Below are 72,089 nucleotides of genomic sequence, written 5' to 3'. Positions count from 1 at the left end.
GCTAACACTACATAGCTAAACTAAAGCTATGTCAGAAAATTTTAGCAGGAAATGCCTATATTATACAAGTCATATGGCTCAAAGTCAATTAGACAAGCACCCAACTTAAGAAGTTAGAAAACAAAAAGCAGAATAAACTCAAAGAAAGTTGAAGGATTAACACACATGTAATCTCATAAAGTATTTCCAGAGAGCTCTTCAGTTTAGATTCCCATCTGTAGTATCTGAATATTCCTATTTGCACATATGATCATCAATTGATGTTTTACCTTTCTAATTTTTGTCAATCTTATCCACATAAAGTGAGCATTGTTTTAACATACACTTTTCCATTCACCAGATAAATTGAATGTCTTTTCATATACTAATAAACCATTCAAACTTCTCTTTGTGAATTATTTTATTGCATCATTTTCCATTTTTATCATATTTTGAAAGATATTCTAAAGGAAGAACCACATGACCAATGACTGGATTTGGGGCATTAGAGAGAGGGAAGAGTCAAAAATGAGAATATCAATTCAGACCTCCATGAGTTATTGCCTCCTTTCACCAAACACTGCCAGCCCTATCATTCTTCATGGGCTATGGTGTCTGGCCCTTTCATAATTTGACATTTTTTTCCTCTGAAAAAGTTCCAGTTTATTAATATGCTCCTAAAGGATTAAGTCTCAGAGATGGAAAATGCCTTCTTGTCACTTTCCCATTAACATAACAATGAATTCAGATTTGGTATAGTCACACTATTAATTATGGACTAATGAAAAAACCTAGAACCCATCAAAGCAATAGTGCAATAGTAGGGGTTTCTGTATTCGGAGTCTGTAGAATTCCTCTTTTTATAAAGCAATTTCAAAATACACCTATAGGGCCATGCATAACACAGCCCTCCATTACTACTTAAAATCTTTAGTCTCCACACAGCTGCCTATTCATTCCACGTGCATTTCCTGAGACATATGGTCTGGATTAAGAATGGAACACAAATTAGTGAGACCAGAGACGGGTTGCCTCTTCCTAGGGAGTGGTAGATTCCAACAGATGAAATTGTTTCCCAAACATAGACTGCCCTTATTTTCATTCATCTATTTCACAGATGTTCACCATCAGTCATGAAGTACTGCTGCTTATGAAGACCATTCCTCTTCTTTGAGATACAAACCAAATCATATGCTCCATCCATGGTTGTTCAAAAGTATCCTTCAAAAACACAGTTTAAAGTATTATTTATGAACACAGGCTCTGAAGTCTGTCAGACATTTGGCTTTGGATCTAATTTCTGCAACTTGCTATCTGTAAAATCTTGGGCTAATGATTTAATTTTTCTTAACATCAGTTTCCTTATCTGAAAAATAACACTCATTTCTTTGGAATTTTGTGATAATTAAGTGAGATAGATTTCTATCAAAACTTTTGAATATGGTTTGTCCTTGATGAACATTAACAATTGTATACTATTGTTATTTATTAACATAATAGTGCATGTTCACAAAGCATAAGTAAATTAATCAAGAAGCATAATAAAATGGAAAGAGCACTAATTCTGGAGTTAGAAGGTCTGGGTTCAAGTTGTGGCTTTACCGCTATTATTGAGGAATCTTGAGTATGCAAACATGTGAAGGGTGTGTTTCAAGAAGAAGTGTTTAGTTATCCATTATCTAACCCCTCACTAACCCTCACCTGATTCTTCCCAGTCTGTAGTAATCACTATAATACATCCTAATCAACTTTTTAATGCCCATATATACGCAAGAACATGTGGAATTTACCTTTCTGCATAACATTTCTGCTGGATAATAGGGTAGGTAGTTCTGTTTCTATATTTCTGAGGAACCTCTATACTGAATTCCATAGAGGTTGTATTAATTTACATTCCTATCTATGATTGTATTGAGAGTTCCATTTTCACCACATCCTCTTCAACATTTGTTATTTTTTTTGTCTTTTTCATAATAGCTGTTCTAACTGGGATGAAATGATATTGTGGCTTTGACTTGCACTTTCCTGTCAGCTAATGATGTTGAGCATTTTTTTTCATAAATGTGTTGGTCATTTGAATTTCTTCTTTTGACAAGTGTCTATTTATATCCCCAACACAGGTAGAAATAATAAATTCTAGTGTTGTTCAGAGCAGCAGAACTATAGTTCAAAATAACCTATTATATATTTTATGAATAACTAGAAAGGAGAAGCTCAGAGGCTCCACATACAAAATAAATAATAAGGAGATGGAAATGTTAATTACCCTGATTTGATCAGTGCACCTCATATGCATGTTTTGAAATATCTTATTATTATCCCAATAAACATGTAAAATTATTACCTGTTAATCCAAACATTTAAAATGTTTAAGGATATGGAAATGTTAAGTATTCTTCTTTGATCATTACACACTGTATACATGAATTTTCATATGGGACATAAATTATTACAATTAAATTAATAAATTTATTTATTTTGACTTAACACAAATTATTTTACAGTTCTGTGATTCAGAATTGTGACATGTCATGGTGAAAATTAAATTGTCAGTAGGATTTTCTTCTTTCCTGAAGTCTCTATAGGACAAGTGTCCTTGTTTTTATCTAGATCCTAAAATCTGTAATTTCAATAGGAGACAGGAGGATTACAAGTGAGAAGCCAGACCAGCAAGAGACTCTATCTCAAGAATAGATAGATAGATAGATAAATAAATAAATAAATAAATAAGTCTGGGGATATAGAGTACACCTAGGTTCAATCTTCAGTACAAAAAATAATTATTATTATTTTCAGAAATTTAAGGAAAAAAGGGAAAAGGGATGAGAGGTACAGAAAATGTTTAAAGCAGATTTTGTAGAAGAGCACTGTAAGAAGATGAGTCGATGGAAGGTTTTGAATGCCAAGTTTGTGATCTTAGACAGGGATGAGTGTCTTTGTGCTTTAGGATATTACTCCAGAAGTAAAATGGAGGCTGAGGTTGGATGTAGTCTGAGGCTATCCCCCAGAGTTTATGTTCTAGAAGCTTAGCCCTAATTGTCGCAATTTTGGGAGGTGTTAGAACCTTTAAAGAGGTTTCACTTAGAGCAATGTAATTAGGTCATTGGAGGTGCTTCCCTCAGAAAGGATTAATGTAGTTGATTTGTAACATTTAGTTACTGCAGGACTGGGTTTTTAAAAAAGAGAAAGAAGACTGGCCCATCTTTGTTAGCCTGTGATAATTTCAGCATGCATTTCTGCCATTGTAATTTCATCCACCATGAGGCCCTTACCAGAACTGAGCAGATCCTCATATCACACTTTTGAGTCTGTAAAACTGTGAGCTAAATAAACATATTTTCTTTATTAAGTATACAGTCTCAGGTACTTTGTTGTAGCAATGTAAAACAGACTAATATAACACTCAATATTTTTTCCTTATATCTACAGATTATTGGGTCTTTTTATCTGTTTAGTTGATCACCAGGTTAGCCATCATATGTCTTCACCTTCATTTCCACTATCATCTATTTCTTTTTTGACTACAGAAGACATTCCAATACTTGGTCAGATACACTCATGTTGGCACAACCTTCTCAGGCTGCATGAATCAAAAAGGTGCAAAGGTTATAATCAAATCCTCCAAATTGTATGAAAAAAAAAGATTATCTATACCATTAGTGCCTGTCCCTGGACTGTTTTGTCCTGGCCTGGTTCTTCCTGCCTACTTCTACATAATCCTATTGCTCTATTTGATTAGGTTCCAGGAGAGTTCACCAATAAGATCCTAAATATTTTTCATACTGACATGTTTGGTTCTGGTATCACAGTGTCAAGTTAATTCCTCCTATCTGCTGTCACCTCCTTATTCCCTATGAAGAGAGAAATAGAGAAGGACCACTAGAAGGTATTCCTCTAAATGAACATGGGAAGTCCAACCCATGGAACCCACCCAGAAAACTCTGACTTTCTCATTCCAATGTGGAATAAAACAGATTATCTTTAGTTCTTTTACATTTTGCATATTTTCATTCTATTGAAGCTATCAAGACCCCAAAGGAGAGGTCCAAGGAGATAAAAGTGATCCCAATGGCAAGCAATCCTACCATTTGTTGCCAAGAAAACACCCTCCTCTTATAACAGCCTAATGAAGCACCAATCTCATAGTTGGGGTGAGCAGATAAGGTCTCCCCTAAAGTTGACAGCTATCCTACAGCTATCCTCATTAATGAGGTGTGGTAATCAACTGAGCTAATCTGTACACTAAGGGCTCTGGTCACAACAACCTTACTTCCTCAAGTCCTATAGAAAAGAAAGAGACAAATAGCCAATTGCTCTCAGAAGGTCAGAAAGACACCATGACTGTGGACCCTAAGGATCTCCTTAGATTAATCAGAGTCTCTAACCACATGACTAATGCCCTTTCAGAGATCTCATTTACCCTCACTATGCAATTTCTAAATATTGGGTTTTGTTCTCAAAAGAATTTTAGAACATGGCTAGCTATCATTTTTGAAGTTGAAAATCATTTCATGGAGGCACCATGGGTCTGGGGAATGAGTAACTAACTAGGAGATAGCAGTCTCAGCTCTGACATTGATAATTTGTGAGACCTTTGACCAGACTTTCTTAGGGTCTCAGTCTGTCTGCCAAATGAAGTGAAAAGAATTTGAACTCTGATACCATTTGGGTCATTACTATTTCACCCCTTCTCCTCCACTGAGGTTAGTTTTGGTGTTCTAACAGCTAGCTCCCCCTTTGCATGGACAGTGTGTACATTTCCACCTCTGATACCTATCTCCATCTTTTTAAATGTATAGTCCATGGTGAATGAGATGATTAAAAGTAAATGATACACAAGAGAGTTGAATTTGGCCTGTTGGCCTCATTAATGAGGTGTGGTAATCAACTGAGCTAATCTGTACACTAATAAGCAGCTTAATGACCTTATCTGAGCTTCCCACAGGAAGATACCAGGAAGAAAGAGGTTCCAAAATAGTTATTTTTTCCTCTGATAAAGAAAGTCTGGAAGGAAAGAAATTAGCACTCCTTAAGGACGTAACATATATCAGTACCTGTTCTTATTATACATTTTTCAACCATTATCTTATTCTAATATGAAGATGTTCCAGCTATGGCATGTGTCACACCACTGACCCCCAAGTTGACTCACCTTTATCCCTCAGCATTCCCAGTATATAGCCATTCCTTGGTTGAAGAAGATGACTTACCCATATAAAGGTTGAATATTCTTTGGCAGATGAGGAAACTGAAGTTAGCAAGAGTCAGAGATAGTATTGGAAGTTTTCTAATATCATGTACAGTATTGTTTTTACTGCTCCTTATAAGGGTGCTCTTATGATTGAATACAAAGTGTCTCCCCGGCAAAAAGTTCACATGTTAAAAGCATGGTCCCCAGTATGCAGGTTTAGAGGCTTCAAGAAAAATATTGAATGATGAGAACTGTAACCTCATCAAGGGATTAATTCGTTCAATGGACTAATACTTTGAATGGACTACTGGGAGGTGGTAAGTATTGGTAGGTGGAGCGTGGCTGGAGGAAGTAGGTCACTGATGGTGAGGAATTAGACTGTAACTGTCCCTGGCCTTCATTCTTTTCTCTCTTCTCCTCTTACTTCCTCTCCTTTTCCCTCTCCCTCCTCCTTCTTGGCTGCATGAGCCACAAGCTGAACAGCTTTCTTCCACCATGTCTTCTGCCATGATGTTCTGCCTCACCTCAGGCCAAGGATGATAGAGTCAGCCAACCATGGAGTGAACCTGTTAAGTCATGAGCCCCAAAACAACTTTTCCTCTTCTTAGTTATTCTCGTCAGGTATTTTGGTCACAGTGGTGCAAAGCTGAGTAACACAGGCACTTAGGTGTTTGTCTAGGACTAGGAATAACACAATAGGGGAATCTCTCAGCAATATGGAATGTGAACCCAGCAAACTTGAAAAGCTGTGATTCCCAAAACATGTTTCATTCTGGGAGAGACCCCCATATTATGGAGCTACAAAATGTACCTAAACCAGCAAAATATCTTGAGAACTGCTGAATGAATTATATTTCCATTTAACAGAAACCCCGTTGTTAGATCAGTTAGAAATCATTACTGCCAAATAGCTCTTGTGCTATTTCTCTGTTACCCCACTTTCTGTGTCATTAAATTGTTCTGTCTTCTCTAGTCCTCACCTACTGCTTCTTGGAGGAGAAAGAAAGCCTTAAACCTGCTAACAGGGGCTGGTGCTGTAGCTCAGTGGTGGAGTACTCGCCTAACATGTGCCCAGCACTGGGTTTAATCCTCAGCACTATATAAAAATAAATAAATAAAATAAAGGTATTGTGTCCATCTACAACTACAATATATTTATATATATATATATAAACTGCTAACAACTATGAGTCTTTTGTAGCCCAGCCTGCCTCAGATTCCAGGAGATAATGTCAAGGACCTCATCCCTTGGCAAGTGGTGTTCCAGCTTCAGGAGCTTATCCACAACAAAGAGCAAAGGAAGGAGTGGGAAGAGCACAGTAAGGTGGCAAGAGCTGAATTGCTTTTTCTCACAGTGAAATAAACACATGACAACAGGGCCCTCAGCAATTTTCTCCTCTGGTTCTGGCCAAATCATCTGACACAAACCAGAAATCCTCCACTGACACAGTCATGGATTCACACCTACACACACCTAATTCCTTCCACATGCATGGGCTTCCTACCTGGTACAAAACCTTATACCAGATGATTGACCAACCTTATTGTATTAACTCCTCCAAACAACCCTAGAGCATGGAGGTAATAATAGTTAATATTCATTGAATACTTATTATATTCCAGGATCTGTTCTCTAGGCTTTGCATATATTAACTTATTTAATCCTCACAACAAGAAATCTTTGAGGAAAATTCTACTGTATTTCATCATTTTTCAGATGAACTTTTAAAAAAAATACTTATTTTTTAGTTGTAGTTGGACACAATACCTTTGTTTCATTTATTTATTTTAATGTGGTGCTGAGGACTGAACCCAGGTCCTCGCACGTGTTAGGTGAATGCTCTACCACTGAGTCACAACCCCAGCCCCCAGATGAACTTTTTAAAACTTTTTTTTTGGTACTGAGGATTGAACCCAGGGGTGCATCCTCAGACCCTTTATACATTTTTATTTAGAGACAGGGTCTCACTGAGTTGCTAAGTGCCTCACTAAGTTGCTGAGGATGGCTTTGAACTTGTGATCCTCCTGCCTCAGCCTCCTGAGCTGCTGGGATTACAGGCATGTGCCACTGTGCCTGGCTTGAAACATTTCTGAAATCTTGATGTTCCCTGTTTTCATCTTTAATTTTATTTTACAACTTTAGTTTGTTTGGGCTGTTATGACAAAATATCACAAACTGAATCACTTACATAAAACAGAAATTTATTTCTTATAGTTTTGGAGGCTGGCAAGTTCTAGAAGAAGGAGCCAGAAGAGTTTGTGCCTGCTGAGAGTGCATTTCCTTTCTCAAAAGCGGCATATTTTTGCTGCAACTCACATGGTAGAAGTGACAAACAACCTCCCATGGGTCTATCTTAGAGGGGCACTAATTCCATTCATGTGTACTTTGCTCTCACGACCTAATCATCTCCCCCAAAGATCCACCTCCTAATACCATCACCTTGGGAGTTAAATTTTCAACATATGAATTTGGGGGAGGACACAAACATTCAGACAGTGGAAACCACTTATCACAAATTATACATTTGTTCGTGATTACATCTTTCACTAAGCCATGAGCTCTGTGAGAGAAGAAAAACATTAAAATCCATTGGCTTCCTTCAGTATTTTATGCCAAGCACTCAGCATATAGCCTGATGCATAATAAGTGCTCAGAAAATATTGAATAAATGAATCATACAACTAATAAACAGACACTTCAAACTGGAAAGGTAATTAGGAATATTTTAACCATCCCTCTTCTAGGCAGAAACATTTGCAAAATTGATCCACACTGTAGTTTGACTATGACATGTCCTTCAAAGGCCCATGAATTAAAGGCTTAGTCCCCAGTCTGTGGTGCTACTGGGAGGTGGTGGAACTTTTAAGAGGTGGGGGCCTAGTGGGGGGTTTTGCAGTCATTGAAGGCATGCCCTTATAAGGGATATTGGGACCCCAACCCTTTCTTCATCTCTCTTTTACTCCTGGCCCTGAGGTGAACAGGTATCTTTTGTCATGTTGTCCACCATGGCAAACAGTCTCAGCACAGGTACAAAGTAATGCAATCAATTGATTATGGACTGAATCCTTCAAAACTGTGAATCAAGACAATCACTTTTTTCTTGATAGTTGATTATCTCAGCTATTTTTTTTACAGTAACGAAAAATTGAATAATAAAACCCACAGTGATAAAGCCTTCTGTAGGAAATGAAAAATATCAGTTACACCTGTTGGTGGGAAACTCCATCCACTTTAATAATCAACCTAAGTATCACTCCTATTCACTCCTACTATAGCAAAAGTACCCCACTCCTGCATATCAAACTTGGTTTCCCAGACCCTCTTCCCAGTTGAGGGTCATCCTTTGGTTGTTTTTTTTTTTTTTTTGTCTGTTTGTTTTTGTTTTTGTTTTTTGGATACTGGTAATTTAATCCAGGGATACTTTACCACTGAATCACATCCCCAGCCCTTTTTATTTTTTATTTTGAGACAGGGTCTTGCTAAATTTCTTAGGGCCTCACTAAGTTGCTAAGGCTGGTCTTCAACTTGCAATTCTCCTGTGCCAGCCTCCCCAGTTGCTGCTGGGATTACAGGCATGCACCACCACAGCCAGCATCCTCTGTTCTTAACATGTATATATCAATGCTTCCTGATCCTTGCTCTGTTGCTTCACCTTCACCACAATATTGAGAACATTAAAGTGAAAAATGAAAGTTCCCCACTCCATGGATGAAAATTCTTTCAGGGAAGAAATCCTTTCTGTCTCTGAGCACTTTCAGACAGCCATGTGTTTGCATGGCACTCCACTCACAGAGGTGGCAGATTAATTTAGCTGAGTCAGAAGCAAGTTTAAAGAATTTCATCTAGATCTTGAGAGAAAACCACCTTCAGAGGCTATGAATCATTGGGTAAGATGAGTGCCGGGAATCTGTAATATATACACTGCCTATGTGATTCTGATGGTTAGTTGGGCTTGGGAATAATCGCATTATTCCCAACCCTAGATATACTTATCATTTATGAAAGTTAGGTTTTAAATATAAATATTCAAAGGCTTGGTTAACTGTTAAATTCTACATAAATTCAAAGTATGGTAGATCATGGGAAAAGGATTCAAAAGAGCTTTGTGAATCCTAAAGAGCTGTGGAAATCTGAAAGACATACTTTTGCGGAGGAAACAGTAGCACTGTACACTTAGAGACCATGAGAAGAAAATGTTTCTGTTTTGCCCTAACTTTCCTCCACTGGCATTCCTTCAGTTCCTTGAACATGTCAAAATCTTTCCTACTTTGGAAGCTTGCCACATACATTTTTCTCTTGCCTTGAGACCTTTCCATTTCCCCTTTCCTTCCTTTCACTCCATTCTACCCATCCTTCATGATTGGCTTAATTGTTACCTCCTCAAAGTCATACCCAATTTCCTTAGATTCTACCTTGTTATTCTCTATAACAGCAACTTGTTTCTTTTCTCCATAATATTTATCACAGTATTTTATTTAATTATTTGTTTACTGTTCACTGTCTGCTTCCCCCATGAAAATGTAAACTTTATGTGCTCAGGACTTAGTAAAATACTATAAAGAATAAAGATATGTAAAAATGATTCTGGGTGGTAAGGGGAGACTGGGAAATACAAAGTGGGTTACAGAGGGACGAAGGCTTGGAGGCAGATAACAGTATAATGGAAGTTACAGTGATTATGAGAAGGAATGGGATGTCTCAGAGGTGTCTGGCAGGGACTTTTTTCTGTAGTCCTTTTTTATCATCAGATGGGAAAAAGAGAAATTGCCACCTTTATCCATCTAAATTTCCTAAACTTTACCAGAAGCAAGGGACTCAAGCTGTGCAGCAATACCTTTTAGACCAGAGCTCTGTAGGGAGCCTCTTATGTCCTTTTGGTCTCAGCAATTTTGATGATGGGCTGTGTGGCCTTAGGCAAATCTCTCTGATCTGTGCCTTCCACATCTGTAACAGGTAGCTTTAAACTGTCACCCATCTACAATGTGTTTCTTGTTTGCTTGTTTGGGTTTTGTTGTGCTGATGATTAAAGCCAGCCAGGGCCTTGTGCAAGCTCTACTACTGAGCTACATCCACAGACCCTGCAAGGGATCTTTTATTCAGAACATTCCACCAGTCTATTTGTCCCTATCAGGTCCAGTCCCTTGCCCTTTTCCTTGAGATCTTTAGCCAGAGACCTCTCTCCCAATTTACCTCTGTGAGGAGAGAAATACTCATTCTTTCTTATTCATCCTCTTCTATGCACACAAAATCAGACCTCCCAGCTCTGGCTAGAAGGATATGGGAAGAGTGGAGTAGGGGCCATACCATGAAATCATATCAAAGGGTTTTTTTTTTTTAAATAAAAATGAGAAAAGAAGTTGAATTCAGCAGACTATGGAAATGACTTAGGTTCAGGGAGGAGGGAAAATAGGAACCAAAACAAGAAGATCAGAGCAGTTTTTCTGAGTATGAATTCCTGCCATAGTGACTCCAGGATCTGGGGGTAATTGTGGGAAGCAAACTTTCTAAGTCAATTTCTTCCCAGGGTGTTTGGAGGGTACTCTAAATTCCACAAAGTTTCAGAGATCAGCTCCAGGTACTCGGTTAATGCTGACTTGAGGTAACAGTGGCCCAGCATTACCAGCTTTGCAGAGACTTGTCTACCATTATTTTACTAGAATCTGCTACTAGAATTCCTGAAAGCTAGAAACAATAAATGCAAACCCCAATAACTTAAAGAGAAAAAACTAAGGCTTAAGGAAAGGAGATAGATTTCCCCCAAAGTCTTACATAATGTCATCGGCACAACTGGGACTGGGTCCTAGACTTTCCTTCAATATACAATGCTGCCTATGAACCTGGAGTCAGTCATCCCTATCTTCTCCTATTTAGTCACCAATATTGTCACTACTAAGGATTGAATCCATGAAACTTTACAAGTGAGAGCATCCAGGAAGCAATAGAATTATCACTGAGATCTAAAATGTACAGACTAGAAAGGCACCTAGAGTCCATCCACAAATGGTTCTCATGGAATTCCTAATGCAGCATAATTGAATTCATCATATTCCCAAGAGTCAGGTGCTGGGGTAGTAGTGGCAGGTATAGAGTATAGGCTCAATAATTTTCAAAGAGTGGTATATCAGAATCATGTGATAGAGTGGAGTACCACAGTGGAATTGTACCCCATGTGGAATCAAGAAAATTCTAGAATATGCACATGAATTAAAAATTGAGTGGTCAAGGGTCCCAGCTGTAGATGTCACTCAATAGTAGACCACTTGCCTAGCATGCACATGGCTCTTGGTTTGATACCTGACAATGGAAAAAAAATTAAATAAAAGTGGGGGGATCCCTTAAATCACCAAGACCTAGATAAGCACTTAGAAGCTTAAAACATTATGTGGTGGTGCACTCCTATAATCCCAGCAGCTCAGAAGGCTGAGGCAGGAGGATTGAAAGTTCAAAGCCAGCCTTAGCAACTTAGTGAGACTGTTTCTCAAAATTAAAAATAAAGATGGACTGGGGATGTGGCTTAGTGCTTAAGGCCCCTGGGTTAAATCCCTGATACCAAGAAAAAAAAAGCTTAAAAAGCAAGCAAGATTAGCATTTGCTCATTTCTGTGTAATTTTTGTTGTGGCCCTTTTCTACTTGAGTTAGTAGAGTCCATTATATTGGGGAAAGGGTGAGAAAGCAAATAAAGCATCTTTTTTCTCTCTCTCTTTGCTAGGCAGCATGCAGCTAAACTCTCATTAAGTTAAATTTGTGCATGATACAACAGTACTGTAATAAGAGAAACTACTGCCCCATCTCACCTGTACATGCATTGGCCCTGAGGACAGCCTTCCCTGGGATTGGCCCAAACAGAAGAGTCCTAATATTGTGCTAATCCCTTTCACCTCCTTTTCCTCTCACTTTTCTTGTTACCTGTCACAATGAACCATATATGCAGTCTATTATGCCTTATGCATAGTCCTGGACCTAAGATCTCATTAAACTTGCATCTCATAACAGTCTTGTAGGGTAGCCAGATCATGACTCATTACCCCCAATTTTACAAAGGAAGAGATTGAGGCCAAAGTCACGCACTGCCAGTGGCAGAGCTATCCTGGTTCCCATTTCACTGCTCTTTCTACCACACCATTCTCTCTCTGGACATGTAGAAGAAGAATAATAGCTGCAATTTATTGAGCACTTATTCTCTGCCAAGCTCTGTGCTAAGCATTTTACATTTATTAGCTAAATTGAGAAAATGGTTGGTGGCGTATGTAGAATAAATTGGAGCAAAGATTGGGGGTGGTCACCAGATAGAAGGCTGTTGAAATTGGTTAGATGGAATAAAAACACATGCTGGGAAACCGATGGTGGGAATGGAAAGAAAAAATAAAAGTGACAGAGACTTACACTGAATTAGCTGGAAAACAGCAGGATCTTAAGGACATGAGATACATGAGTTTTCATGGGGGAAAAGAGAAGCAAATGTGTTCTCTAATGAAGGATGCTGTACAGATTGTTTTCTATCACCTGTGAAGGCTATGCAGCATCTGGGAAGCCAGATAGTTTCTGAGAGAACCCTAGCTTAGCATATACATGTTTCAGTTGCTATACTCCTACTTATTCCTCCTTAAAGTCAGAAATTCTCTTAAATGTAGGTCTTCATTGGTAACTCCAAATGCAGTTTACTCCCCTCTACATATTGGATATAAAGCCTGCTCCACAGTGCCTCAAAATATTATCAGTTTTCACTCCTAGAATGATTGTGTCTGGGATAAAGGGGAGTTTGGCTGGGTCTTCCTCCAAATTCTGCCTCTGTGTAATCTAAGTGAGGAAGCTCCCCACTGCATCCAGCTTCATCCTATCTTCCAAACACAAATTTCTTCCTACACCTGAAATTCATTGTGTTTAAAATCTGCCTTTAATTCAGCCTCCTTGGCTTCCTAGTTTTGAAGACAATCTCTTCATCTTCCCAGCCTCAAGACTCTAAGACTTGGAATCTTCCCAGATTCATCCCTTCCTCTGTCCACACCCCCCACATCAAATCAATCACAGAGCCCTGTCAATTCTCCTACTGCAGCAAGACTGACATCAGTGTGTGCCTTTTCATCTGCACCACCTGCCTTAAAGCCCTCATTACCACTAATCTGGATTATTATAATAACTGTGCTTCCAGCAACCTCTTTTCACTCCTCTGATACATTCTGCACCAAACACCTGCCTACTTACTGAACCCTTATGATGGCCTCTACATATGCAGTCAGTAGAACCATGGAGGTAACAATGTCCTTGCCTTTAAGACACTCACCATCTGATTAAGGAATCTAGGTTTAAAATTTTTTTCACTAAGTAATAGGTTGGAAGCATGAGCTAAAATTCTGTGGACACACAGAAAAAGAAATAAACATAATATTTTATTGTGGTTGTTGGGAGAAAGAGTTTTATAGGAAGGCTTCAGAGAGGAGGTGACACTTGAGCAGAATTTTTTTTTCAGTGCTGGGAATTGAACAAAGGGCTTCACTCATGCTAGGTAACTGTTCTACCACTGAGCTGCATCCCCAGCCCTTTGAGCAGGATCTTAACAGTTAACTACTTGGCCTTGTGAATGAAAGGGAAAAAGGTGTTGTAGGTGTAGGCACAGGTGTGTGGTGTGAGGTGTGTGTGTGTGTGTGTGTGTGTGTGTGTGTGTTGACATAAGGTGGTAGGTGGTATCATCAGTACTGTTGAGCTGCCTGAATGGCCTAAACAAGAGGAACTTGCCAGTAAGGCAAGGTAGAGGACTCAGTGAGACCAGATAGAAACCCAAGCCCTTTTTAGAGGAGATGGGGCTATGCAGCCACCTCAGGCAGGATTCAGACTCAGGGTGCTGTCCAGGTAGGGGCTTGTTTCCTAGCAACACAGGATGAGAGCCCAAGAAATGAATCCAGAGGTCTGCCAGGGCAGGACTATCATCTAGCAGCCAATTCCTTCTGGCCCATTTGAGCAGTGAGTCTAACTCATGGTGGCTTGCCCTTTCCCACAGGAGCAAAAGCAGGATTGCCCCCCAGTCCTCTTTCTGCCAAGCTCCACCTAGCTTTCCAGCAGTGTTTCCAAAACCTCTTTATCACAACCCCATGCTTCCCAGAAACCTGCCTGAACTTTTGCAATGGCAAATCTGGCCTCTACAGACCTCATCAGCATTCTGCAGGGGACAGATCCACAGCACCAGGTTCTCAGTTTTCACCTTCTCATCCCAAAGTGCTCACCTCTGCTGAAGCCCCTTGGCTTATGGCCTTACTTGCTTGTGTGTGTGTGTGTGTGTGTGTGTGTGTGTGTGTGTGTATGTGTGTGTGTGAGAGAGAGAGAGAGAGGGCACGCGCGTGTGTGCAGGTGTATACACACGCCTGCATGGCAGGGAGAGGGGGAGAGAGGCAGAGAGAGAGAGAGAGAGAGAGAGAGAGAGAGAGAGAGAGAGAGAGAGAGAGAGAGAGAGAGAGAGAGAGAGAAACTGACTCTCCTATAGAGAGATTTCTATTGGTTCCCGCAGAATGGAGATTCTCCAAGATTTTGCCACTTGTGGATTCCCCACAGCACTCAGGGCCTTGAAGATTGGATGGATCCAGTGATGCTTGCTGGGCGACTGAGAATGCACTGAGTTTTAAATCTCTATCTAGTGCTTTTCCTTCTTCCTTATGTCCTTCGCATGTAATTCCTGCCACTGTAAGTTTGGCCAGAAATTCTCCCCAAACTTGCCAGTCCGTGCACTGATCTCTGTGTCTTCCTCCCTTTATTCCCCACTCCTTTCAAAATTACTCTGCTAGAGCTCTCTGCTTTTGCTGTGCACTTACCTAGACTCTCCTCAGGACCCCCAGTTTGTCTTCCCTGGGGAACCTAGCCTCTGCCCCTCTCTCAACAGTGGCCCCAGCCCCGCCCCGCCCCCCTCCGCCTCCTCCCAGCCTTTCTCTGCAGCCCTATTCTCTAGAGCCTTCTCTGCAGCCCCCGCCCCTGTCACTGCGCTGTTGGATCTACACCAGACTCGCTCCCCTCCCCTTCGCAGCTCTCCTGTAGCCCCTCCCCAGGGCGGTCTTAGGGCCAGAGGCTTTCCCTAGCCCATCCCGGTCCAGTCCAGCCCGTCCCCTGGTGACTCATGCCCTTATTTAGCAGGCAAGGAGGAGCCTAGCTGGGTGGCCAGCGGGCAGACTACAAGAAGGTTCGAAACCCTTCAGCGGAGCCAGCGGGCAGACCACACCGTCTCTGGTCACTGGGCTGCTCCGCGACCTCCGCGCCGGAGGGGCCGCGCTCCATCCCTGTGTGCCCTCTTCTCTCTTTCTCTCTTACTCTCCTAAAACCTAGACCAGATTCACTCCCCAGCCCGCCGGGCGCCCCCACCCGTCGAGGGCACCCAGACTCTGGGCAGTAGATTGCCAAGGAGAGCTTCGCGGCGGCGGCAGCCCCGCCGCCGCCCCCGCTACAGACACCGCAGGCTGCTCACCGGCTCCAACTGCAACCCCGCTGCCCACGCCTCCCCCCATCCTTCGGGCGAAGGCGGTGCAGGACAAGCCCTGTTGCTCGCCACCCGCGCCCCAGATCCAGCCAGCCACAGCGCTCACAACGAGATCCTGAGCAAGGTAAGTAGTTGGGGCGGCAGGAAAGGAACAGGTGGCCGTTGTGCTCTACAGTGTGGCCAGGTTCCCGACGGGAGGATGCACACAGGAGGGAGGGGGCAGGGATGAGGGAGCGAGCACCCCATCGCTGTTTCCACGGCGGGTAGCTTTGAAACCCAGTGAACATCCCGCTTTCCAACCCCAAACTTGGAGGTATGGACGCCACCTCAGAAGTGTGAAAACCACTTCCCTCTTCCCCGCCCCTCCGGGAGCGCACTCCTTTGAGTCAAATCTTTAGCCGGTGGGCCGCTAGGCAGGGCCGGGTTCTCCGCAGTTCGAGAGGTGCAGCACCAGCGATGGCGCCTGAGTCCCTTCCCCAGATTGCAGATAACGAGTCCCCACCCCCACGTCACCCCCCAGCATTCAGAGGGTGGTGATTTCCCTCTACTCTATCCAGCTCCAAGAAGCTTTTCTCCCCTAAGCTACAGTTTATTCATCTATCAAATGGGGATACCAAAGTCTACTACTCAATCCCTGCTGTGAGGATTACAGAAGGTAATGTATGTGGAAAAGCACAGCACAGCTCTTGGTACACAGTAGGCACTCACTTTTACTTTTCTTTCCTCTTGACCCTTCAACCTTTAAATGGCAGAAATCTGGTGCATTTCCTGTGGGGTGGGATTCTCCACCATCTAGATATAAATCATGCTAAATTAGCTGTCTCAGGTTCAGGGCTGTGAGAAAAGTGGGAGTGGGCAGGAAAGATCCAGAAGAAAATGGAAACCCAACCATGGAGAGGAGAAACTCAGGTAATTGAAGAAATAAAGAAAGGAAGGGCCCAGAAAGTGGGTGGAGACATCAGCAGGGAGACAGAACCTAAGGAGGTGGAGGAGCCCCAGGAAAAAACCTGGACCCCAAAGAATAGGAGTGGGTAGGATCTGAGAAACTTAGAGAGGATAGTAAGGGGGAAATGTTGGTGCCACAGAGAAATAGGGGACAGTAACTACAAAAGACCAAGAAATCCAGGAGATGGTAAGATTGCAGAAAAGGGTGGAGCCCCAAGGATGCTGGGAGGAGATCATAGGAGAGATGGGACTGCAGAAAAATGGGTGGGGCCACAGTGATGCAAGGAAAGGTCTCTAAGAAACGGGACTGCAAAAGGGGGGAGGTCAGAATGGGGAAGTGGAGAGAAGGGTTTCTAAGAGAAAAAATACATAAAAACAGTGGAGGCATATTGTATGGGGAGTTTTTTAGGGAAGGGAACACAAAACAGAAAAGCCAAGATGTTAAGGACAGATAGTTCCCCCAAAATATAAAGATTCCAGGAAAAAAGGTAAAACCTCAAGGAGAGGTGAACAAGTAGGGTCAGGTAGAATTAGAACCCAAAGTGGCATGGGAATCTAAAGGGTGAGTATTCTAGGAGGGAGATAGGGCACTTGAAAAGGATGAAAGAGAAAGAAAAAGAAGGTCCAGGGGTTTGGGATAGGGATGCCAGGAGACAGTGCTAAAGAAAAGGATTGTAATTGCAGAGATGTAATGAGGGGACACTAAAAAATACGTAGACTCAGGATGTGCATACGAAACTCTACAAAAGTCCCCTAAAGGGATATAGCTTCATAGGTGAAAGGATAAGAGTCCCTGGGAAAGAAGTATGACCCCAGAAATAAAAGTCAGTCAAACAGATGGCTGCTAACAAGTATGGTATTTCTTTTGGGTAATGAAAATTTTCTAAAAGCAATTATGATGATGGTTACACAACTCTGTGACTATACTTAAAACCATTGATTTGTACATTTTAAATGGGTAAATTGTATCATTGCTGAATTACATTAATAAAATGTGTGTACACACCTATACATGCACACAGACATGCACACCCATGCCTTAGGGACACAGAAAGGAGAATCCTAGATAAAATTCAAACCTCCAAAATGGATGGCCCTAGATATAGAGGGAGGGGACACTGGAAGTGACATGGGACAACAGGAAAAAAAAAAGATGTTCTGAAAAATTGGTGGAATACAAAATATATATATATATATATATATATATATATATATATATATATATATATATGTAACTAGCAATTTCAGGGGAGGTGTGTTAAAGGGAGGACTGCAGAAAAGATGCAAAGTCACAAGATTCTGAGTGTGAAACAAAGCTGCCTGAATGTAGAAGATACCCAGATCTGCAGGGGGAACTCCAGGAGAGGAATAGTTTTCCAGTAATGATTGGAACTATAATGATTTGAGGATGGAACTTCAAAAGAGTATGAATCCCAGAGACTGAAGAATCACAACCCTAAGATAGTTTTAGGACTTCAGGAACTGGCTAAAGATAGCATATAAAGAGGAGGATAAGACACTTAAAAAGACACTTAAAAGCAGTAGAGCTTAAGATACTCAGGATAAGAAAAAGTATCTCATAAAATCTGGGGTACCAGATATTCAAGTAAGAGAGCAACCCCAAGAGAGATAAATACACAGAAAAAAACAGTTCTCAGGAAAAATGTGAAGTGCAGTGGGGAGCTTTCAGGGAAGTACTTAACACCCCAGTAGAGAGGACTGCAACCATAGTTGGAGGACTGAAATCACAGCCTGACCTCTGAGTTTTACCTGTTCACTTGTTTTCTGTTAGGTTCTGGCTAACTGGGATGAGATGTTTGTGGCTTAAGGCTGTGATAGATGAACTCTCAAAGAGAGAATGGAGCTAGGCCACAATTTTCAGCCTTGGGGTCCTAATTAAAACCTTCCCTACCTCCATTCTCTTTCCTTCCTTACAACAGCCTGCCATCCTGGTCTTAATATTAAAGAGTTTGTATGACCACTAAGTTTTAAATGAGGAACCTCCTTGCTATTCTGATTTCAGCTACTTAACTACTAGCCTAATTTTTTTTTACCCCCGATCATTTAAGGTTCACTTCTTCTGTTTTAGCTAATTCATTAATGTATCATTATTATTACAATTTCTCTTGTCAGCATGATACCTAAAATATAAATCTACTAAGAAGAAGAAGTGGTATAATGTAATAAGACAAATCTCAATGTATTAACTAGCTCTGTACTGAACTAGGGTGTGTTTGAATAATTTTTCCCTATCTGGACCTGTCTCTTCATGTGAAATTTTCTCTGCCATTCTGTGATTCTGTGAACCAATTTCTAGGCAACACATTTACTCATCTACCTCAGGGTGTCAATTAGAGGAGTTATAGCAATTGTTGGCACTCAGGGCAGCCTATTGGAGTCCTGAGAGTTCGTCAGATTTGGATCACTGCCAGATCTGTACTAGTGGCCCCATCTTGGCCACCAGGGGTTTCTGGGAATCCAGGGTTTAATGCAGGTGAAAGAAGATTCTGCTGCTGGATTGGGTTTGGTGGTCTGACAGTCACTGATGCCTCCACCCTGTATTATGTCAGTGAGTGAGGCAAGTGACTGTCTGATTGCTATGCCTGTCTCTCGTCACACAGAACAACAATCATGTCTGGAAGGCAGCCTGGAGAAGACCTTCAACACCCTATTATCTACAACTCGGAATTCATAGCTAAGTGCCTTTAGGTGGGGCTTCAGTTGAGTCACAAGGGTCCATATGTTATGCCCAGTAAAGGTCTCTGAAGGATTGCACTTTTCCCACAGAGTCCAGTGCTCCCATCCCATGGCAATCATAAATTTATTAAATTGATCATCTGGGCAAGAATTGATTGCAGAGGATGCTGGGTAAATACTTTCTCCCCTTGTTCTCTCTGCCATACCCAGAGGCTCCCATTTGGAGGTATCTGCCAAGAAATAGAAGCTTCTGTGAGGGACTGCATTCCTGCTGCTGCTGCTGCTGCTGCTGCTGCTGCCGCCACCACCAACACAGGAAGAGGTACCCAGGAGGACAAAGGTTTGTTGCTGGGTTTTACTGTGGACATACAAATCCAGGAGTTATGTGGGTAACATTTTTAAGCTAGCAACTATTCAGTTTGTGTAAAGTACTCTATCTGTATAAATTATGAACATTATGAGTTTGGTCCCCAAATACACTCTTTAGCCATTAATATCCAAACCATTCATACTTTGCCTCATGCACTTGTTCATTGTGTCTCCTCAGCTGTCACTAGAGCAGAACACAGCATACCTCCTGTGTTCCAGGTATCTTTCTCCGTTGAACTTCATGAGTTAAAGTGAGGGGCATTTGTGGTGGAGGTGGGGTATAGGGAAATAAAAGACCTTCCTAACTCCCAAGGAAAATATACCCAGCATAAATTAGGGCCCACACAGTGTTCCTAACTAGAGAAAAAAACTTTGATATTTGGTCTTCATTCTCCTCCTACTATATATATAGTAAGCATTGAGGTCAATACTCAAAGGCAGCTACATTGTCCTCCGCATTTTACAGATGGAAAACTAAAGCCCAGAAAGAAGAGATTTTTTTCAAAGTCTCAACACTATAATGGCAGAGTAGGGTGTAAATCTCATATTATCATTTTCTTCTTATTTGCACCACCATTCCCACCCATCCCCACACACAACTCTGAGGCAGCTCTAGTGTCGGACCCACTCATTCACACTGAAATATCAGCCTCCTAGTGTGTAATCCCTGAAGGTATATTTCCCCTTAAAAGAAGACCCCAGGATAGAATTATCCTTAACCAAAGGAAAGAAACTACCAGATATTTAGGGGATCAATGATAGAGTGAAAGAAATTAGAGTGGAAAGAGTACAGTAAGAGGGCAGGATAGGAAAGGGGCTCAAGGGGAGGAAACATGGGTGATGTTTTCATGTGAATTTAGGTTTACAAAGCCTACCCAGCATAAGTACGGCCCTCTATCCATCCAGACCATTAGTTCTGCATCTCCTACAAAATCCTCCTCCTGAAGCCTGTTGTAAGAGCGGTACTCAGACAGGAGAGAAAAGATAAAAGGTCATGGTAAACACTCACCATTCAATAACCCCAGACCACCCTTGGTTATCCAAAGATTTTATTACAGAAGGTAGAGTGTTTTCTTTTTTTCTCAGTACTGGGGATTGAACCCGAGGGTGCTCTACCACTAAGCTACATCCCCAGACCTTTTTATTTTATTTTGTTTTATTTTATTTTATTTTTATTTTGAGACAGGGTGTTGCTAAGTTTCTGAGGCTGACCTCCAAATTGTGATCCTCCTGCCTCAGCCTCCTGAGTCACTGGGATTACAGGTGTGTAACACTGTGCCTGGCTAAGGTAGGGTTTTTAAGGAACCCCAATTCTGTTACTTCCCTTGACCTCTTGACTGCATTTTTCTCCATTAGTTCCTTTTCCTCTTGGGTAATTATACTGTGTACTAGCTACATATTCTTCTTCCCCATCCAGGTTTAGGAGCTGGACAAAGAAATAAGCAATAAAGCTTTGAACTTTCTAAGGTTTTAGTAGGGGGAGGGGTATGTTAGGGAGAGAATCTATTTTTAGGTACTGTTTTTTTTCAGAATCCCCTTCAGGCACTGAGTTCTGACTTATTGTACTTGTCATCTTGCCAATTCTCTACCTTGGGAAAAGGAATAGGAAGGCAAATACTTTTCTTGCTGTAGTGTAACTTCTCTATAGGTTATGTATGTGAATGAGTGCAATCTGTGTTCGTGAATGTATCTAAGTATGATCAATTGCACAAGTCAGTCATACAGGCTTGTGTATACATATTTCAGTTAAAACAAGAAGAATTAACATTGCTGGTTAACTTTGGCATGAATAAAAGCAAACTTTTGAGGACAAAAGTGATAGAGACAACATACATGTGCATGCATATCTATCTTGGCAGACATACTCATGTACACACACACACACACACACACACACACACACATCATTAGTGGAGAGGATTTTTTTTAGATAGCTTGTTGCCCAGGCTGACCTCGAACTCCTGCTCAAGCAATCCTCCTCTCTCAGTCTCCCAAGTAGCTGGGAGTAAACTATACACCACCATGCCCAGCAAGAGAATGTTTTTATAGGGACACTACAAGTGTTTAATTGACATTAGTGCCTCTTAGAGTAAAATGAATTTTCAGTTTCAAGATGAGGTCTTTGAAAATGCCTGGACCAACCCAGAGACTGGGGAGTTGATTTCTTCTCTTGGCTCTTATATCAATTTGCTGTGTAAGCTTGGGAAGATCTCAATTTTCCAAGATCTGTTTTTGCTATCTGCAAACTTGAGCTGATTATACACTTTTCTTAGTTTTGGAAATTGGGGAGGCAAAGCATAAAACACAGTGCCAGACACAGTAGGGGCTCAATATATGGCTGCTGCTTTTTGTTGTTGTTGTTATTGTTGTTGTTGTTTGTTTGTTTTGTTTTGTTTTGTTTTGTTTTATAAAATTCAGGCCCTATACCCTACTTGCATCCAAGCCCCCTGATCAGCTTTCTACTTGGGAGAGCCAACTCTTTGGCTCCAGGAAATCTCTTATCAAAGTGACCAGGGTGGATGATTAGGTAGGTAGTCTCTAAATGAGTTCAGAAACCACCAAGTCCAAAGCAGGAAGTATTGGCATCAACCCATTTGCGCTTGGACCTCTGGCCAAGTGCAGATGGAGTGGTGTTATTCCTTTCTGTTTGCTTCCTATGGTGAGAGCCCATTCCATGACTATATCCCCAGAGTTTCTGATCCCTCCATCTTCCCTCAAATATATCCATTCACCTGCTTGCAGATTTTTTTTTTTTTTTGGTACCAAGAATTGAACCCACAGGTGTTTAACTGCTGAGCCACATCCTCAGCCCTTTTATTTTTATTTCATTTTATTTTATTTTTTAAATTTTGAGACAGAGTCTTACTAAGTTGCTTAGGGCCTCACTAAGTTGCTGAGGCTGGCTTTCAATTTGCAATCCTCCTGTCTCTGCCTCCTGAATTGCTGGGATTACAGGTGTGCATTACTGTGCCTAGTTCTTTTATTGGCTATATCAAAAGGCCAATGGCCAGGCCAATCCTTCATGTGGAAAAGGTCAGTGACTCTTTGCAGTTTCAGAGATGCCAAGTGAGGTCCTGAGGCCTAAAAATTTATCCTCTTTGATATTGCCATCTTATCTTTTTGAATTCTCATAACATCAGTGAGAATGAATATTAGGTGTGGTTTTAGCAGTACTGGGTACCTGAAAAAGGAGAACACTTAGCAATGACCTTAAGCAAAGTACTTCTGTTCAGTTTCTTCATCGGCAAAATAGAGCTAATCATTCCTGTCTTGATTGCTTTACAAGGTCTCTGGAGGATCAAATGAAAATTCATGGTCTTTGTGAACCCCCCCAAAAAAGTCAAATATTCATTCTCAAATACAAGAAATAAATATCAAAACAAATGAGGAATGGGGCTAAGGACAAGGACATAATTCACATATGAAATCCAGGAAAAGTACTATTTCTGTCGTCACCGAGAATGATAAAGGGAGGTCCAACTGAGGGATGAAAGTATGGACATCAGTAGAAGGTGTCTAACTTTCCTCCCTTAGTTTGATCATCACTGAAATTCAGCCAGATGCCCTGTTTTCCTGCATATTTTGATTTTTCATTTTTGTTTTTCTTTTCAGGTGATTTCAGCGTGGGAGAGATGGGGATTGGGGGAGTGGGGTGGGAGGTGGTGACAGCAAGGGCAAAGTCTTGACTGACAGTGGGCAGGTCTTTTTTCCCTAGGCCCAGTGTAGGAATGTGCTCTTTGTGTTTCTGGAAAAGACTTCTCTTGTGGTAAAAATGGTTTGGGGTCCTGCAACTTTGCCAGCCCAAAGCCATCCTGGCCTCCAACCTTGTGACCATGGACAAGAGACTCCAAAATCACGCTCTTTGTCCAGTCCACAAAGCTGGGAGCTGGCCACACAGGCTGCCTGGCTGCTGTCGGTTTTGGCAGAAGCCTTCCTACCTCGACCAAGAAGTTCTTAAGGCCAGGTGACTCCCAGGGACCAGTAGGCATTTGAAAGTGGCAGTGAAGGTATTAGTGGGAAAGATCATGCTTCTTTTTAGGTAAAGAAGAACAATTGGGAAAGGGATTTGAACCAGTTTGCCTCTAAGCCTATCTATTTTTCCCCATCCCTTTTGAGAGAAGCATTGCCTTCTCCTTAGGGGTAGGTCTGGGAGCTGATGAGACTGAATGGAGCCAGAAGGTACAGGCCCAGTCCTCTCTGATGCTGTTCTCAAGCCAAGTGACCTGAGTCCAGGGTCCCCAGCTGAGCTCATGGCCCCTTCAACCTACCTCACAGGGTTGTTGTGAGGATGCCACAAGATAATGTGCCCAAAACAGAGGAGGGCTCAATAAATATCTTTTGAATAGATCCATCTATGTGACAGTGCTTTACATACTATAAAGCTCCATAAGAAATGGTAGGCACAGTCAGGCCACTCTGTTATGTAGCCACACAAAGGAAGCTACCCTCCCCTACCCCGATCTGAAAGCTGAGGAATGGGAGGGAAGTAGAAAGGAGAAGAGAAGTTTAAAACAGTAAATAAAAGAGTAAGAGACCAAGGACCAGATGACTTTGCAAGGGCCTATAATAGGTATTTGAGAGGACACAAGAGAGGCTCAGACTCTAGGGACAGAAGAGCAGAGTTCTAAAAGATCTTAGATATTTATTTCAATAACTCAGCTCCTATTTGTAGACCTCCAGTGAATCATTGAGGTAGTCTATTATAATCATAACCAACTTCAACAATTAGAAAATACTTCCTTGTATTCAGCTGATAATTTGTTTTCTTTCAGCTTCCAGTTCTACCCCTTGGTGCCACATAGAAAAAAAAAAGCTAATGCAGGCAGGCACAGGAACACATGCCTGTAATCCCAGTGTTTGAGGCCAGCTTGGAAACTTGGTTAGACCCTGTGTCAATATAGAAATCAAAAGTGTTGGGGATATAGCTCAGTGGCAAATCACCCCTGGGTTCATTCCCCAGTACCAAAAAGAAAAAGAAAAACCTAATACCTTGACACCAAGTGAGCAATAAGTGTTTATTGAGTGATATTCACTGATTTTAGAGAGGAATATCTAATTTCAGGAGCCAGTCAACACAACCTTGGATGTACAAAAGTTATAAAAGTATGTATTAGTACGTATTAGGGATTGAACTCGGAGGTGCTTAACCACTGAGCCACATCCCATATATATATATATATATATATATTTAACTGGGACAGGGTCTCACTAAGTTACCTAGGGCCTTCCTAAATTGGTGAAGCTGGCCTCGAACTTGGCAATTCTCTTGCATCAGTCTCACAATCAGCTGGAATTATAGGTGTGTGCCACTTCCCTGGGCTTAGATCATAATTTTATAGCTGGAAGAAAATCCATCGATCCACCTTCATTCTTTTCCACATGCCCAGACTAATTAGAAAGGAAAATGCAATAGGAACTGACAGTCTAAAGTAAAAGACAACATTTAAATCCAATGTGTGTCAAACACTCAGAGGATGTTATGAGAGTACAGAGGGAGGGGTGCTTTTGTCCCTCTGGCCAGGACAGGCTAGAGAACAGTATTCTAAAGCAGAATCTTAAAAGGTAAAGGAGCTTTGTATGTATGAAAGTGAGGTGGGAAGAGTAGGTGGAAAGGGGACAGGCAATCTAAACAGAGGTCCTACATGAAGTCCTGAGAAATGACAGAAGATTGCAAAATGGCCAAGGCTTCCTACATAGGGTCCAGAAATAAGCAGGAACAGACTCCCAGGACTAATTCAGTTTAATTCTGGAGGTGCCTAAGAATTTGGCAAGAAGTTGGACCATGATTAAGTAATCATCATAGCTCCTCTGATCGGCACCATTTATCTCCACCACTTTCATCTCACCTGTTACCATCACAATTGCTGCTGGCATCATCACGACTGTCAGGACCGTCATCGCTGCTACCTGAGGTGTCACTCTAATTGCCACCATTCCAGTGTACCATCATCCCCACCATTATTTCACCCATCCACTTCAGCACTGACATCCACCATCCCTACTGCCACCGTGTAAGCCAGCGTATCTCAAATATTCCTGGAAAAAAGATGTTCTATCCCTCTGGGGGTTTTGGACATGAAACACAAAGCAGCTATTCAGAGGTCAAAATTTATTTGAAAATTATATGTTTTGTATGAAATATTCATGGAAGTTTGTTTTCTTTGATACAGCCATACTTGTTTGAAGATAAAACAATGATATTTTGAATTGCTTATTTTTTGTTTTAATTAACACATAATAACTATACATAATTATGGGGGATAGTGTGATGCTTTGATACATATGTAACTTGTATAATGATCAAATAGAGATATTTAGGAAATTCATCACCACAAACATTTATCATTTGTAGTGAAATCATTCCAAATCTTTTCTAGTTATTTTGAAATATGTTACAGTATTAACTATAGTTACCCTATTGTACAATAGAACACCAGAAATTATACCACTTTTTTTTCTGGTACTAGAGATTGAATCCAGGGGCACTTTATTATCAGTGAGCTATATCCCCAACCTTTTTTATTTTTTTATTTTGAGACAGGGTCTGACTAAATTGCTGAGGGCCTTGCTAAGTTTATTCGCCCCTCCCCTCCGTACCAGGGATTGTACCCAGAGGTGCTTATCCCCTGAGTCACATCTGCATCCCTCATCCCTTTTTATTTTTTATTTCAAGAAAAGGCCTCACTAACTTGCTTAGGAGCTCACAAAGTTGCTGAGGCTGGCTTTGAACTCACTATGCTCCTGCCTCAGTCTACCGAGTCGCTGGGATTAGAGTCATGTGCCCCCACACCTGGCCAACTCTTATCTAACTATGCATGTAATATTTTTCTTAAGGAAGGGAGGATTATGTCAGATTTTCATAAAGACTTGAAAGGAAATATAGAGTAATGGATACCTGAGGTCTCATTAACTAATTATCTAACTAATTTTGTACCCATTGACCTGTCTCTCAGCATTTTCCCTCCCTCTCCCCTTTCCAGCCTCTGGTAACTACTATTCTACTCTGTACTTCTGTGAGATAGACTTTCAAAGATTCCATAAGTATGTGAGAATATGCAGTATTTTCTTCCTATGCCTGACATATATTGTTTAATATAATGTCCTCCAGGCTCATATGTATTTCCATAAATGACAGGATTCCATTACTTTTATGATTGAAAAGTGTGTGTGTGTGTGTATGATATATATGTATATATATATATATTATATACACACAATATATATGATATATATAATTTATTTTCACTTCTTCAAATCTATAAGTAAAATTGATGCTTCATGAAAGTGTTTTATATTTATCCTGCACTTTGTGTATCTTTTAGCATTTGACCTTTTTCTCTACCACCCACCCTAAATGTACACACTCCAATTTCCCTATTATTTATGGACAGCAGGGCATAACAGTTATGAGGGTGTGTCCTGGCATCAAATAGTCTAGTTTGAATCTTACTATAATGTGGTGTGACCCTGAGAAAATTTCTTAACTTCTTTCATCCTGCTTTCTCATCTATAAAATAGAACTAATAATAGTATCACATAGGATTGTTGTAAGAAATTGATAAGTCAATCCATGTAAAGACTTAACACAATGCCTAGCACATATTATGTGCTCAATAAATTATTTAGACCATGGCTGAGCCAACTCAGTCTTTACAGAGCACTAATTGTATGCTATACACTGATAGCATAGAGTTGATTCAGACAGGGAACTAATCTTTAAATTGTTCACAACCAGTAGGGGAGGAGCTCATTGCACATAGAACAAAATATAATTAGTTAACTTTCATAGGAAAAGAATCAGCTGGACTTTATGATGTACTCCTATAATCCCAGTTACTCAGGAGCCTGAGAAAGGAGAATCATAAGTTCAAGGTCTACTTCAGTGATTTTAGTGAGGCACTATCTCAATAAAGGACTGGGGATGTAGCTCAGTGGTACAACATCTTTGGGTTCAATTCCCAGTACCATTCCCCCCCACACACACACACACGATAAGAAAAATGAAAAAAATTAAAATACATAATGGTGATGTTGGCACTTGATAATGATTTTGAAAGGCAGGAAAATGCTAGGCACACAGCGGATTTAAGGAATCCCATGATCAAAAGTGGGGAAACCCAAGGCACACTGAAGAAATGAATGTTGTTGTTTGATTGGGCATAAGATTTTTGGAATGGGGTGAGAAAACATTAATTGTCCAACAAAGACCTATGTGTAGAAAGGAAATACAGACAAGGGAGTTCAGCAGAATATTAACAATGATTGTATTTCAGCATTGTGACTCTTAAGTGTTTTTTTTAATTTTTTAGAATGAGCATATATCATCTTTATAGCAAGGAAATTATGCATGTAATATTTTTCTTAAGGAAGGGAGGATTATATCAGATTATCATAAAGACTTGAAAGGATCTATAGAGTAATGGAGACCTGAGGTCTCATTACCACCAGCCCTGCAATTCTGCAACTGTGTACACTTTTGTAAACCTATGCTTTAGTTGCCACATGTATGAAATTCATTCAAGAAATATTTATATTGAACATGTACTATGGGCCAGGTACTTGGGGACTTACAGTGGCAGGGATATAGCAGTCAACAAAACAAAAATCCTGCCCTGCTTGTATTATAAGTTTTCTCATTTTTACCATATGATTCTTCAAGAAGAGCCCTCACTTTTCCCCATTCCATGAGACCTGTTCAGGTGCTTTATTCTTCATAGACTCTAATGAGGAACCTATATGTAGGTCCCTATGTTTGTGTGCTCACTCCTAAAAATTCCTGTTAACACTTCCTCAGTTGCTCACACTTTCTATGATACATACCCTCTTCCTTCCCTCTGATGATCACTTTGTAAACCAACCAACAAACACACTTTCCTTTCTCCAACTGTTCCCATGAGATCAGACCATGAGGGAGAGGATCTAAGATCTACGTGCACCTATTCATTGCCCTTGGCACCCTGTCCCAAATGTAGCTTGGTACTATTCAGCAAACTTAGCTGAGCACACACACACACATGGTGTTAAAATGCCTGGTAAAACCACTGCAAAGAGCTAGTCAGGGAAGGGCAGCTCTGCTCTTACTGTGGGCCCCCAAGTTTTTGAGAAATAAGTTAACAGCAATGCCTGTCTCTCAGTTAATATATAGCCTCTGAAAGAAATTTCTGGATCTGAGTTTTCATTCTTTCACTGTTTCCTTACTCAGGGTTCTGACAGCGGTAGACAAGGGAAGAAGTGAGAAATAGTAATGAGAAACAATATGGTTGCCAAGGGGGCACTTCCTGGGAATCTCTCATATATAAAGGCTGAAATTACCAGAAAATATACATGAGCACTCCCAGGCTGTTGTCTCAAAAACTTAGAGCAGAGTTTGGTATCCTTAAAACTCTGTGGATAACCTCAGACACAGCCTCAAAGTGATGATTGGAAATGGGATGGGGATCAGAGAAAGGAGAACTTAAAGTTCAGCTGGACTGAATGATCTCCTGCTACTACAGAGGGTGGTGGCCAAGCCTAATGGGTGAACCTCACCCTCAGACCTTTAGCTCCAAAAAAGTTAATAATCAAATAATCATTTAAATATTAAGCAAAGGCTTTCTTTCTTCCTTCCTTTTTTCTTCTTTTTTGGTACTAGAGATGGAACCCAGGGGTGCTTTACCACTGAACTACATCCCCAGACCATTTTTACTTTTTTTTTCTTTTTCTTTTTCTCTTTTCTTTTCTTTCTTTCTTTCTTTCTTTCTTTCTTTCTTTCTTTCTTTCTTTCTTTTTTTGGTACCAGGGATTAAACCCAGGGGCACTTAACCACTGAGCAACATCCTCAACCTATTTTTGTTTTATTGGAAACAGGGTCTTGCTGAGTTCCTCAGGACCTTGCTAAATTGCTGAGGCTGGGTTTGAACTCCAATCCTCCTGCCTCAGCCTCCCTAGTTGCTGGGATTATAGGTGTGCACCACTATGACCAGCTCATTTTACTTATTTTTATTTTTTCAGGTTTGAGGCAGGGACTCACTGAGTTGCTGGGATTAGCCTTGAACAGGCAATCCTCCTGTCTCAGCCTGCTGGGTACCTGGGATTACAGGCATACAACACCATACACAGCAGAAATGATGTTTTTAAAGCACCTACAATATGCTTGGTGGTCAACATGGTTACGACTATTAATGGTCCCATTTTACAGAGGAAGAAATGGAGATTCCGAGGTAATGTTGATGTATCCAACAGCACACAATGACAAGTACCACAGCTGGTATTGATATCCATGGCTATCCGATTTTTCAGCGTTGAAAGGCAGTGATCTATATAGAAACTGGAATCATCACCAGTGGTCCATCTGACCACTAACTACATGTAACTGCATATGTGACTTTGGTCAAGTCACTTCCCATCTTAGCTTCAGCCTCTTCTGTACACTAGGGGTTCACTGGGGGAAAGGGGAAGGAAAGGTGTTGGACTGCATGATATAAAAAAATCTCCTGGAGCCCTGACATTTTCTAAATCTCAGGTTTTATGAATGTATTTGCTTTGTTCAGGTCCTTTGGGATGGTTGGTGTTGAAAGAGGTAGGTAATAATAAAGGTCATCTGCCAGGAAGACGGATGTTTTCTTTTCCCACAGATATCCAGGCTGAGAGCAGGGTATCAGTTAGATCAGAGAGTGAATGTGGGGCTCTAGGCTAGGTGTCAGGTGTGGAGCTGCACAATAAGGGACATCTATCATGGAGCAGACAAGCTGTATGCATTTTCTCTCACAAATTGTCTTCCTTCTGGCAATGTTTTCAAAACTTGTCCAATTCTTGCAATCACTTGGAGTGAGAATTATTTAAATTATAGATTGGCAGGGATCTCCCTTGAATATTCCAAATCAGTGGATTTGGGGTAAGTTTGATCACCTCAATTCTATATGTTCTCCTATGTGCAACCCCACAGGGTATTCAGCTGGGACTCACATTCACCAAAAGGGATATTAATAAATCCCTAAAGAATAATAAGGAAATTAGCACAGAAACCACAAACAGGACAAAAATAGAAAAATTTCTTAAGTGTAGATTTGTGAACTTACAAATCTTTTTTTTTTTCCTTTTGGTACTGGGAATTGAAGCCAGGGGCATTTTACCTCTGAGCTACATCTCCAGCTCTTTTTATTATGAGACAAGATCTCACTAAGTCACTTAGGGCCTTACTAAATTGCTCAGGCTAGCCTTAAACTTGTGATCCTTCCTCAGCCTCATGAGTCACTAGGATTAACAGGTGTGCCCCAAGGTGCCCAGCATCACAAGCTCCTTTTATTTTTTTTATTTTGAGATAGGGTCTCCCTAAGTTGCTGAGGCTGACCTCAAACTTGTAATCCTTCCACCTCAGCCTACTGAGTCTCTGGGATCACAGGTGCGCACCACCACACCTAGCAAATACTAGGGTTATTATGAAGTATTAGTTTATTCCTTGACTTATGATAGATTTGGGTTTCTCAGGCCTACTATCTTATTTTTTTCACTTCTCTTTTTATTTAACTCATAATGTACATACTTACAGAATACAGCATAATATTTCAAAACATGCATATAATATGTTCTGATCATACCAGATAACTGGCATTTTCATCTCTTTATCATTTCTTTATGATTGGAAACTTTGAGCTCCTCTTTCAGTTCTTCATAAAATATACAATAGGTTATCATGAACTATAGTCAACCTACTGTGCTGTACAACACTAGAATTTATTCCTCTTATCTAAATGTGCTTAGGTATCCATCATCCAACCTTCCTCTAATCCCTGCTATCCTTTCCTTTCCTAGCCCTTTGTAATTACTCTTCTAATCTCTTCTGCTTTGAGATAAATTATTTTACCTTCCACATATGAGACAGAACATGTGGTATTTGTCTTTCTGCGTTTGGCTTATTTTACTTAACATAATGGGCTTCAGTTCCATCCATTTTACTGCAAATGATAGGATTTTCATCCTATTTGCATCCTTTTTATGGCTGAATAATATTCCACTATATATAGATATAGATATATAGATCAGAGAGTGAATATGGGGCTCTAGGCTAGGTGTCTCTATACACACAAACACACACACACACCACATTTTATTTATCTATTCTTCTACACATGGATTCCTGGTTTGATTCCCTATCTTGGTTTTGATGAATAATACTTTAAGAAATGTACAATGCAAATGTCTTTGATATGCTGGTCTAATTTTCCTTTGAATACTGCTCAGAAGTGGGATAGCTGAATCAAAAAGTAGTTCTATTATTAGTTTTGAAAGGAACCTCTATAATATTCTCTATAATGGGTGTATGAATTTGCCTTACCATCAACAAATGCATGAGTTCCTGTTTCTCTAGATCTTAGCCAATGTTTATTACTTGTTACTTTTTTATAATAGCCATTCTGCCAGGGCTGATATGATCTTCACTGTGGTTTTGCATTTATTTGATAGTGAACAATGTTGAACAACTTACCTTGTGATGTTTGTATATGGTTTAGGGAGAAACATGTATTTGAATCGTTTGTCCATTTTTTAATAGGTTGTCTTTTCTTTTTTTGGTATTGGGGATTGAAGGCAGGGGTGCTTAAACACTGAGCCACATTTCCAGCCCTGTTTATGTTTCATTTTGATACAGAATCTCTCTAATTTTATTAGGACCTCTCTAAGTTGCTGAGGCTACGTTTGAATTTGTAATCCTCCTGCCTCAGCCTCCAAGCCACTGGGATTACAGGTGTGCACCACCATACCCGGCAAATAAGTTGTCTTTTTACTGTGAAGTTGTAAGTTATTTTTTATTCTGGATATCAATCCTATATCAGACTTGTGATTTGTATCCTATTTCAGTCTTCTGACAGGGATATTTTAAATCTCCAACTTTCAATTATTGATGTATCGATTTTTTTCCTTATAATTCTGTCAATTGCTTAGTGTATTTTAAACCAGTTTGTTCACAGACCCTATTTTAAAACTTCTCAGTTCCCCTTTAAACCTCTGGATCTACTTCTTTTCTCATCTCCAACAGATGGTTTTACATCCTATATTGGAGAAGAAATAGGAGCTATTAGATAAGGAATTTTCTTATATCCAATATTCCTACAAGTCCATAAAAATTCACCTAATCTCCCTACCTCTCCTGTCATCATGAAAGAAGGGTCTTTTTTTTTTCCATATAAGTTTTTACCTTCCACGTGGAATCTGAGTCCTAATCCCGCCCACCTTTTCATAAACCTCCCTCCAACAATCATGACTACCTTTTGTATGCATTTTAACCCCTTTCTGTTCCACCAGATCTTTTTCTTACAGCCTCTGAAAATGCCCATGTTTCTGATATATATAATTCCTATACTCCATGTCTCTCTTTGCCTGTTGTCTTATTTGTCCTTCTGAATCAACCTCCCAAAGGAGTTTTCTACACTTACTCTTTCTACTTCCTCTGCCTGTCACTCCTCATTCCACTCTACTCAGTCATTGGCACATAATATGGTACTAAAACTGCTGCCACAAAGGTGACCAATACCTTACTTGATGCTAAATTCTTTTGAGACCTTTCATTACCATTACTTGACTTCTCTACAGCAATGAACATATTGACTTTTCCCTCATCTAAACATTCTCTTTCCTTGATGTGAGTCTTGTTGAACTGCTTTCTGGGTCCCAAGTATGAATATTTTTCACTTATACCCATCTAATCCTTCTCTCCACTCATCTTACATCTGTCTTTCAGGTCTCAGATTGGCCATCACCTTCTCTAGAAATTCAGGATAATTCATGCCCTATCTTTGGATTACTATAGAAACATATACTTACCTTCTTCATAATTATTCTGCATTCATCATGCTAAACCATGATCATCTTTCTTTTTTAATATTTTCTTAGTTGTAGATGTACACAATACCTTTATCTTACTTTTATGTGGTGCCGAGGATCCAAGCCAGTGCCTCCCATGTGGGAGGTGAGCACTCTACCACTGAGCTACAACCCCAACTGAGCTGCAACCCCAATCTCGTGATAATTTTTTAAAAAAACTGGGGATTGAACCCAGGGGAGCTTAACCACTGAATCACATCCTCTACCATTTTTTAGTTGTAGTTGTACATAATACCTTTATTTTATTTATTTATTTTTTATGTGGTGCTGAGGATCAAACCCAGCACCTTGCACGTGCTAGACAAGTGCTCTATCACTGAGCCACAACCCCAGCCCCTCCCCTACCATTTTTTTAAAATACAAGTTCCGTTTTTTAACAGTTATTTTTTAGTTGTAGGTGGACACAATACCTTTATTTTATTTGTATGTGGTGCTGAGGGTCGAACCCAATGCCCCATACATGTTAGGCCAACGCTCTTTCTCTGAGCCACAACCCCAGCCCACCCCTACCATTTTTAATATTGTGTTTAAACAGAGTCTCGCTGAGTTGCTGAGCCTGGCTTTGAAAATGTGATTCTCTTGCCTCAGCCTCCTGAGCCAATGGGATTACAGGCATGTGCTATTTTCACTAGTCAGTGATCATCTTAGTTTGCTTCGCTTGAATAACAAGAGCTACTTGAGGGCAGGTTATTGTCTACCTTTTATTGGCAGCACTTAGCACAATGCCTAATACATAGTGAATGTTCCACAAATAGCTCCTGATTGAAATAATGAATGCAGCAACCATAATGTTTACTCTGAAATACTAACTGATCAAATCTTGGGATAAAATATTTACTTTAAAAAGAACATTCAGGGCTGGGGATGTAGTTCAGTGATAGAGCACTTTTCTACCATGAGTGAGGCTCTAGGTTCAGTTTGCCATCACTGTAAAAATAAGATATTGAAAAGAAGTCAGGCTGGAGGTGCATGCCTATCATCTTAGTGAGTCGGGATGCTGAATCAGGAGGATCCCAAGTTCCAGGCCAGCCTCAGCATTTTATGGAGGCCCTAAGAAACTTAGAGGGATCCTGTCTCAAAATAAAAAGGACTAGGGGTATAGATCAGTGGTAAAGTACCCCTGCGTTCATTCCCCAGTACAAAAGAATAAACAAATAAACAAACAAATTAATTAATAGAAAAATCACATCATTGGGATTTTGCTAGTGTTTGCATTGGTTCTGTAGATTACTTCACTGTTACCAACTTAACAATGTGTTCCTACTCATGAACACAAAGTATCTTTCCATTTACTTGTGTCATCATTAATGTACTTCAGCAACATTTTATAGTTATTAGTATATAGTCATCCTGAGTGTCCACAGTGATTGGTTCTATCGATGGTTATCTCTTAGATAAATGGGTGTAGTAATTGCATATAACATTCTCCTGTATACTTAAAAATCATCACTAGATAACTTATAATACCCAATACAATATAAATGTTATGCAAACACTTGTTGCAGTGAATTGTTTAGGGAATAATGATAAGAAGAAAGATCTGTACGTGAGCAGTACAAATGCAATTTCTTTTCCAAATATTTTATTTTTAAGTTGGTTCAATTCGTGGATGTAGAACCCACCAATATGGAGGGCTATGTATATAAGTCTTAGCCTTTTTATATAACCATTTTCATTATTTTGGGACTTTTGCACTTCTTACACTTTTCTTCCATCAAATAGAATTATCATTTTTCACAGTATACACAGTTTATTCTACACATGTTTGACAATTCTGTTGTATTTCTGTTGTATTTCCCTTTTCTGTGAAGGGACAGGTGTTGTTCTCAATGTAACTCTTGGCCCTCAACCCAGTTCTTCCGTTGATAATGTATGTACTATCAGGAAACCCCTTTCTGCTCTCTAGTCATCAGTTTCCCCATTTAAAATTAGAAGGTGAGGAGTGGATTAGAATGTGATTTTTTAAAAAATGTTTGCATACACTTTATTTTTTATTTGTTCTAATTAGATATACATGACAGTAAAGTACATTTTGACATGGAGTATAACTTCTCATTTTTTTGGCTGTACATGATGTAGAATCACACCAATCATGTAATCATACATGTACATAGGGTGATAATGTCCAGTTCATTCTACTATCCTTCCTACCCCTATTGCCTCCCCTCCCTTCACTCTCCTCTGCCCAATCCAAAGTACCTCTATTTTTCCCTAGCCCTGCTTTACCATGAATTAACATCCGCATATCACAGAAAATATTCAGCCTTTGTTTGGGGGAGGTATTGGCTATTTTGCTTAGCATGATATTCTCTGGCTCCATCCATTTACCTGCACATGCCATAATTCCATTCTTCTTTAAGACTGAGTAATATTCCATTGTGTGTGTGTGTGTGTGTGTGTGTGTGTATCTCACATTTTCTTTATCCATTCATATGTTGAAGGGCATCTAGGTTGGTTCCATAGTTTGGCTATTGTGAGTTGAGCTGTGATAAACATTAATGTTGCTGCATCACTGTAGTATGCTGATTTTAAGTGCCTTGAGTATTAACTGAGGACTGAGATAGCTGGGTCAAATAGTGGTTCCATTCAAAGTTTTATGAGGAATCTCCATACTGATTTCCATAGTGGATGCATCAATTTGCAGTCCCACCAGCAATGAATGAGTGTACCATTCTCCCACATCCTCGGCAACATTTATTGTTGCTTGTATTCTTTTAAAAAAATATATTTATTTTTAAGTTGCAGTTGGACATAAGACCTTTATTCTATTTATTTGTTTGTTTGTTTATTTATGTGGTGTTGAGGATCGAATTCAGGACCTCGCACTTGCTAGGCAAGCGCTCTATAGCTGAGCCACAATCCCAGCCCACTTTGTATTCTTGATAATTGCCATAGAATGTGATTTTTAAAAGGTGTTTTCTGAGAGGTGCTTCTGACAATATAGAAGCCAGAAAGAGAAAATGGGTATCTTTTATGTTTGACATACTGGGTTTATACATGTTCTTTTGTTTTGATAAATTATTTCTTTCAAAGTAGGAGGGTAATTTGAAAGGGCCCTTCTAGCTTTACAGTTCTATGTTCCTAAGTCAATATATATGATGAGATGCATGATGAGGGTGTTGCGAACTGGGTGAACAGCATATACTTCTGTGGAAGAAAGAAGTGATTAAAGCAAGGGAAGAAAAAATCAAAGTAAAACTCTTGCTTCCCCTCCACCACTTGAACACTCAAGAGAGTTCCCAAACCCTTGGAAGCCATTCCTTGGGCCAAAGGAACTTAACCTTAGCCCTTAGAAATTCCCATTAACCACTTCTTTTTTCCTAGAAAGCTCTACCTCTGTGGCATTTCCATTACCAGAAAATGCCCAGGTTCTTGGCTGAGTTGGTGGATCAGAGGGGCAAGTTTCCACTAAACTCTTGTCCTTGACTGGTTTGAGGACTTGGACAGGGTGTCTCTCATTTCAGACATCCTCTTGCCTAAGGTGCACTTCAGATGCTGACTATAGGCTGAAGAAGGCTCTGAATGGGCCTTCAACACAATAAGCAAGACAAAAACCTAAATAAAAACAAAAACAAAAAAGAAATGAGTAGTACTAGTCTGAGGTTTTTCTTAAAGAGATGTTGCTTGTTAAATACACACAGAAAGGAACATAAAACGTGAGTAGTGTGTAATAATTATTTATGAAGTGAAAACCTCTCTTAATCACCACAAGGTCATTAAACCGAACAATACTAACACCTCAAAACTGCCTCATGTGTCTCCTCCATTCTTCCTCACTGGAGATAAATTGTCTCCTATTTTTTACAGTAATAATTTTTCACTATACTTTATAATTTTGCCATGTAAGTAGGCAATATTTTCTCTTAGTCCTCTTTCCCTTTGGCCAGTAGTCATTAAAAACCCAACCTCTGGAAGCAGACGGATAGCCTGGCTTGAAAGTCTATCTCTGCTAACCTATAAGCTCTGTAACCTCAGAAAAATTACTTCTCTTTGTATATTAGATCCATACCTAATAGGATAACAATATTATCTCTCGCATATGGCCCTAATGAGACTCTGATGAATAGGTCCAAATAAATTAGAAGAATACTACCACAAAGTTAGTAGTCATTAATGGATAGCTATTACTATTATGACAACAAAGTGAAAAGGAAAGTATATTCTGGTCAGAGAGGGCTGGTGGGGCAAGGAAAGCATCAAAGGAAGTGGGAATTCAGGAGGGCTAACAGGCCATGCCTAATGGCCTCCTTCTTCTACAGAAGATGAAACCAACTGTGAAACCCTTCCAAGGTGATAGAAACGCCATAAGAGATGATGATACTAGGAGTGACAGTAGCTCCAGAAATGGCAGTGACACCAGGAGTGTCCATAGTACAAACAGCACCAATGAGATCCTCAATGCTCGTGGAAACCGAATTGCCAGAGAAATCGCAACCACCGGCGGTAACACAAGCAGACTAAACATCAATGATGCTGGTGCAGATGGAAGCACCAACACAGACAGGAGGGAGGAAGTGGGTGCCCACGGAACTGAGACTGGAAGCAAGACTGCAAGTACTACTAGCACCCTGATCTGTGGCGAACTTGCCAGTGTCAGTGATACCATGAGTGTCAGTGATGATTTGGACACCCTAAGGAGCTTGAGCCTGAGCACCCTGGGTAGCTTGAGCACCCTTGGGAGTCTGAGTTCAACTGGGAGTGGCAGACAGCGGTCCACTGTTTTGGCTCTCAGCCGGATCCTCAACCGATCACACTATATCTCCAGGTAAGCACCATACTTATTCCTATCTCTTGCATCCCAGCTTCCTAAATCACAGTCCTGTCCAAAAGGGCCCAAGAAATGAAAACCTGGGTTAGTAGAAAAACATCATGGGAAAGACAGTGCCTTAATCAGTGGATTAAGTATTTTCACAGCTAATCTGTAGAGCAAAATAACAAAAATCCTCAGAAGGGGGAGTGCAAAGGGAGGCCTCTCTCTCTACCTGCCATTAGCACTGGGAAAGCCTCCCACATGAGGAAGATACTGGAGATCTCTTGCTCCCTTTTCTTCTCGCTCTGGGATTATGCAGTATAATAGAAGGAAAGGCCAATTTAGGAAGAAGGACAATTGTTTATAGGACCTCTCTCCCTCAGTGTCAGCTGACCTCCAGGATTCATGAAAGGGAAAATGGAAACCATGCCCCTTCCTCCTCTTTCACTGACAATGAATACAAAATTATTTCATATTCTTTTTTATTTTCCATCTAAATTCTTTTGTGGTAGCGGGGCATGCAGTGAGGAAAGAGACCATTGGCAGTGCCCTTTACTGTACCCCTAACTATTTTCAGATCTGAAATAGGTGCCTGTATGCATTATTTTTTCTGATGATTTTTAACTTACTGGGTCCTGAGTCTGGATACTAGTGGTTCCTATCATTTCTGTAGTCTGAGAACCTTAATGTCAGGGACCCAAGAGTCTAAGGAAGGGAAAGAATTAAGTCATAGCCCAGCAGGAGAATAACTCCATGTTGAGAGAGAAAGGAGAAACTATTTTTACATAAGGTTACCAGAGATGTGGCATTTCAGCTGGGTCCTCAAAGGATAGTTATATGTTCACTAGGTGTGGTGAGGTTGGGACAGACACACCAGGCAGAGGAATTACCATGAGCAGTGGTCAAAGGGCATGAAGTAGCTTGTCATATTCAAAGAACAGTGAATAGATCCAGTATATGGGACAAGGAAGGAAAGAGTAGGAAACAAATCAGGAAAGGCAAGATAGGGTGTAGCAAAAATGTTATACTACATCCCATAAACAAGGGGGAGCTATTGAGGGTTTTTGAGCTGGAAAAATAAATAATCAGAACTGAGGATTAGAAAGAAGGTGAAAACACATTTGAAACCATCAAAATTGTGCTCCACAGGTGAGGTTCTCTACAGAATGTGTCTCCACCAGATATAGAATATATATTTATATCCTTTCCCACCTCATTGTTCCTAGGGAACAACTCTGGGAGGCCAGCCAGCCAGGCACTGGGGCTCTGGTAGGAGCTCTCCATGGACCCAACTCCACCTTCCTCATGGATGACGAGGCGGAACTCAACAATGGTGCACAGATCCAATTGAGACACCTTATCCTCTACAATGATACTCTCATCATTGCCAAGCCCAAGTAGGATATCCTACCCCCAAGGATGGTGGGATTGGAAAAGAATAGGGGAGGCTGGAGTGGTTTCTTCTGGAGGCCTTTGGGATATGGCAAAGCTGCATATGGGAACCCTCCAATGGTTCAATAAGTCCAATTTTTTCTCTCTAATACCTAGAATAAAAACACCACTTCCTATATGTCAAGAGCTATGTAATGTTTTGAACAACTAATAATAAAAATTTAAAAAAAAACACCACTTCCTTTTAGCTAGGGAAGATACAGAAGAGAGGCCTAACACCTAAGACAGGAGAAGAGATACATATTTCAAACATTCACCAGGATGAGAGAGAGAACTTAATCTACAGAAAGTTACCCTTTAGCCTGAGTGCCCAAGGCCCACCTCAGGGTTAGTGTGAGGCAGGGAGCAGGCTCCTTCCTGAAGACCCAAACTGAGATTCCATTGGCATAAATTCTAGGTCCACCAACAGCCTGAAACTTAAGAAGCAGGTACGTCTGAGTGAGGTGTGGGTTGCCTCCTGCCTAGACGAAGTGACAGTGAAGGAATTCTGCGCAGACACCTCCTTCGTGATTGGTTGGCCTACAACCAACAGTGTGGTCACCTTCTGGTAAGGCAGTCACGGTGTCCCTTTTTCTTTTGCATTATCCATTTTTGCTTAACTTATGCCCTCTTATAAAATTCTTTTAAAATTATTTTACCCAATTGTGAAATATAAGCACGGATAGAATAATGTATAAAGTTTCAATGTATAACTTAATCCATTTTTGTAAAGTGATCACCAGTGGAACATTCTGTCCTGCTATGCCTGGTTTTTAAGAAAAGTAGGCAACAGCCAGCTGTGATTACACAGCCTTATAAACCCAGTGACTCTGGAGGCTGAAGCAGGAAAATTGCAACTTCAAGGCCACTCAGCAACGTAGTAAGACCTTGACTCAAAATTTTTTTAAAAAAATGGAAAGGGCTAAGGATGTAACTCCAGTGGCAGATTGCCCCAGGGTTCAATACCCACTACTTCAAAAAATAAGAAAAGAAAAAATAAAGAATTGTAGGCAGCAGAAAAGACATGGGGTTAAAGAAAAAAGAAAAAAAAAGATCTGCATCAATAGCTGGCTTAAAGGGGCTGCATAGACCTTCTTCCTTCATGCATACACATCTGATTTATTGAATGGTCCTCAAGCTTATTTACAAAGGGTTGTTTAATAAATGTTTTAGAAAATTAAAAACAAAAATATAGCAATACACCAAGACCCAGGCATGCAGTCTCACAAGTGAACACATAGGCCTACCCTGTATGCTGCTGCTTGACAAACCCATGAGAACACATCCATTCCAATAGCTTCTCATGCACACTTACATAGCACATATATCCATACCTACACTCACATATATGCACCTGTAGATGCATAGGCCTTTGTTCCTACATACTTTTCCATACATACACATTACACCCATGCTCATGCATTATTCTCATAATGAATATCCCTACACATGTCATACTTCTACACCAACGCAAACATAAGCATCTCATATGCATCTTCAATGATCATATACATATTCACCCTGATAGTATGTATAATCACACATACATATCTCAGTTCATATGTTCACAACATAACATAAATACACATATTTCACACACACATTTTATACCTAAATGCATATTCACATACATGCTCACACACATATACCTGTATTCATAAGAACAACCATTCTCTAGCTTCTAGACATACTGATTCTCACATAACAATGATCTGTGATCACATCCCTAACATCTACACATACTCTCACACCTTAGTGTTCTCTCTCTTACACATACACACACTTCCCCATGCATACTCACACAGTTACATCTACACACATGTTCCTGCTTAAGACCTCCCTTTTCTTTTCTTGCTCATTAAGAAGAAACTGATTCAAAAAAATTGAGTCAAACTGGGCACAGTGGGACATGCTTATAATCTCAGTGACTCAGGAGGTTGAGGCAGAGGACCACAAATCTGAGGCCAATCTTAGCATCTTGGTGAGATCCTGTCTGAAATTTTTTAAAAATAATAATTAAATATGACTGGGGAAGTAGCTTGGTGGGAAAAGCACCCTTGGGTTCAATCCCTGTCACCACTCAAAAAAAAGGAAAAAAGTGAGCCATGTGAGTCACTCAAGACCCCAGACCCCTCCCTGTGCCCCTTCCTAGATAACCATTCTGGTGTGTGTGTGTGTGTGTGTGTGTGTGTGTGTGTGTGTGTGTGTTTGTTTGTTTTGTCCTTAGTTCCCCAGAAACCAAGGAGCGTTGGTTTTCAGCTCTGCGCTGGTAAGTCTTTCCCTCTTCCCATTTTAACCTCTCCTTCAAGTTGACCCCAAAATGGAGTAGGCAAGGCTAATCCTCCAGAGCAGGCCTCTGGGTGACCCATTACTCCTCTGATCTAAGCAGGGTCATAGGATCTGCAATTTCAAAGCCAAAAGGTCCTTGTGATCCTTCCTTCTGCTCCAGTTAACCCTGGATTTACTATAAGAGAAGAGAAATGCATACCTTTAGGTCCTATAGAAAAGATGATTCCACAGTCTCATAAAGAGTTCAGCAGTCCTTACTTCTAGGATGCAAACCTTCAAGTCTAATCCAAATCCTTATACATTAGCCAATGTCCCTTTTATTCTTAAACAGTATCTGTACATAAGGAAACTATCCACGGCCCTCCCTTATATAAACAATGAATTAAAGCACTGTTAATCTTTTGGCCTGGCTTTCACTGAGCAAATATTGGAAATAGCAGTTTTCCCAATATTTGTCATGATTTGAGGGATCAGACAGAATAACCTCAACCCCACACCTTAGCTTCCTTCAGCTCCCAACCCAATATGTGCCACTTCTGTTTGCTGAAAGAGGTTTTGAAACTTGCTTTGAAACAAGAGAGACATATTCCTTCAATATATTTGCCCCAAAGATATGAATTTTCCAAGAAGAATCCACAGAAGTCAAGGTGCAATCCAAGAACAGATTTTCAGTTGTGAGATGGGTAGGATTTACGAGGCAACAGAAGTTCATTGTTCCCCACAAAGCCCTCTACCTTGACCAGCCCTATGTGGCCCTTTATCTGCATTGCTGACTAATATCCTGCTTTCTGCATTCCTATCCACCTCCCCTCACCCTTCACCCACCTCTCCATACAGTAACATCCAAGAACAGAAGCAGAATGTTTTTCCAAAGAACATGACTCTTAGGATTCTGCTGATGGAGGTCGATGAACTCACTTCAGTAAGTTCCATTGACTGTTTACCTGTGAGTGTCCCTGGAAAAGCAGGTTGGTGGGCAGGGAGATTAGAGGCTATGGAGATGCCATCAGAAAATACATGACTGGTTAACAATAGTTCTGACTCTTAATTCTCCCAGTTGGCCCTACATGTACACTGTCAGCCCCCTCAACAGTCTCAATTTTGACCTTCATGAAGATTGACATTGGTATGACTTCTAGGATAGTAATATCTGCTTTTCATCTTGAGCCACGTCCCAACAGAGGAAACCTCACTCAGGAGATGATTAGCTGCTTTAAGTCCATTATCAGCTCATGATTTCTCCACATTAGAAATTTCCCAGGTCTAGTTTCTCCCTGTTCTATCCTAGTCCATTGGCCCTTATGTATGAGAAAGGTCAGTCAGTGGCTTGTCTATGGGGGCCCAGGTATCACAATTCATGCCACAATAGAGTCCTAGGGAGAACATGACAGTGGTGCTTGCTAACATGACTGACCTGGCACTTAACATTCTTTCTCTCATGAGTTTGTCTTAATCCTTCCATTCCTTCCATTTCTCTTTACTCAGACCACTCTAATAACTGTGACCAACACTGAGACCACCGAGAAAGTCATTGGGAGGGCAGTGTATCAGCTGGGACTTACTGTAAGTAAATACTGCTTTCAGTAAATTAGGCCCAATGATCAACAGGCACCTCTTATGTGCCAGGCACTGTGCCAGAGGCTGGGATGGGTGGTGGATAGAGAAATCAGGGCTCAGTTCTGATCCTGGTCTGTGCTCTTTAGGACCTTTCTGGAGAGAGTGTGAGGAAAATAAACTATGTTCACACAGAATACAGAACAAAATCAAAATAAATCTGTCTACTAGAGAGGCCCGGATAAACTGTTGTGGCAGGTTGAGAAAGGTAAAGCTCACTAAGCTGGGAGTTAGCAGCAGCAAGAGAGAGGGTAGGTCAGGGAGACTTCTTGGAACTGGTGACATTTGAGCAGAGCCTTGAACAATAGAGAGAATTTCTCAAGGAAGTAAGACAGGGAAGGGCATTCTGGGTAGAGAAAGCCACCCAGGAAGTGGGGTAGAATTGAGGAAGTATGGAAAGTAGAAATGGAGAACAACAAGTACATTAAAAGTATCGCTACATGCTCTAGAGTTGAGGGGCAAGGCCAGAGAGGGCAAGGTTTTAAAACTAGACCAAGAAGGGCATCTGAATATCAAGGTCAAAGAATTTGGACTTGATCCTCCAGACAATAAAGAGCCACTGCTTTTTGAGCAGGAGAGTGACATGATTGGAGTTGCACCTTGGGAAAGGCCTGTAATGCGTGGAGTTGGCATCCAAAGCCAGTAAGAAAGGGATAGATTAAGTCCAAACCCTGTCTCTGAGGCTGCAATTTCCTCTATATTCTCATGGCCCCAAAGCAGTTTACAGACCCTGGTAGGAAGTTCTGGTGTGTGTATGTGTTTGAGGGGCGTGTGCATGTGCATGTGCCTACTTCTTTATGGATATATATGCATCCTTCCTAGTGTATGTGCATGTATATATAAACAAGTATGCAGTTGCATGATCTTTGTGCTGGCCTATCAGTGTAAATGCATGCATAATAGAATGCCTAACTGTGAATTTTTACGTATGCATGCTTGCTTGTGTGCATGTTTATGTGTGTACTCACACGGGGGTATGTGGGAGGATTCATATAGGAAATTAACACGTGTGTAGTTGTCTTACAAATTTCTGACTGCACATGCATGTCAGTATTTGCATTGTTTGCATATACTCGTGTGTATGTGAGTATGTATCTTGACATACAGTTAAGCTTTGATTGTCTGCAGAGTAGCCCCTTTCGGATTACACAGGATGGATTTTCAGTCCCAGGCTGGTCTTCCCCACACCACCCAGCACCCTCCTGACCCACTTCTGTCCACTGCCAGCTGCTGAGGGAATGTACATCCATTTTAGTATTTGCTTCCACAAAACAGAATTGGAAAGGTAAAACACCCTAGGGTCCACTCTTGAGGTCGGGGAGACCTTACTCTGGGACCTCCAAGCCCACTGGGGAAAAAGTCATCATTAAATTAAGTTAGCAGAAAGCACAAGACAAACGTTGGGCCCAGTTAGTAGTAGTTAGGCCTGCTGATTCTATTAACCATGTGTATGGGGGCACAGGCTGGGAAGCCCTGGGAAAGGTGGGGAAAACCCAATGTGGTGTTCATTTCTGATTAAAGAGCCACAAGCTTCAGTCAGTATTTGACATATTATCTCCCCTGAACAATGGTAACTGTCCCCCACATACCACTGATCCCTAGCTACCAGTACACAGACCCTAGTCTCATACCCCTTGCCCTTTATTCCTTTAGATTCATTTCTCACCTCAACATAGTCATGCCCCTGACTCTCAGCATTGCATCAGGTTCTTTTCCTTGGCACTGCCACACCACCCCATGGTAAACAGAATAAGGCCTCCCTATGATATCTACATGCTAATCTCCAGAACCTGTGAAAATGTTAGCTTACGTAGGAAAAAGGACTCTGCAAATGTGATTAGGTTAAGGATCATGAGATGGGGAGACTTTCCTGGATTATCTTGGTGGGCCAAATATAATCAGAAGGGACCTTATAGTAGGGAGGAAAGAAAGTCAAAGTCAGAAAAAAAGTGATGTGAAGATGTAAACAGGTGGGGGAGGAAGAGAAGGAGACTAAAAGAAGCCACACTGCTGTCTTTGACGATTAAGGAAGGGACCTTCAATCAAGCAATTTAGGCATCCTCTAACATCTGAAAAAGGCCAAAAAATGGATTCTCCTCTGGAGTTTCCAGAAGGAACATAGCTCTGCTTCACCATTTCACACTTCTGACTTTGAAAGTTCCAAGAGAGTATATTTGTAGTATTTTAAGCCATCAAGCTTGCGGTTGTTTGTTAGAGCAGCGTTAGGAAACTAAGACAACGTCCTTCAATATTGCCTGGATCCTCCCAGCTCAAAATTTTCTCAGACCATCTCCCCACTTAGCAAGCCTCCTCCCTCTCAGTATTGTTCTTGCCTGTACCCTGCTCTTACCCTGGCCCCTCCCCTATCAGTACTATCCTACCTTGCCTTGGTTTCTTTAGTGGTACCTGGCCTCACCTCAAATCCCTGATTCCTAGCTCCTTTCCTTTTTGAAGACCCATGCAGTCTGCAGAGATTTGTTGGGAAGGATGTGGGGAAAACATGACTGCTTTTCCCAAGCGCCACCAGGGCCTATGAAGGTTATGGAAGGTGAGGAGAGGGGAGTTCTGCCAGACTGACATGTGTGTGCCTACCTCCTCTTCACATCATTGCTTTGCCCTTGTCTTTCCTCAGGGCCAAGCCAGTGATTTCCTGCTGTGGGTGAATTCATCAAAGGAAGCTCTGTCTTACCCACTCATTGGTAAGGTCCCTGAGTTCTAAGAGGGCATAAGCCAAGTTCAGTCCTGCTCTAAGGATCTTGGAAGCCTGGGGTCTGTGTTCAGTGTACTTCTAGCTGCAAGCCTCACTGGCTGAATCATGACAGGGACTCAAGAAGGTCAAAGGAATTATAGAGGGATCTGGAAATACACAGAAATGTGAGGTTCACTCATTGGGAATCTAAAAGAAACCAAGTTCAGGTGAAAGGTGAATGGGTTTACACTCTAGAAGAGGGACTGAAGACAGACATATGGAAGACTTCTTTACCAGTAGTGTTGTTCAATATATGTTTCTGTATCTGAGGATTTTGTAAGCCATGAACATGAATATGTAGGACAGGGGGACCAGTATAGAATGTACTGTTTCACAATTTATTTAACTGTGTTATCCTGGGGGCAACAACTGTTGCCATCTCCAAAAACAAAGATTTTCAGAACACAAGGTGTGGGAGTGAATGCCTACATTCCCAATTCCTCTGGAGGATAATGGAGGAGGATCTCAAATTTTAGGCAGCCTCATCAACTTAGTAAGATCCTGTCTCAAAAAATCAAAAAGGACTGGAGATATATGGGGTAGTAGCTCATTAGTAAATCTCTCCTTGGTTCATTCCCTAGTACCAATACATACACACACACACACACACACACACACACACACACACACACACAGAGAGAGAGAGAGAGAGAGAGAGAGAGAGTGCTTACGGAATATGCTTTTAAATCTCTGGCAGAGTGATATAAGGAGGAACTAGACACTTATTCCTTTATTCAAGAATGGCAAAGTATAGATTTAGCAATAAATTCCTTGAATAAGCTACATGCTGGTCAACTGAAGCATTTCCAAGAGTCCAAGAAAGAGAGACCAAGGCAGGGCAGAAGAACGATAAACAAATTGTGTTAGTTTTCTATCACTGTATTAAATATCTGAAATAATCAACTTATAAAGAGAAATAAAGCTTATTTGGGCTCATGGTTTCAAAAGTTGCAAGCCATGATCACTTTACTCCATTGCATTTTGGCTTGTGTTAGAATAGTACAACAGTGGTGAGAGCACATAACAGAGGAGGTGTTCACAACATAGCAGCCAGGAAGCAACAACAGAGACAGGATGGGGCCAGGATCCCAATATCTGACCCAGCGGTACACCCTCAATGACCTAATTTTTTTCCATTAGGCCCCATGACCTAAAGGTTTTTACAACTTCCTAATAACTCCATAGGCTGCCAACCAAGCTTTTAACACATGGGTCTTGGTCTGGGGTTATGACTCAGCGGTAGAGCACTTGTCTAGCATGTGCAAGGCCCTGGTTTCGATCCTCAGCACCACATAACAATAAATAAATAAAATAAAGGTATTGTGTCAAACTACAAATAAGAAATAAAATATATTTTTAAAAAAATACATGGGTTTTTAGGGGACATTTAACATCCAAAATATAACACTGTTGCCTTAAAATTCTCTAAGCTAATAGTCCAAACTACTTTAGCCTCTTTATAGGACCCCATGAAAATGTCCTCAGTGCTCTCTCCTTGGCACCACCATAGCTTGGCCTACTCATTTATTTCTTAAGACTCAATAATTCTTGATTGATAACTCTAAAATTCTGGAAGGGAAACTTGGGCCCAGAAAGGTTAATACATATCTTCCAGTTAAACAGAGAATTGGGGGTCAGGATAGCCTTCATACCTCACTTTATAAAGATATTTTTTAGGTCCTTAGATCCAGAATGGCAACCCATGCCCATGACAGATACTACAAATTAGTCATAATACTGTTTCCCTATGAGTCTTTACACAACTTTGCAGTCCCCTACGTAGCTATCCAGGTAGCTGCTACTTATTCTTTTTTTTTAATTAATTATTTTTTATTATTTCTTACATACATCACAATAGAGGAGTGCATTACATTCATAATTTTTTTGCATTGCAATTCTTAATACACCTTTATTCCACAATTTACCAAATCTCTGTTTGTATATAAGGTATGTTAACACCAAATTCACATCTTTATATATGAATTTTGTATAATGATGACCATTTCCTTCCACTATCCTTGCTATTCCCCTTTCCCTCCCTTTCCCTCCCACCCCTATTCCCTATCTAGAGGTAATCTTCCTCCCTTGCTCTTCCTCCCAACCCCATTTTGAGTCACCCCCCCCTTATATCAGAGAAGACATTTGGCATTTGTTTTTTTTGGGGATTGGATAACTTCACTTAGCATAATCTTCTCTAATTCCATCCATATCCCTGCAAATGCCATGATCTTATTATTTTTTAGTGCTGCATAATATTCCATTGTGTATAAATGGCACTTTTTTTATCTATCCACTGAAGGGCATCTAGTTTGGCTCCACAGTTTAGCTATTGTGAATTGTGCTGCTATAAACATTGATGTGGCTGTGTCCCTGTAGTATGCTCTTTTTAGGTCCTTTGGGTATTGTCTGAGAAGAGGAATAGCTGGGTCAAATGGTGGTTCCATTCCCAGCTTTCCAAGGAATCTCCATACTGCTTTCCATATTGGCTGCACTAATTCCAGTCCCACCAGCAGTGTATGAATGTATGTTGCTCCTTACTCTTGATCAGAGCTGGCAAGAGAAAGGAAAACCCTCAAAACTTCTTCCCTAGAGAAAATTCTGTCACCAATATTTGAATAGGGTTGGGAAGACATTAGAAAGAGGAAGTGGGTTGCCAGGGACTTGGTACTCAGCTGCTGAAGCAAAATGTGAATGTCTCTCATTCCTTCTCTTCCAGGTCATGAGAGCTTGTACAGCATTGCCCAAACCAACCTGCGACATGTGCCCCAGCACTCCACCCTGAGGACTAATGTAGACTGCCCTGATCCCACATCTCTGAGTCAGGTGCCTGAAAACAAGCAGTATAAATTTATCTTGAAGCACAAGAGTGAACTACCCAGTGTACTAGAGAGAGGTAAGGGTTGGGACTCTGGCACCAGTCTCTGTATGGCCCCTAATAATCCAGAAACAATATGTGGACCCTTTGCTTCAGCCTTTCTCTGAAGGGAGAAAACAAACTTGCTGGTGAATGGGGCTGAAATTTCCAACACTCTTATCCTTATCCTATATTCATGTGGTCTATCTGGTGACTTGCTCCATCCTGAGGCATTTAGGGACTACAAGTTAAGCATCCTCATTAGCATACACAGAGGTATGATCTAAGAGGAGCTCATTGTGAACAATAAAAGATACTTATATCACACAGGAACTCCTAGGGGTTTTAGTAGCTCTATGGTAGCTCCTTGGAGGCAAAGACCAAATATATTTCATATGAGACCACACCCTCCCTGTTCTTCTCTCCTTGGTGTTGCTATCCCCATATCGTCCCCTGCTGCCATACAAGAGCTCCAATGTCTTTTGGGGGAGTAACAAATTTTTGTGTCCTAACCATGCCTCTTGCCCACTTTCTCACATGTAGAACTTAGTGAGAAGAAAAGCTTGAAGAAAAGGAAGTCCCTCTTGTACTGGGCTCTGCAGAAAAACCCTAACCTAGCCTTAGAAAGCTCCATGGTTCAGTCACCAGAGGAAGAGAATGATCACAAGATCTTTGGCCTAGAGCTGTCTACACTCTGCCGAACAGGCCACCTGCCCAAGCCCATCATGGTAAGTCAGTTTCAGTTGCAGTTATAGCAGTTGTGGCATAAGGGTAGGTGATTTTTAAGATTTCAGAGTTATTTTAGACCAGGGGTCATCCCCCTTACACATATCTTCCCTATCAGTAAGTCTATCCCATCCTAATAGGGTACTCATAATCCCTGTACATCCACTTTAAGGGCTTAGCTACTTGCCTAGACCTGGTAGAATATAAACATCTCCTCAGACAAGTGCTTAGACTTGGCAGATGACTGCTTTCAGGATGTGTTTTGAGTAGAATGTCATGCCCCCTGCCCACCACACAATCCTTTATCACAGTGGCTGACCTGTTACCATTTAGATCATGTGGTTAAGCTAAGACTAAGAAACCTGTGTAGAATGAATGAGATAGAGTTCTGAAGCAAATAAAAGACTGAGCTAGGGAACCCTAGAGGTAGAGGTGATGTATGGGACACTGGGTTATTTGGAGGCAAGTATATACTCCTGCCCCAAGAAACCTTAGGAAGTGGGTTAGAGGGCACTGAGAGGCATATATTGACATTCGGGGATCTTCTCAGGACATGCTGATGCTGTTATACAAGGAGGGCCCAACTACTGCTGGCATTTTCCGTCGCTCAGCCAACACCAAGACTTGCAAGGAGATAAAGGAGAAGCTGAATTCTGGGGCCCAGGTTTCCATGGCTGGAGAGTCAGTGTTCGTGGCTGCATCTGTCTTGAGCGTAAGTCTGACTATGGACATGTGGTCGGCTCCAAAGTTCAAAGGAATGTCAGGAAAAAAGCAAAACACCCCCATGCTTACCCCAGGCACATGGCCCTGAACCTCCTCAAAGCCAACTTCATTGACTAAACCAAGCCTCAGATCCCCTGGTGGCAGAGGGTGGGGATGCTTAGCATTTGTAAGGAAAAAGCAGCTTGGGGGGACAGAAGGTTATCCATACATTCATCAGTTCTCTTAGTGGATATAGGCTCAGGTTCAGGAAATGTATGTCTGACATGATTGAATTTCATGCAGGAATTCCTGCGCAACATTCCTGATAGCGTGCTGTCCTCCGGCATGCATAGCCAGTGGATGACAGCAATGCAAGGACGCACCAGCCAGCAGAAAGTCCATTCTCTCCAGAGGTAAGACTCTGATTCCAAGACCATGCCTGAGACTTGAAGAAAGGGATGGAAACCATTGTCCAGATTAAGGAAGAATGGAAAATAGGGGAGGGAATATTAGTTATCAATACTTCATATATTCTTCATCCAGAGTTGTTTATGCAGCATATATGGTTCTATTTCAAGCTCTGTCCCAAACCAGCTGTGTGTACTTAGACAAGTGATTTCCCTTCTCTGGAGTTCAGTGCCCTCCTACTGCTGTATCCTATGGGAGGGCAAGAAAATTCTCCAAGTCTCCAGTTAGTGTTAGTACTCTTACAAAATTAACCAAACACTAAAGGAAGGGGAAAAGCCCTTACATGACTGTCTCTCCCAACCCCCACAGAGACCCACCCATATATTAAACTGACCTTTCTCTTTCCTGGGTTATTCCCCACCCATCCAGACTGGTAGCTCAGCTTCCTGAAGGCAACCGCCTGCTGCTAAAGTACCTCTTTGGAGTCCTGAGCCACATTGTGGCCAACTCTGAGGAGAACCAGATGACATCCTTCAACCTAGCCCTATGTGTTGCACCCAACTTGCTGTGGTTGCCCAACCCTAAAAGACCAGAGGATGAGAGCCAGAATATGAGCAAGGTAAGAGGTCCACTACTCTTCCTCACATTGGGCCCCACAAACAACCTCTCTTCTATCCATAGACACCCCCTACCCCATGTCATGTACAGAGCCTAGGGTGAATCTTAGAAATGTCTGCTCACTGGTTGTTTGAATTCTAAGTTATATATGACCTCAATAAGCCTTAATTCCTTTACCTTTAAAATGGGGTTTGTATTTGTGCCCATTGGAGGAGATAGAGATGACAGATATAAAAAGACTTTTAAAGTCTAAAGCAGTAGGCAAATAAAAGAGATATTTTTGTACCCCCACCAGACTATCAATTCCCTGAAGACAAGAACCTTTTCTTGTTTCTTTGAATTACTCAACCCTTACCTGTCACCAGGCACAGAGCAGGCACTTCTTGATGAATATTTGACAAAATGAAGAAATAAATGTTCTATAGCAATATGGGCCAATCACTGCACTGACTGGCTATAAGACCTTTGATAAGTCATTTTACTTCTGTTTTTATTTTCCTGTCACTCAAATGGGAATGAGAAAAGTATCTGTAATGTCATGCATCTATTGAAAGCTCCTTTGGTGGTTCTTTTTGCCTAGGGTACAAGGCCCTCTAGGCTAAGAGGCTTGGATTTGATTGGTAGGAAGCAGAGAGTTACCAATTCTTAAGCAGCCCCTCACAACAGGACTCCCCATCCATGCCCATCTTTGATCATGTTCTTCCTCTCAGGTTACCAAGCTAGTTCAATTCCTGATTGAAAATACTACTGAAATCTTTGGAGAAGATATCCCTGCACTGCTACTGAAAGCCCAGGCTCAAAGTGCCACCTGTTCTGAAGATAAACCTGGTAAGAGGGTGGCCCTTGGGCCTTCAGGGCCCAGGAAACTTTGTTTTCAATGTGTGGTATAATGGAAAAAATACTAGACTAGGAGCTAGCAGGGTAGAACTGAGTTAACAGTCCCAGTTCTGTAGCTCTGTGATCTTGGGGGGAAAAAAACCTTCTCTTTTCTGAGCCTTGGCTTCTCTTATGTGGGCAATTGGGGAAAATCACAACTACTACCAAAAAATGAGATCAAATGATGACTGGATATATAGAGGGAATGCCTGAAGTGGAGAAGATGTCCTACTTCATTCCTCCTAGTTTTGCTTCTTCACTGCCAAGGGAAATGAGGAGAAAGACTGTGACCCAGGCAAAAAAAGTTCAACTTTGCCAAAGGACACTGGCCCAACAAGAGGAGAAGCATAAACAGAAAATCTTGATGTGTTTCCATGGGGAGCCACAGGAGTAGTGAGATGCTGAAAGAGTAGTGAGAGTGGTATCAATAGCTGGTGTCCATCCGTGGGGCTTCACGAACAGCTCTCATTTCTTCACAGCTAGGTAGAGAATGTTAAGGAGCTCATCTTCTTGAACATATGTGTGCCCACACAAGCGCACACCAACAGAGCACATATATCACAAGGTGTGAGATAGATATATAAGCCATTAAGTCCCATGTCCATTTGACTCATTCCTAATAGAGTAGGGTTTGAAAATCTGTCTTCTTAAGTCACTGCCTCCCTTCTTTGTGGTCTCATCCTCACACTCTAATGCCAACTCCTGATATTTTTCCCTGATTGACAGTTATTACCAGAACATGGCCTGGGTTTGAATTCCAGCTCTGAAATTTTCTGCCTATGTTAACTTGGGAAAATGGCATGACCTCAGTGAAACTCAGTGTCCTTGTCTAGGAAATGGGGAAAATGAGACCCATGCTGATATATGGATGAAGATTTTTAATTTGATGAGTGTAAAGTTGAGTACTGACTGCTAACAGGGGCTTAATAAAATGAGAGCTATCTTTTTTCCCCTGCTTTCACACTGCCTCCTCAGAAGAGGCTACTCTGAATAAAAACTGTGTTCTCATGATGTGGGAATTTGGGCTCCCATCTTCACTTCTACTTCTATCTTTGTGTATTCCATATTCTCAGAACAAAGTTTTAGTCTTGCTGAAAAAGACACATCTACAAATTTGGGATACAAAAAGCCCTGCAAGGGGTTAAAGTCTACGTCTCATGACATACACTAAAAGGTTCCTTACAGTTCCTAGCTTACCCTCCCCACAGATACACACAGCTTTCAGCCTGAAGTCACATAGCAAATCAATGATAAATTTTGTTCCCAAGCCCAGGAAATGTTGTCTTGTAAGTCCCCAGTATATGTCCCACTGCCTCCTGAGAGAATATGCTCCTGTTCCACATGGTGTCTGTTATATCTTACCCCCTTCTACAGACCTGGACCACATTGTTTTTCAAGATTTATGAGACACAGTTGCCTCTAAGAGGCAGGTCTAGGCCACAAAGCAGAGGTTGTTACAGGTGGGAGGACACATATAGAACTGCAGCAAAGACGGAGATGATGGTGGTATTAGGGACTTGCTAAGTTATCTGGGCAGGACCTGAAACTTCCTTCAGTACAGCCATACCCTCTGGGCCACTGAGCAAGATATCCCTGATTCTGACAGAGTTCTATGATCTACTCCCCCAGCTCTGATTGCCACCCTCACATACCTTCCATATGGTCGCTTCTGTGGCTCCTGTTTTAGCAACAAAAGCCCCTAGGCAAGAGCTTAGATCTCAGCTCTTTCTATAAGTGGCCCATCCTAGAGCCTAGACAAGCTCAAAGATGGCCCGATTACCTGCAATGCCCTCAACTCCTTTTTCATTCTTCATTAACCCCTTGGAGAGCACCTTTCTTTAATGATCTCAGGCACCTTACTTCATACCTCTGACAGTGCTCACCCTTTCCTTCGAGTTGGACATATCTATGGACACTTTGTATCATAGCTCTTCAATATTGTCAAGCTCACCATTTCATCTGAGAGAGGCCAGTGATCACTACTGACCACAGGACATAACTGCCTGTGAAGCTAGAACTGTGTCCTGAGGAAGTTGAAGATGGCAGTAATGATGACAAAGAAAAGACTATAGCAGACTAGAAGATGCTGAACACCCCAAAAGCATTCACTAAATAGAAGCAGTAAGGAAATTAAAGAATGTCCTTGAAGGGATTTCTGTAAGCAGGGTACCTCACCATACCTGATTAGCCACTCCTTGAGCCAAGATGAACTCCTAGAAAATAGCAGAAAATCATCTAGAGATGCTTAAGAAATGAACCAAAACAGAATTGTTTGAAATAGGAAACCAGACAACATGCTATATGATACCCAGGAAAGAGAAGGTCAAGACTACATCTCAGAGTCCCTGAACAACTAAGTACTCACTCCCAAGTGGGTTAGTGTTAGTGTTCTTATGGGCAAGCCAGGACTCTGAAGCCTGCAATACCACTCCCTTAACAAAGTCACAAACTTCCGAGAAAACAGTTGTACCCCAGGTGATCGATGACAACATTTGTCACATTACCATCTATATAAACTAGGTCAATAGTATTTTCAGCATTTATGCCTTTTTTAATGCTGGGGACCAAATACAAATACCATACTTGCTAGACAAGTGGTCTACCACTGAGTTATAGTTCCCTCAGCCCCAATTTGCTGTTTTTGCCTTCTTTTGAGGTGATAGGAATCAAACCCACACATGCTAGACATTGCTCTACCTTTAAGCCACATCCCCAGTCCTTGTGCCTTTTCTTATTTAAGCCTATCCCTCCTCCCAACCCTGTCAGGAGACAGTTGTTATTAGACCCAGTCCAGTACAAGTGAGATCCTAAGTTATCAGGTGGCCAAAATCTTTCATTGATCCTGAGGTTCTTATCAAGGAAATTTTTGTCTGACAGGAAAGAAGATGAGCAGGGTCATGGAAGGAAGGATCAAGGAGATATATGGTTCATGTGAAATGCTGCCTCAGTTGTGACCTTAACCCCAGAGATAGAGCCCCCCCTTTGGTGTATTTCAGAAGTTGATGAGTTCCCACTGCTTTCCTTCTAGTTTCTGGGGCTAGAATCACATAGCAACAACAAAGTGATCTCTTTTGTAGCTGGAAATTTCTGACAGAGAGGGCAATAGATTCTCCAGGGGTACTTGAACTTAGTGGGATGGAAGGAAAACGATTTTTAATTTTTGTTCTGCTGGTAGAAGGGAAGGCCAGAAGGGCATTTGCAAAAGCAAAACTAAGGAGTGTTCTGGGATTTGGATAAGTAAAGGCAGTGACAGAAAAGGTGATGAAGAAGTGATCCTTATAGTATGGGAGAGTAATAGAAGAAAAGACATAAGACCTATTGAATCTCTTCACATAAAACTTTCTTGTAAGGGGTGCCTTGGGCCCAATCAAGTGTGAGAACACAAAGAAGGAGACTAGGGCATCCATTTATTTTCTAGGAACATAGAGGCTGAGCTATTGGGATATATAGGAATATTAGGTAAGAGTCCAACAGTGGAAAGGAGACCCAGAATGCGATGCAGAGGGCTGGAGAGCTTGAGGAGATAGGCCTAGGAGAAACATTGTTCATATACTGTATTAGTTTGGTTTTCATCTAAAAAAAACACCTGAGAAAATCATATTTATTTTGGCTCTTGGTTTCAGAGCTTTCAGTCCATAGTTGGCTGGCTCCATAATTTCTGGGCCTCTGGTGAGGCAGTACATTATGGTGAAAGGAAATAATGGAACAAAGCTTCTAACCTCATAGTGGCCATGGGTGGGGGAGGGGCCAAGGAAAACATATCCTTCCAGGATATTCTCCTCAGTGACTTACAATTTCCAACTATGCCCTACCTTATAAAGTTTCCATCACCTCCTAACAATGCCATCACCTATGAACCCATCAAAGTTTTAATCCATTTCTGAGATCAGAGTTCTCATGGTCCAATCTCTTCCCAAGAGTCGATCCTCTGAATATTGCTGCATTGCAGACCAGGCCTATAACACATGAGCCTTTGGGGTACAATTGAGATCCAAAGTATAAGACACACTATAAAAACAATGAGTAGGTGGAGATATAAGGCTAGAATTCTAGTAATTAAATGTGCTATGTTTCCTAAAAACAAAGAATCCTTGCCTTCTCTGGGCCTAAAAGAAAACAAATAAGCCCCTGTAAGCCCTTCTTCCTTGGCCTCCAAGGAAGAAGTCATTCTTTCTATGACATATATTCCTGAAGAACAGCTAAAATTTACTGGAAGAATAGGTTTAAACCCTCAGGCCATCTGTCCCCATTGGTCACCTTGTCCCCAATGGTTACCCCAAGGTAAATATTCAACTGGGTCCCAACTACCCTCCACCCCATTTCTATGGGTTATTGCAAGAGTTAATAATACAAAGAGCCATCTAGGCTCTAGGTGGTTCTGTATTTGCTGAACCATTCATTGTGCTCTTGCCATTCATCTTTTTGGGACAAGCATGTTCTGCAAGGTTCTTGTCAGTCTCACATCACAGAGTAGTAAACTAGCAAGGTACCTACTATGTGATGTGAGACTGACAAGAGGGCATGAGGACACACACAGTGCAAACACAGCCTCAGGCTTCAGAACAGGGCCTTTCCCACTGTACCCATTCTTCCCCTACAGCCATGCCCATACTAAAATTGAGCTTTAGCCCCTTTCCCAAAGCTCCATTACTTCTGCACTTTTATTATTTTCTCTTCTCATTGCATCCTGGCCTTGTCCCCTGGTTCCTAGAAATCCCTCAGGCTTAACCAATATCCTGTGAGAAGGCCAGTGTTATCTGGAGAGTAGAATATAGACAACATCCTAAATTTACTGTGTGTCCTAAGTCTCTTTCCTCTCTGAATTGAAGTTCACTCCTTAGGGAATCTGAGGTAATAATCTCCATTGTGACCATTATATATGGGTAACGAGAGTTGAGTTCAAGATAGGAATCATGTATTAAGACATATGTATAGGACTGGCAATGTAGCTCAGTGGTATAGCCCTGGGTTCTATCCTCAACACACACACACACACACACACACACACACACACACACACACACACGCACACACACACAAGGCCTATTTATGTGTCAGCTATCAGGGATGTAGAAATAAAACATTTCCCTGCCCTCAGGAAGCTCATAGTTGGAGGATTACTGAAAGAGAGTGACAAAGGCAGAACACCATCTGGGGACAGGGCCACATGCCTGTAATCCCAGTAGTTCGAGAGGCTGAGGCAGGAGAATCATGCGTTCAAAGCCAGCCTTAGCAAGTCAGTGAAGCCTTGTCTCAAAATAAAATATAAAAAATGGCTGGGGATATGGCTTAGTGTTTAAGCACCTAGTAGCAATAGTAAAAAAAAAAAAAAAAGACAGAACACCATGGAGATTGGGTGGGTGAGGCTTCTGAATGCTTCAGAAGTTTCTGGTAAGTGGCAAGAGACAGAGTAGAAGCTGCACTAGGAAGTTTTTTTTGTTGTTATTGTTGGTTCTCACTTTCTGCCTCCGGGGCAACTTTGAAAAGGTTACCTATGCCTTCTCATTGTGGGAAGATTAGGAGGTGAACAATCACACCCTGGTAGCATCTGAGATCCAGTATTTAGCTATCCAAGTTTGGTCTGTCCATTGGGGATCCGCAAAGTCAGATTGCCTATGGCCTTGGTCTCATTCTGGTGAGATATGCTCTATAGAGAAAAGCAGTGGGATGGAAGAGATAAACTACTGATCTGAGGAGATAGACACCTGAATACTAGTAGCTTGGTCCCTAGCATGGAATGACTATCTCTGGGATTTAGGTGTCTATCTAGTCTTATCATCAGGGAGGCCAGATTGAACTGGGGTTAATGCTCTTTAAACTGTGCTCTCAGAACCTTGGAGATATTCAGAAATACCTTAGGCAGAGTGAGGGATTGAAGGAGGTAAGCAGGTGGCTCCCTGAGTTAGGGTCTTCAATTTCAATAATCTGCTTTGAGTTGCTATAATAGGCATCCATGTATAATGTCAATGGAAAAAAAAATTCTGAAGCTGTACTGTACAAGTTGAAAATCACTGGACTGGGGTTGGGGATTAGCTCAGTGTCAGAGTACCTGCCTAGAATGCACAAGGGCCTGAGTTAAGTCCTTAGCCCTGGAGGGAAAAAAAAATCACTGGCTATGAATGACTTATGACAATGCTTGTTTGGGGCTTTACTGTGCCATGAGCCTAACTCTCTGGGTACACATAAGCACATTCCATAACCATTCCAGTCCTTGTTCGCTATCATTTTCTCCTTACAATGGGGAAGGTTTGGCTTACACATGTGGACCCCCAACCTCTCCACCAACCAGAACCCTATCATCATTTTTCCTCCACTGGGACTCATGTTTGGGAAGACTGTCTGCCAAACAGGCTGCATTTATTAATAATCCAATTTCCTACTTTTTCATTACTCAAAGACACATAACTGCCAGTCAGAGCCTCTGATCAGCATGAGATAACCTGTGCTACTGAGCCAAAAAAGAATCAATATTTGAGTGAAGTTTGCAGTGCAGCCTTATTGTGGGCAAATGTGCAATTTCCGCTTGTCCTATTGCAATATTGGAAATTGCTTCCCGCCCCCTGACTGATCTCTTAGAGGGTCTGGGGTTGGGATCCACCAAGGAGTATTTTTAAGATACTTTTCCAGCTTTGATATACCTTGGGGTGCTAAGTTAATAATGTCTGAAAGTCTAAGGGGAAGCATTTATTGCTGCCAGCATGAAGATAATAGTGGCAAAGATTATGGGGCTAAGGTGGGGTTTTCCTTCAGCTTGTTTGGTATGGAATGGCCAAGTCAATGTGGCTTCACTGTTCCTTCCCATCTGCTACTTGCTCCTTGCCACTAACTCCTCCTCTCTGAATTTCCATTTGCAGTGCTAAGGACCATCAAAGGATTTTATGAATTTCAGCTTCAAGAAGATGAAGACAAAGAAGCAGAGACTCAGAAGATCCAAAAGAAGGCTGAAATAGAGGCCTTACCCACCCAGGTAGAGACACAGGACAAGCCAGCTCAGGAGACAATCAAGACACAGGCCAAGCCAACAGAGGCACAGATTGAGCTTACCCAGGATAAGGCCAGTGCACAAACCCAGTCTTTGGAAGCACAGGTTGAACAAGTTGACGCAAAGGCCATGCTGGCCCAAGTTCAGGCAAAACTTGCCCAGTCAAAGACCCAGCCAGCCAAGGCAAAGGCCAAGGTAAAAGCCAAGATGGCCCTGGCACTAGCTGAACCAGTTGAAGTACAGGCCAAGTCACCTAAAGCAAAAGTCAGGCTGGCTGTGGCACTCCCTGAATTGCCTGAGGTACAGGCCAAATCACCCAAGGCAAAGGTCAAACTGGCCTTGGCACTGGCAGAACCAGTTAAGATACAGGCACAGACACCCAAATCAAAGACCAAGAAAGCTCTGGCACTGACTGAACCAGCTGAGACACAAGCCAAGCCAGCCAGTGTGCAGGCTGAACCCACTAAGTTATGGTCCGAACCACTGAAGGTGCAAGCTGAGGCACAGGCTGTAGCAGCTGAGGAGCAGGCCAGAGTAGTTGAGAAGCAAACCCAGCTGGCTGAGGAACAGTCTGAGGCACAGGCCAAACCAGCTGAGGAGCAGGCCAAGGGGCAGGCTGAGACACAGGTAGAACCTACTGAGAAGCTAGTCGAACCTTCTGAGAAGCAAGCAGAACCTACAGGGGGGCAGGCTGAATCAGTTCAGGAACCAGCTAAGGAACAGGTCATGCTGCAGGCTGAACTAGCTGAGAAGCATGTTGAACCAGCTGAGGAGCATGCTGACCCAGGTGAGGAGCATGCTGAACCAGCCCAGGAGCAATCCGAAACTGCCAGCAATGAACAGGCAGAACCACAAGATGAGCCATCCGAAGTGCAAACGAAACTCACTGAGGTGCAGTCCCTACCATCTCAGGTGGAGGCTGAGGCACAGGCTGAAGCAGTGAATGAACAAACTGAAGAACAGACCAAACCAGCTAAAGGGCAGGATCAGTTAGCCAAGGAGCAGGCCAAGCCAGATGAAGAGCAGGCTGAGATACAGGTTGAACTACATGAGGAGCAGATTGAGCCACAGGAGGAACAGACCAACCCAGCAAAGGAGCAGACCCAACCAGGCAGAGAGGAAGCAGATGAGGAACAAGCCAAGGGAGAGCTGACTGATGACCAGGCAAAGGAGCAAGTGGAGCCATCCAATATTCAGGGTGAGCTAGATGAGGTACAGACCCTGCTGGGCCAGGCAGAAGCCAAGTTAGCTGAAGAGCAAGCTGGAGAGCATGCTGAGCTACATGCTGAAGTGGCTAAGGCACCAGCTGAGCTGATTGAGGCTCAGGCCAAGTCAGCTGAGGAGCAGGATGAGGTACAGTATGAACTGGGTGAGCAAACCAAGCCACAGTCCAAGCCAACTGAGGAGCAGCCTGAAGTGGCTGAGGTGCAGGCTGTGGTAGGCACCACTGTCCTCTCACCATCCATAACTATTGTTCGCCCCAAAGAATCAAGCCAGCCGGCACTAAAACGTAAACAGCTATATTGTTCTCACCCCTCAAGTCAGGCCGAGCATGTCCTTGGAGATGGGTCCAAGACACCAGGAAGTTCCACTTTCCAGGATGAGGTGGGAGATGGAACAGGCCAGGGAGACCCCTCAGGTGCCTGTTCGGTGAGCAGAGCAAGAGAGAACACAAATCGATGCCTGCAAGCAGGGTTTGCTCTGTTCCGCTCTGCTACCCGATGGTGGCCTTCTAAGCGATCCAAAGCCCCCACTGACCCGAAGAATCCTTAGAGGGATTCTTAAAATAAGTAGATTGGGGGTGAACTCCACCATACTCTGCTGACCACTGCCTAAATAACTCCCCATCATCCCACTTCAATCTTCTTAGACCCTCAGACTTTTCCTTCCAGACTGCTTCTGCCCAAATTTCCCCACCTACATCCTCTTTCACATTTTCCATTCACCTGCTCACTTACCCCTCACCTATTCAAGCCAGAAAAGTTGAGATTATGCTTCATGATCACCTGGAATGTGCTCTGGCCTTTTCTATGATCCTCTTCCCCAAGTGGTTGATCGCCTTCAATGTTTTGGCCAAACTAATGCAGGGAATGAGAATTGAAAAGAAACAAAAGCATCCCCTTTAGAGAGGACCCCTTCTCTAAAAACCCATCAGTCACCTCAATACCACTTTTAACTCAGAACACGCCTCCCTCCCATGTATGCACCCTGGACTTCATGTAATCTACTCTGATTTACATTCATTTGCATGACTTTTAGTTTCTATTCTTAAAAAAATCAACTCCTCCTAACCCCAAATCCAAGTACCCTTCCCTGTTAGTTAGCTCAGGTTCCAAGGTTAGCTCAGGAACCCTACAGGTGCACCTCTTCACAAATGGGACCTCATACTGCCCCCAAATGAGCCTGACTAGTGCTGTCAAGGGTTTTGTTACATTGGCACTCCTTTTGACAATTTTAACAGCAGGGGGTCCCACCAGTTGCCCTTATTAAACAAATGGTTGATGCTACCTCCAAAATAACTCATATTAATCCTTTCCTCCCTGACTTCATAGTCTTCTTTCTGGTCCTCATTATCTCTCCTCTAACTAATTGCCACAGCCTATTTGCTAGCTGACCAGACCTTTCTCTGTTATCATTGTCTCCATTGACACCAGACAATCTCTAAATCATCCTTAGACTTGTAATTGGCTGAAGCAAATTTCATACTCCTTTATAATTCCATTTTAAATTTAGCTCTACCTCATTTCAAATTTCTAAGATACCAGATCTAAGATCCATACACATCTCCACTTATCCGGTTCCTGACTACCACCCTTCCATTTCTCCTCTTGCAAAAAACAAACAAACAAACAAAAAACCCATAAATCTTCCCTTTGTCAGATGCTATCTCCACTATGAAACTTTTATCTACCCACTCAAATAGAGTTAACCACTACCACCCTAACTTTCCACTGTGTCCCATCCCCATAATAGATGTTGTTAATATGGTATCAAATGAGTTGTGTGTGTATTGCTCTATTGAACCTTATTTATTGTGACCACCTTGTGCATCTGTGAAATCCCAGTACGTGTTCCTGAGAATGTAGAATAATTCAATAAAGAATACAGAGAATGAAGGAGTCTTTGTCAATCTTTAAGACTAACAGAGGTGGACATAAGAGGGTTCCTTAGGAAATAGATTATCTGAGGAGTGGGGAAGATGTTTTATAGTACACTCTCTAGTGGATCCTGAGTATCATTTGTTATCTTTCTATATAGGTAAAAAAAATTGCTGCCTTTCCCCATGTACTCCAATTTCAGGCCCACCAGCCCACCTCTAACCAAAGAGAAGCCCTCCAAAATGGAATGTGAACAAGGATAGGATAAATTGTTTCTTTGCTACCAGTGCTGAAGGCCATAGCTAAGATACAGTTGTAACTACAGTGGGAGAATGGGGAATGGAAAAAAAAAACTTATCTTCATAGGATGATCCTAGGCCTTGAATAGACCTTCATCTCAGAAAGATTGATAACCCAGTCTCCTTCCCACTCCTGACCTCTGCTTTAACTCCTCAAACTCCTTCCAACTTTGCTGTCATTGGGGTACCCTACCAAGTCCTCCTTTGTGTGGAAAATTCTCACAGATTCAGAAAGAGATCTGATCAAAGAGCATCTTTAACATTTGCTAAACAACAACACAATTTAGCATTCTATAAATAGAACTTGTCTTAGAGTCAAGTTTCCAGGTCACTCGCTCACTTCCTGTAAAGCTGGAACAATTCTTTGGCCTTTAATGAGTCTCCCTTTCACCAGCTTTTAGACAGGGACAAAAAATTCCATGCCTCTTATATCATGTGACTACTACAATTAGCATTATATAACAGCCCCCACACTAAAAAGTTATATGGACCTGTCTACTAAGGTCTTCTAAAGTTTGACTGAGTCTAAGCATAAAGGTATTCTGCAACCTCCACAGACTCCACTCAATGTACTGAGATTCCTTCATCTAATATTAGAAGAGACTCCTAGCATTGCCCACACCCCAAGACCTGGGGCTCAACTACACAATGATCTTTGAGGCTTCATTAAGTGGTCATAGGAAGTATCCCATACACTCTGAATCCAGAGATTACTTCTGGTACTGCTGGATGCTGGCAAAGAGTCTCTCCAGTTGCACTTGGTTGGGAAGATGGGCCACACAGGGCCTCAAGGCTTCAGAATGGGCTAGAGTACCATAGAACATCATCCTGATAGAACTGGCTTGCCTATCTAGATTCTGCTTTCCTTTTATGACACAGGATGACTGTCTCCCTAGCAGATCTCTGCTTACTCTAGAGGGGTGATATTGTCCCATTTCATCCCTCTAGGGATTGAGACTAGAAGTATGCATGACTAGAGAGTGGAAGAGGGAAAGAACAAGGCTAAGATTAGAATAACTGTGCCAGGTCAAATGTTCCCCCATGAAGTCTGCAGACTACAACCATTTCCAGGATACTGTTCCCACAGATTTAAGAATGCTGCTTTGGTTTCAAGTGGAAATTAGCCATTATCCAATTCAGTCTGTCAGCAAGCTAGTTGCTGGAATTACCTTAGAATTCAGTTAATCCAAGATCTCCATTTCACAGAGGAAGGTGTCCCAGAGTGAAAAGGTAATTCTAGAGGTAATTGAACCTGGTCTGAAAACCAGATTTTTATTCCAGAACTTTTTCTTTAAGAAAAGAAGGTGGAACATAATCAATGCAACCCTGAGAGGTGGTATTGTGTAGTGGTTTAAGACAGTCTCCAGAGTAACCTTGCTTCTATTCGAATCTCAGTTCTTGTCATTTTGAAGCTGTGTAAGTTGGAGCAAGCTAACTTATTCTGAGCTTGTTTCCTTATCTTGTAAATGAGAATAATATTCCCATCTACCACCTTAGAACTGTTATAAGGATCAAATGAGTTACCTTTAAGCACTATTAAAAGAGCCTCTAAACCAGGTGTAGTTGTGCAGGCTTACAATCACAGCAACTTAGGAGCTGTGGCAAGAGGATCACAAGTTTGAGGCCGGCCTCTGCAATTTAGCAAGACCTTGTTTCAAAATTTTTTTAAAAATGAAAAAGGATGGAGATATAGCTCAGTGGTAGAGTAACCCTGGGTTCAATCCCTAGTGCCAGGGGAGGGGAGAATTGAGAAGAACTGCTGACACAGAGTAGGCACTCAATGACTTATCAGCCAATATATTTTGACCAATATAATGATGTACATTTCGTTTCAATGGGTACATTCAGCTGGAAGGTAGCTGAAGATTCAACATAATCACAGATGTGCTGTAAGATCTTGGGTAAGCTACTTCATTTTTCTGTGCTTCCACTCCTTATCTGTAAAATGAGGATAATTACTGATAAGAAATAATAGTGAGGTGCTATGTGATGGATAGAACTCTGGAAAATAGAAAGAAGTGCACAAAGGTGAAGTGAGGATAACACTGTCATATATAATAGGGTTATTGATTGAAAGAGGGAAACTCATTTAGCTCAGAAAATAAGAAAAAAACAACATATTTTCCTTTTCCAAAGAGTGGGGAACTCTAAGATACAGAGAGTAAACTTAGGATTCCCAGCTCCCAATGATGTAACTAAGATGTAGATGACTCAAAACATTTCTATCCCCCTGGGCTAGACATAAATGTCTGTTCAAAGGCTTCATAGGGCCCCTTCTGTCCTTGTAATTGGCCCTTCTTTTAGGCTTCTGCTTTTTCAAACAGTCCTCTCAAACACTCAGTGGCCTTTATAAAGCCAAACCCTCTCCTTTCCTCTATAACCCCCTACTCCACTGTCAACTCTATGCATTCTTAACCTTCCCTAACACTACCCACTGGCAGACGCTCATCATCTTTTATCTAGACCTAGTATACCAGCATCCTACACTCCTATCCTCCCTATTGCCTCAGAAAGATCTTCCCAGATAATGGGAGTCTTAAAATAAGAGGTGAAAAAAAAGAGGAAATTTTTTAATATATAACAAGGAAAAAATTCCCAGAATTAAGAAGAGACCTCAGATGAGTAGGGGTCAGAGGACTGAAAAGAGGAAAAAAGGGAAACACATATAAACATGTTAGAGTAAAATTTGAGTACAATTATCAAAGAGAAAATCTAAAAGCTATCTGAGGAAAGGGAAACTGTCTCTAAAGGAAAAATAATAAATCAAACTCAAATTTCTGAACAGTAATACTGGATGCAAGAATCAAACTTATGTGGCCCTTTTCTAAGTACTTTATACATTAACTCAATCTACCAGCAAGTCTATAAAGTAGATTTTAGCATTATTCCTTTTATAAATGGGAAAACAAAGAAAGAGAGAGGTCAAATAACTTACCAAAGATTACACATCTAGCAAGTGACAGAACCAGGATTTAAATTAATACATTCCAGCTCTAGAATCCATGTTCTTAATCACTATACTACATCGTCTAATATTGAAGTAACATTTGGGGATTTTTTTAAAATATAAATTTGAGCTTTTGGCTTTGATCAAAATAACAAGAGGCTCACATTTCTGATCCTCCTTGCAAGTAGACCTAAAAATTCTGGAAGTAAGTCAACAAACATTCATATAAGAAGTCTCAAAGTTGTAAAGAGGAAAGCAAACTGACTAAAGGATTCAGGTCTTGATGAATGACAATGCAGTGTATTTCCTAGAGTTAAAACACCTCCTAATATAATATAAACAGGGCACTGTAACCAATAATTGCCAACAGGAATGGACAATTTTAAAAAAATGACTGAAAAAAATACAGTTCTCTCTGGCCAAAGGAAAGGGAAAAGGGCAGTTAGTGTGCCACTTTGTTTATTTGTCTTGCCATATTAGGCTTCCAACAGCCTAACACATTGGACAAGCCCTTTCCTGGCAGCGTCAGCAGCTACCTAGTAGAAAGTCCCATTTCCCACTCTCTATCCATTGTCAGATGGCAAGCCAGGGTAAGATCTTTCTACCCCCACCTGTGGTGCCAGTAGACACAAAGCAGAGAGTCCTAGCTCCTGTTCCCTACACGGTGACAGTAAGTACTTTTAAGTAAGTGCTTTCCTCCAATGCAAGCAGTGCTAATAGACAAGGAGCTGAGGCAAAAGGATCACAAGTTTGAGGCCAGCCTCTGCAACTTAGCAAGACCACATCCTGCCCCTCCACTCAGCAGCTGTAGAGACTTAGGATTATGCTTGCCATTTTTACTGAGTCCTAGAGGAGACATAGTGGTGAATTTGGACTCTCACTCCTCCTCAGTAGTAACAGAGCAGTGGCCTTCACTCTTATAATTACAGAGTAAAATGAAATGTAGGACTCTAGGAAAAGAGCAAGATGGAGAAGGGGATTCTTTAAACCTGCATAGGAAGTACTGGGCAGACACATGACAGGTCCCAACATGAAACTGACCAGAAGAAACATCCAAAAGTTTGAGAATTTAAAGTATAGGAATTTGCCCATACTTTCTAAGGGTCCTCTGTGTGGCATATAAACTAAGCAGACCCAAATAGAACTACAAAGGCTCTGAAATCAAAATTATCATTGAAACCACAGCTTGGAAAAATATGCCTGAGCCTATGTTCTATAAATCTAAGCAAATTAACTGCCTAGTTAGTAGAAAATTTAAATAAAACTGAGTCTTTTGACATAGCATCCAAAATGTCAAAGATATGGTAGAAAATCCTTAATGATACCAAGAGCCAGAGAAACTACTTCTTGAATGAGAAAAGAAAATCAACAGATGTCAATACCATGATGTTGGAATGATTTAATAAGGACTTTAAAGAAGCCATCATTAAAATACTTTAACAAATAATTATGAATTATCTTGAAATAAATTAAAACAATAAACCTCAGAAAAGAAACTAATATCAAGTAAGTAGACTGAATAAGTAATAAAGCCTTTCCATCAAAGAAAATCTCAGAACCTGCTGGTTTCACTGCTGAATTTTACCAAACACTTAAAGAACTAATACCAATGCTTCTCAATCTCTTCCAAAACACTGAAGAGAAAGGAATTTGTCTGAAGTATTTTTTACAAGGACAGCATTATTACCCTGACACTAAAAACAGACAAGGACACTGCAAGAAAAGTACAGGCCAATATCCATGGTGAGAATACTTTCAAAAATCCTCAACAAAATACTTAGCAGGAAAATAAAGGGTCTTTCATCATCAGGCAAGATTTTCCCCTGGGAGGAAAGGATGCATCATTCAAGGACTCAAATCAGTACATGTGATATAGCACATTAACAGAATAAAAAAAAAAAACAAAAAAGCATATGAACATGATCATATCAATAGATTCAGGAAAAGCCTTTGACAAAATTCAACATATCTTCCTGATTAAAAAAAAAAACTCAATGAACTAGGTACAGAGGAATGTACCTCACCTCAATAAAGACCATATATGAGAAAACCACAGCTAACATCATTCTCAATGGTGAAAAGTCCAATGCTCTTCTTCTAAGATTAGGAACAATACAAAAATGTCCTCTTTCACCACTTCTATTCAACATGGTACTAGATGTCCTAGTCAGGGCAATTAGGCAAAAGTAACAAATTAAATGCATCCATGTTGAAAAGGAAGAAGTTAAATCTTCTCTGCTTGTAGGTGATATGATCTTACACATAGAAAACCTAAAGGTGTCACCAAAAAACTTAGAATTAATAAACAAATTTAGTAAATCTACAAATACAAAATCAACATACAAAAATCAATAGTATTTCCATACAATGACAATGAGCTGTCTGAAAATGAAAAACCTTTAAATCCCACTTATAATAGCTACAAAAAATTAACTACAAAGAAACACATCCAGTCAAGGAAGTGATAGATCTCTACACAGAAAACTATAGAACACTTATGAAAGAAATTAAAGAACTCACAAATAATTGGAAAAATATCCATTAATTAACATGATTAAAATAGCCATACTACCCAAATCAATCTATATATTCAATGCAATCCCAAACACATTCCAATGATGGTCTTTATAGAAATAGAAAAAAATCCTAAAATTTATAGGAAACTATAAATCTTGAACAAAAAGAACAAAGCTGAAGATAGCATGCTACCTGATTCAAAATTATACTATAAAATTATATTAATCCATTTAACATGATACTGGCATAAAAACAAACACATAGACCAAAGGGACCATATACTTGATAGGGGATTGATTTCCAAAAAAAATAAGGAACTAAAATTAAATAGCAATAAATCAAATTACCCAATTGACAAATGGGAAAAGAACTTAAACTTTTCTTCAATAAAGACAAATAAATGAACAAGCATAAGAAAAGAATATTTATTATCACTAATTATTAAGGAAATGCAAATCAAAACAACAGTGAGATATCACCTCATACTTATTAGGAGAACTACTATCTGAAAAATAAAAGATAAAAAATATTGGTGAGAATGAGAAAAATTGGAACTTGTACACCATTGATGGGAATGCAAAATGATAAAGCAGCTGTGGAAAATAGCAAGGAGATTCCTCAAAAAAAAAAAATTAAAACGAAACTACCATATGAACTATAAATCCCACTGCTGAGTATATATACAAAGTAATTAAAATAACAATTGAAGAGAGATCTGCATGTTCATTGCAGCATTATTCACCCTAGCTATGATTAGGGAAATAACTCAAGTGCCTGGAATAGAGACATGGCAAAATAAAATGTGGTATATAAATGCAATGGAATACTATTCTGCCTTTTAAAAGAAGAAAAACATTCCATTTCCAACAGCATGGATGAACCTGAGGACAATATGCTAAGTGAAATAAAGCACACATAAAGGGCAAATTCTTCATGATTTCATTTATATGAGTAATTAAAATGGTCATATTCAAAGAAGTAGAAAATATAATAATGGTTGTAAGGGATTTGGAGAAGAGGAGAAAAGGAATTTTTTTCAGTAGGTATCAATTTTAATTTATGTTAGATGAATAAGTTCTAGACATCAACTATACAAACTAATACCTATAGTTTTCAATGCAGCATTGTAAGTTTCAAATTTTGTTAAGAATAGTCCTATGGATCCAACATGGTGGAGGGCGTGGAGAGATCAAGTCTCTGACCCCTTCAGCTGCGCGGGCATAGGGAGTCATAAACTGTCTAAATGATGTTTGCTCAGGATCACTAGGCAATGCTGAGCTGACGTGGATCTGGGGTGAACAGTCTGGGCCTCTCGGAACACACACCGAGCCCAGATCGGCTGCATTCAAGCTCCCATTCACCTGCTTTTCGTGACTCAGCACTAACGATCCCGCTGAAATAACTGGTCAGCCCTTCTGAACTTACAGAGGTAAAAGCCAACCGAGCCTTCATAGGCAGTGGCCACAGGATTGAAACAGGGCTTGAGAGACACAGTCAGGACCCACCCGTTGCATTGGTCACCCGGCAAAGGGAACAAACGGACACCATTTGCATGGGATACCACCATGGCAGAGAACTGACGTCACGGGCAGAGGAGATAACTTCACTGAAACCAGCAGCGACACATGTGTAATCCCCTAGCCATCCCTCTCCACACAGTGGGGAAACCTTAAGGGCCCCTCCAAGCTCTCCCGTGAGCGCGATAGCCAGACCAAGGGAATCAGGAGTGGCGCAGGACTTGCGGCGCGGAACTCCTGGCTACCGCTCCCACCAGTGCTGACAACTGAGGTCCCTTGCACCAGCTACCGGGGGCATGGCTACTAGAGGGCAAGCAAATTCGCTGGGGGTTCTCAGCCCCAAGCTCTACAAACTTAGGGTCTGAGGGAGGCAAACAGGGAGAGTGTGCCCAGGCATTCATGAAAACAGGGCTCCCAGGAGCAGCAGACCTGGCGTGTAGCCAGTATTGTGTTGAGCGTCACAGGTGACCGGGGCCTGGCTTGAGGAAACACAAGAGAAGGCCCTAGGCACTCAGGATTGGAGAACCGCCCAGTCTGGGAGGAAGAGCTGCTGCACAGTGATTGGTTCCCACCTATTGAGAGGAGAAGCTTGGCCCAGTGGGCACAGCTCCACCTACTGGAAGAGAAGTTAATCAAACTCTATGACTGCATTTATTATTATTTTTTTTTCTTAATTTGGGTATTTTTTTCTTTAATTTTCATTTTTTTGGTTGTTGTTGTTTTTTAACTCTTTTTTAATGTTTTTAATTTTTTTAAATTTTTTATTTTATTATTATTATTATTATTTAATTTTCATTTTCATTTTGTTATTATCATTATTATTTTTTAAAATTTTTTTCTTTCTTTCTTTATTTTCTATTTTTTCTTTTGTCTTCTCATTTCTTTTCAATTTTCTTATTCCCCCTTCCTTGAATTCTACCTTCCTACTCTCATTCTCTTTAGTGACTTCTTCCCTTCCCTTCTAATATCTTTCCTCCCAAGCATCAAATAAATTTATAAGAGTAAACAGTAACTCAACAGTCAAACAGGACAAGAAGTAATATGAGCAGCATAAAAAAGCAAGGAAGAAAAGGAGTACAAACAATGAAGGACAGCCTAAATATTCAGGAGGACCTAGAGTCATCAGAAAAATAGTCATAGAAAGAACTCAAAGAATACCTTAGACAGATGGAATGGAACCTTAAAGAGGATACGAGACAGCAAATCCAAACAGTGAAAGAACACGTTGAAAATGAATTACATAAACAGATAAAAGAAGAAGTTTAGCATCCTTATCAGGAGAGAGAGATTATAAAAAAATCAAACATTAATTCTAGAAATGAAGGAAATGTTAAACCAAATTAAAAACTCAATTGAGAGTATCAATAACAGAGTGGAGCAAGTAGAAGACAGAATGTCAGATAATGAAGACAAAATATATCATCTTGAAAAGAGTCTAGCCAACTCAGAAAGGCTGTGTAAAAAATCACGAGAAAAACATCCAAGAGATATGGGATAACATAAAAAAAAACAAACTTACAAGTCATCGGAATAGAGGAAGGTACAGAGATTCAAACCAAGGGAATGAGTAACCTGCTGAATGAAATAATTACAGAAAACTTTCCAGAAATAAAAAAGGAAGTGGATATACAAATTGTAGATGCATACAGGACACCAAGCACACAAAAATCACAGTAGACCAACGCCAAGACACATTGTTATGAAGATATCCAATATACAGAACAAAGAGAAAATATTAAAAGCTACAAGAGAAAGGAGGCAGATCACATTCAGGGGTAAACCAATAAGGTTAACAATGGATTTTTCATCACAGACGCTGAAAGCGAGAAGATTCTGGAACAACGTATTTCAAACACTGAAAGACAATGGATGCCAACCAAGAATTTTGTATCCAGCAAAATAAAGCTTCAGGTACGTCAACGAAATAAAAATCTGTCATGATAAACAAAAGCTAAAAGAATTTGCAGCCAGAAAACCAGCATTGCAAAACGTCTTGAGCAAAACACTACACGAGGAAGAAATGAAAAACAACAACCAAAACCATCAATAGGAAGTGCCTCGGTAATGACAGAGGGCAGGGGGAAAGCTAATCATGGAGAAACAAACTAAATTTAAAAAAAAGAAATAATCAAACATGGCTGGCAGTACAAACCATATATCAATAGTAACTCTAAACGTTAATGGCTTAAACTCTCCAATAAAGCGACATAGGCTGGT

General features: G+C 41.1%; 1 protein-coding gene across 1 annotated transcript; it reads left to right on the top strand.

The window, feature by feature from the left end:
- Positions 1 to 15,212: 15,212 nt before the first annotated feature.
- LOC120888986 (uncharacterized) lies at positions 15,213 to 62,610 on the top strand. The gene is made up of 16 exons (XM_040282244.2): positions 15,213 to 15,751; positions 19,480 to 19,609; positions 37,755 to 38,260; positions 39,472 to 39,642; positions 40,095 to 40,244; positions 41,904 to 41,945; positions 42,803 to 42,887; positions 43,451 to 43,528; positions 46,212 to 46,278; positions 49,045 to 49,221; positions 49,726 to 49,910; positions 50,459 to 50,620; positions 50,914 to 51,023; positions 51,448 to 51,637; positions 52,347 to 52,464; positions 59,367 to 62,610. The coding sequence occupies exons 3-16, from the start codon at positions 37,758 to 37,760 to the stop codon at positions 61,265 to 61,267; spliced, it is 3,939 nt and encodes a 1,312-aa protein (XP_040138178.2). The 5' UTR covers positions 15,213 to 15,751; positions 19,480 to 19,609; positions 37,755 to 37,757; the 3' UTR covers positions 61,268 to 62,610.
- Positions 62,611 to 72,089: the final 9,479 nt, after the last annotated feature.

Source organism: Ictidomys tridecemlineatus, chromosome X (assembly GCF_052094955.1).
Source record: "Ictidomys tridecemlineatus isolate mIctTri1 chromosome X, mIctTri1.hap1, whole genome shotgun sequence".
NCBI classification, from domain to species: domain Eukaryota; kingdom Metazoa; phylum Chordata; class Mammalia; order Rodentia; family Sciuridae; genus Ictidomys; species Ictidomys tridecemlineatus.
The sequence above is the reverse complement of the archived record's forward strand: the minus strand, read 5'-3'. Positions and strand labels throughout refer to the sequence as shown.

Coding starts and splice junctions, on each gene's coding strand:
- LOC120888986 (XM_040282244.2), top strand. CDS start 37,758: ATGAAACCAACTGTGAAACCCTTCCAAGGTGATAGAAACGCCATAAGA. Junction 39,643..40,094: donor CTCATCATTGCCAAGCCCAA/GTAGGATATCCT, acceptor CATAAATTCTAG/GTCCACCAACAGCCTGAAAC. Junction 43,529..46,211: donor TGTATCAGCTGGGACTTACT/GTAAGTAAATAC, acceptor GTCTTTCCTCAG/GGCCAAGCCAGTGATTTCCT.